This window comes from Cetorhinus maximus, chromosome 8 (genome assembly GCF_964194155.1).
Source record: "Cetorhinus maximus chromosome 8, sCetMax3.hap1.1, whole genome shotgun sequence".
NCBI lineage: Eukaryota > Metazoa > Chordata > Chondrichthyes > Lamniformes > Cetorhinidae > Cetorhinus > Cetorhinus maximus.
This window is the reverse complement of record NC_135886.1, coordinates 3,487,538-3,559,626: the sequence shown is the minus strand read 5'-3', so window position 1 is coordinate 3,559,626 and position 72,089 is coordinate 3,487,538. Positions and strand designations below refer to the sequence as shown.

At 42.2% G+C, this 72,089-nt stretch overlaps 4 protein-coding genes across 4 annotated transcripts in view; all 4 read right to left on the bottom strand.

The window, feature by feature from the left end:
- Window positions 1-11,061, bottom strand: part of LOC144684054 (pepsin A-like) — a 13,213-nt gene extending 2,152 nt beyond the window's left edge. The window contains exons 1-4 of the mRNA XM_078547769.1: window positions 11,011-11,061; window positions 3,261-3,378; window positions 1,814-1,932; window positions 920-1,119 (exon numbers count right to left, since the gene is read on the bottom strand). Coding sequence (XP_078403895.1) covers window positions 920-1,119; window positions 1,814-1,932; window positions 3,261-3,378; window positions 11,011-11,061 — 488 coding nt within the window. The remainder of the gene's footprint in view (window positions 1-919; window positions 1,120-1,813; window positions 1,933-3,260; window positions 3,379-11,010) is intronic.
- Window positions 11,062-18,306: 7,245 nt separating this feature from the next.
- Window positions 18,307-27,569, bottom strand: LOC144683374 (pepsin A-like). The gene is made up of 9 exons (XM_078546324.1): window positions 27,514-27,569; window positions 27,263-27,416; window positions 23,669-23,786; window positions 22,215-22,333; window positions 21,319-21,518; window positions 19,801-19,920; window positions 19,370-19,514; window positions 18,557-18,655; window positions 18,307-18,453 (listed from the first exon to the last, which is right to left on the bottom strand). Exons 1-9 carry the CDS (start codon window positions 27,567-27,569, stop codon window positions 18,307-18,309), a joined length of 1,158 nt encoding a protein of 385 aa, XP_078402450.1.
- An 11,439-nt stretch (window positions 27,570-39,008) lies between these two features.
- LOC144683234 (pepsin A-4-like) lies at window positions 39,009-48,375 on the bottom strand. The gene is made up of 9 exons (XM_078546192.1): window positions 48,327-48,375; window positions 48,069-48,232; window positions 44,408-44,525; window positions 42,953-43,071; window positions 42,059-42,258; window positions 40,541-40,660; window positions 40,110-40,254; window positions 39,274-39,395; window positions 39,009-39,173 (listed from the first exon to the last, which is right to left on the bottom strand). The coding sequence occupies exons 1-9, from the start codon at window positions 48,373-48,375 to the stop codon at window positions 39,047-39,049; spliced, it is 1,164 nt and encodes a 387-aa protein (XP_078402318.1). The 3' UTR covers window positions 39,009-39,046.
- Window positions 48,376-60,402: 12,027 nt separating this feature from the next.
- Window positions 60,403-69,791, bottom strand: LOC144683373 (pepsin A-like). The gene is made up of 8 exons (XM_078546323.1): window positions 69,675-69,791; window positions 66,008-66,125; window positions 64,553-64,671; window positions 63,659-63,858; window positions 62,141-62,260; window positions 61,710-61,854; window positions 60,897-60,995; window positions 60,403-60,793 (listed from the first exon to the last, which is right to left on the bottom strand). Exons 1-8 carry the CDS (start codon window positions 69,690-69,692, stop codon window positions 60,647-60,649), a joined length of 966 nt encoding a protein of 321 aa, XP_078402449.1. The 5' UTR covers window positions 69,693-69,791; the 3' UTR covers window positions 60,403-60,646.
- Between the last annotated feature and the right edge of the window lie 2,298 nt (window positions 69,792-72,089).

Genomic DNA, 72,089 nt, shown 5'->3' with positions numbered 1-72,089 from the left:
AGTGAAAAGATACCACGGACATCAGTTTCCTGCCCACTTCCCATATCCATCAATTCCATGAATGGCCAAAAATCTGTCTATCTCAGCCTTAAGTATACTCAATGATGGAGCATCCGCAAACCTCTGGGGTAGAGAATGCCAAAGATTCACAATATCCTGATAGTGAAGAGGTTTCTCAACATGCCAGCCCCAGCCACCTAACCTGACTCTGTGCCCCTTTGTTCTAAATTCCACAGCCAGAAAATAACCTCTCAGTGTCCATCCTGTCAATGCCCTTCAGAATCTTGTATGTTTCAATGAGGCTGTTGTATTTTATGCATCGGAGATATGCAGAGATGATACACCATTTTCTACTTGCACAGGATAAGATTTATTTACAATGCTTTAAAAATGCCTGCTTCCACACTTGCAGCAGCTGGCCTCAGTTCAGTCTCTGCCTCTCTCTCTCTCTTGAAGTGACCACAGCCAGGCTTAACTAATCATACACAGTGAGCAGTGAACAGTGACACAGAATCAAATGTTGAGCAATTGTGCACTACTGGGCTCACCTCTAATTCTTCTAACCTCCAGAGAATATAAAGCTAATTTACTCAACATCTCTTCATTGGATAACCCTCTTACCCCAGGGACCAATCTAGTGAACCTTTGAAATACTGCCTCCAGTGCAACTATATCTTTCCTAGGATACAGGGACCAAAACTGCCCATGGAACTTCAGGTGTGGAGTACAATGCCACACTAAAGTATTGACATTCACAATGTGCTCAAGTTTTACATTCGATTTGAGCCCATGGCATTGACACAAAGACAAGAGCGTTAACAACGAAGGCAAGCTGATTGTTTGAGTAAAAGCAAAATAAGCAGTTCCTGTTTCATTCAGGGAAATAATATGTAGCAACAAGTGCATAAAAGATTTTCACCTTGTTAGGTACACAGAGAAGAGAGGCACATCCACCAGTCTCTGAGACATCATGTTACTAAATACAGTGGTGGCTCCTGATGCTGCAAGAGATGGAAAGCCCATGCCCAGAGTTCCATCAAATTTAACATAGGAAAAGAAACCACCAGGTTCAGTTGTACTTAAACCAAATTCCTGACCATGGATAGCAATGTTTGAAATCTAGAAAAATAAAGTCAAGTGATTATTCATGAAAAATTAAGCAGAATGTTATCCAGTGAATTGTAACTTCTCCATAAATTGCACTTAGCAAACATATTTTCCCACTCCCATGCAGCCAATCATGAGCCCCAATGGGTTAGATGACCAATTAAACTTTTTTTTAACAATCCTGGTTCATGGATAAATTTTGGAAAAGAAATGGGGAGTAGCCACATGATCTTCTTTGAATAGTAGATGGTGGTTGTTTACATCCACTTCAAAGTTTACCTATAACACTATGGCAGTCTCAATCTGGATTATCTGTACAAGTGGGTTTGAACTTGCAACCTTCTGACTCAGAGTGCTACCACTGAGTTAAGGCAGACGACTGACAGATGTCATATCCCACATTCAACGCAAATAGACATAAGGGTGTGAGTTGAACTGAATGAAGGGAGCATTTTCATCAAATATCTACTGTTCCAATGGAAAGAATTTCAGGCAGATTTTATTACAAATCCTCAACTTGGATGTTGAGACACTCTCTGCTACATCATCATTACACTCCCACGTATCTGTTCGTCTTCCAACTGATCAAACTCATTGTTTTTGATGCCAATATCTTGTGTCCTGATCTGGAACATATTACCTTTGACATCAATTATCACTGTTATGTCGTTGAATTTTCTTGATGAAGGGGCTACAATCTACTTACTCTGACAGTGTCATATCCCAGTATTCCTGTCATGGCTCCTGTACCATACCGGATAGATACACCCTGGTTGTTTGAACGATATGTTGATGACCATTTGGGGTTGAATCTTTTATGCACCACTGGAACAGAACATTCATTTCATGAAATTAATAACAAAAACATTTCATCATTTAGTCTAATACATCAAGAAATTTTTGTGCCAGAAAAGAATCAATTACTCACATTTTTAAATGATTCTATTTTTAACAAGCACCCACCCAATTTTCTTTAGCCTCTTAGGTGTATTACTGGTTCCCTTTTCCTTGGAATGAGGTCCTGAGAATGTGAGGAAGATCAGAAAGCTGTGTTCATGTGTGAGGTGGAGCTCTGAGTTGGACATGTGTGTGCACGTGTGTGTCCATGTGCACACTTACAAAGGAAGACAGTCTAGGGGAGACCCTCTTGTTAGCCTAGCCATTGGATAAGCTTAAACCTAATCAAATTTAACATGACACCAGAATGGTCCCTGGGTGAGGGATTTTTTGCTACCAGGTCAGGTTGGAGATCCTGGGCTCCCTCTCTTTGGAGCAAAGGTGATTGAGGGAAAATTTGATAGAGTTGTAGAAGATAATAAATTTATGATGGCTTTAGATAAGGTAGAGAAAGAAAAGCTGTTCCCATTAGCTGATAATTTAAAGACCAAGGGTGCAGATTTAAGGATTCGGGCAAAAGATGCAGGCGGATGTCAGGAAGAACTTTTTTAAGCAGTGGGCAGTAGTGACCTGGAACGTGCTGCCTACAAGAAAGGGAAGTAGAAATAATCAATGATTTCAAAAGGAAATTGGGTGAGAACTTGAGGAATATAAACCAGCAGGGCTATGGGGATAGAGCCATGGAATAGCACTGACTGGGTTGCTCTACAGTGAGCTGGCATGGACCCGATTGGCTAGATTGTCCCCTCTGTGCAGTAATGACTTCATGACTCTATGACTCAGCGTTATGGAGAATGTACCTTTGTTGTGTACTTTTGATTAGTTTAGTATTTTTATGAACTGACTTATCACTAAGGTTTCAAAACGTTGTTCCAACAGTTTCCAGATTTTCAATTTGCTTTGTTGCCGCAAAATCTCCACCGTCCATTATCTTTGCCAGTAACCATCCGATCCAGGAGTGTGAACTGGAAATTATTTTACACTAATGCTAAGATCTTAATGTACCTTCAACCTAAGATTTATCCATATCCAGAGGGAGACAAAGAACCACAGCGAAAACCTCCAAGAAATCAAAGCTCGGTTAAATTTCTCTCTGAGCCCAGAGACAACCAAGCAAAATTCTAGGCTTTCATCCAATCTTACAAAACACACTGTTCAACTGTGACTATTGTAGAAATTTGACTCTCTTCCTAACACAACTGATCTTAACAATTCACAAAGGGAAGTATGTTAACAGCAGGGTAATATTTACTTACTGCATGGATTGTCAGAACAGTAAACTGATGGGACCCAGAGATTGGATGAGCCAGTGTCAAAGATGACGGTGAAGCTCTGTGGTGGATTCCCAATGCTGATTGCTCCATAGTATGACAACTGTCAGCAAAAAGAAAAAGACCAAAATATATCACCTGGAAATATATCATTGTGTTATTAGGCTCAGGTTCCTCTACACCCATTAGAAAATGTAAATCTTCCCATCACTCCTTTATTCTAATCACATGATGCAGAAGTAGAAGAGTGTAGCTATTTAAATGCAAGAGATTTAATGAGCTATGCATCTGTTCCTATGTATTATGCTGAATATATACTTCATGGCTAAGATGCTGTTGCACCTTTCATTCATGTTCTCTTTAAGCTTCAGGTCGCATCTCAACTCTAACTGATGCTAACAAGACTGATAGCATTGTTAAACACCCACCCAGCAACACAAGGCATGCTCATTAAAGGTACCCAGGGATATTAACCCAGTAACCATCAGCATTGGTTAGACAAGCAGCTGCCAGTTCACAGGTCTACAGAAATCACAAGTAATTTCTCTCAATGAATCAGAAGTTTCAAATCCGAATCAAAAGGATTCAATGTTGTGAGCACCAGCTTTTCATAGAAACATAAAATGGTTACAGTGTAGATGGAGGCCATTTGACCCATCATGTCCTGCTAACTCTCTGGAATAGCAATTCATCTAGGCCTACACCCCCGCATTATCCCCGTGTCCCTGCCAATATTTTCTCTTCCGATAGTTTTGCATTTTCCTTTTCAAAGCTGCAATTGAATCTGCCTCCTCCACCCTTTTAGTCAGCACGTTCCAGATCCTAACCACCGGTTGTGTAAAAAATGCTTTGTCCTTGTGTTTCCTTCTGTTCTTTTGCCAACCGCCTTAAATCAGTAACCACTCGTTCTTGACCATTCTCCCAGTGATTTTGACAACCTCTATCAAATGTACTCTTAATCTTCTCTTCAAGTACAACAGCACCAGCTTTTTCAATCTATCCATGGAAGTGAAGTTTCTCATTCCTGGAACCAGCTGTTGAATCTTTTCTGTCCCCTTTCTAATGCCTTTGTATCCTTCCTATAACGTGGTTCTCAGAAGTGGAAATTTGACTCCAGTTGGGGTTGAATCAATACTTTGTCTAACGGTTCATCATAATTTCCTTGCTTTTATGATCTATTTATGAAGTCACTGCCATTGTCCCTTTGATTCGATGGCTTCAACTTTGATGACAAGTTGTTTTGTGGCATTTATCAAAGGTTTTTAGGAATTCCCGTATGAATGAAGAGTGCAGGAGGGCATGCCATGAGCAGCACCAGGCTTACCTACAAATGAGATGTCAACCTGGTAAAGCTATAACACAGGACTACTTGTGCACCAAACAGCATAAGCAGCAAGTGATAGATAGGGATAAGTGATCCCACAACCAACAGATCAGATTTAAGCTCTGCAGTCCTGCCACATCCAGTGGTGAATGGTGGTGGACAATTAAACAACTCACTGGAGGAGAAGGCTCCACAAATATCTCCATCCTCAATGATGGAGGAGGCCAGCACAGCAGTACAAAGATAATGCTGAAGCATTCGCAAAAATCATCAGCCAGAAGTATTGAGTGGATGATCCATCTCGGCCTCCTCTGGAGGTCCCCAGCATCACAGATGCCTGTCTTTGGCCAATTTGATTCACTCTACGTGATATCAAGGAACGGCTGAAGGGACTGGATACTGCGAAGGTTATGGGCCCTGACAATATTCCGGCAATATTTCTGAAGGCTTGTGCTCCAGCACATGCCGCACCACTAGCCAAGCTGTTCCAGTACAGCTACAGCACTGGCATCTACCCAGCTATGTGGAAAATTGCCCGGTATGTCCTGTACACAAAGAGCAGCGCAAATCCAGCCCAGCCAATTACCGCCCCATCATTCTACTCTCCATTATCAGTAAAGTAATAGAAGGGTTCATCAGCAATGCTATCAAGTGGCACTTGCTTAGCAATAACCTGCTCACTGACGCCCAGTTTGTGTTCTGACAGGGCCACTCAGCTCCTGACTTCATTATAGCCTTGGCTGAAACATGGACAAAAGAACTGAACTCCCGAGGTGAGGTGAGAGTGACTGCCCTTGACATCAAGGCAGCAGTTGACCAAGTGTGGCCTCAAGGAGCCCTAGCGAAACTGGATTCAATACCAATCAGGGGGGAAAGATCTACACTGGTTGGAAACATACTTAGCATGTAGGAAGATGGCTGTGATTGTTGGAGGTCAGTCATCTCAGGTCCAGGACACCACTGCAGGAGTTCCTCAGGGTAGTGTCCTAGGCCTAACCATCTTCAGTTCCTTCATCATTGGCCTTCCTTCCATCACAAGGTCAGGATTGGGGATGTTTGCTGATGATTGCACAATGTTCTGTACCTTTGCGACTCCTCATATACTGAAGCAGTCCATGTCCAAATGCAGCAAGATCTGGACAATATCCAGGCTTGTGCTGACAATTGGCAAGTAACATTTGCGTTACATAAGTGTCAGGCAATGAGCATCTCCAAACACAGAGAATCCAACCATCACCCATGATGTTCAATGACATTATCATCACTGAATCCCCCAATATCAACATCCTGGGGATTACCAGTAACCAGAAACTGAACTGGACTAGCCATATAAATGCTGTGTCTACAAGAGCAGGTCAAAGGCTTGGAATCGCATTACGAGTAACTCACCTCCTGACTCCCCAAAGCCTGTCCACCATCTACAAGGCACAAGTCAGAAGTATGATGGAGTACTCCCCACTTGCCTGGATGAGTGCAGCTCCCACAACACTCAAAAAGCTTGACACCATCCAGGACAAAGCAGTCCACTTGATTGGCACCACATCCACAAACATTCACTCCCACCACCACCAATGCACAGTAGCAGCAGTGTGTACCATCTGCAAGGAGCTCACCAAGGATCCTTTGACAGCACCATCCAAATCCATGACCTCTATCATCTAGAAAGACAAGGGCAGCAGACACATGGATGCACCACAAATTGGAAGTTCCCCTCCAAGCCACTCATCATCCTGACTTGGAAATATATTGCTGTTCCTTCACTGTTGCTGGATCAAAATCCTGGAACTCCATCCCTAACAGCACTGTGGGTGTACCTACACCACGGTGGTTCAAGAAGGCAGCTCACCACCACCTTCTCAAAGGTAATTAGGGAAGGGCAAGAAATGCTGGCCTAGCCTGTGTCACCCACATCCCATGAACGATTAAATCAAAATTTCCCACTGCGGAGGTTGAAGAACCTCTGATGTTGAATTTTCTGGAGGGTATTAATTTATCATGCTTACATTGAGGGGGCTCAACTGACAACATCAGCTGCAACAGTGATGCCCTGTTGATTTTGAAAACTCATCCGACTCCAACAAGATAAGTTTTGCATTTGAAATTTAGAAATATACTCTTTAGGGGTAGAAATTTCACTTCAGATTTATGATGTGCTGGCTTCAAAAGCCGTAGTCCAGGACTTGAATATGTAATCTGGGTTTACATGTTTGATGCCATGTTAAAATATGGATCTTCTGCATGTTCAAGTTAACTTTATCAAGGAAGAGCAGATGGATTCCCCAAATGTTATACCCAATATTTACCCCCTTACCCAAAACCACCAAAAGGGATTAACTGCTTTTTAAATTTGTTCTTGGGATATGTGTCCTACTGGGAAGGACAGCAATTATTACACCAAACTGCCCTTGAGCAGGTGATGGTGAACCCCCTTATCAACTTTTCTGTAATGGGATGATACAACTGAGTGGCTTGCTAGGCCATTTCAGAGGGTCGATGAGAGTCAACCACATTGCTGTGGGCCTGGAGTCATATGTAGGCCAGACCAGTTAAGGACAACAGATTCCCACCCCTGAAGAGCATTAGCAATTCAGGTGGGTTTTACACAATAATCCAGTAGTTACATGATCATTTTTAATTAGACTAGCATTTTATTCCAGATTTATTAATTAATTTAATTTAAATTCAGCAACTTCCCTGATAGGATTTGAACTCATGACTTGGATGTATTGCTAGGTCGTGCCACTGACCACCCCATCCTTGCATTTCCATCCCATTGTTGCAAGTCGGATTTTCCTGTGTACGACTGTCTGCTGCCTATATGTACAAAGCAATTAGGCCCATGCTTGAGTATTAACTCGTTCCTCCATGGCATTGCAATTGAATCCAGCATTTTCCAGCCCAAGAAATAGAAAAAGCCAAGGTTCCTGCTCCAGTTTATTGTGGATTGTTGAATCCCTGGACATTGGAAAAAGGCAAGATTACAAACTGCGATAACCATCATTGTGTCCAACAGCCCACTTGCATTCATTATAAATTCTCAAGTCGTGAAAGGTCATTTGGGTGAAGTCAGCAATTGCCAATAGAAGAGAAACTCAACATTTGCTGATAATCTATTAGAATTGAAGCCATACTGAAGAATTCTGGGCAATTCTCATCATGCTCGGCTGTGGCAAGTGAACAGAGACAGCCTTTTTAACTATGTTTTCCTGCTGAATCATATCTTTGGTTCCATCAACTTTGGGTAAAATCGGTCACCTTGCCCAAAAACGTCTGGGGACTTTATTTTTCCATTCAGGAGGACCAATTCCCTTTACACATAACTGTGGGCCGATAACAGCTTGATAACCTGTTGGCCTTTTGGGAATGTATAATATTTAACTTACTATTTCTTGCTCCAGTGCGTTCCCATTGTGTGCACTGACCCAACAAAGGCAGAGAAATAGTTCAATGCCGGGCATGATAGGAAAACCTGTTCGTCCCAAAACTGCTTCTTTCGTATGTGAGTAACTTATATGTTCTGCATTTTACCCATTATGTTTCCCCAAGTTAAATGATCAGACTTTCTGTGAGACAGTGATGCAAAATATAGTGAGACAACAGATGAATGAACCTCTCTGTGCATTGACAAGAAAAGAGTTTCATAACTTTATAAGGAGCCAGGTGTATGTATATTACCAGGCTCTCCTTGTGGTGTAAAGAAGTTCATTGTTTAATATTTGTTCTTGTTATCTGAAATCATAATGAGTTACTCTTTATCCAAACAGTATAGAAAAAACTAATAATTCAGAGTGTGTCTTTATTAATTCCATTATTGTTCCGTCTTGAATTCTCTTCGCAGAATCACAGAATCTTACCAGCACAGAAGGAGGCCATTCGGCCCATCATGCCTGCACCGGCTCTCTAAATCAACCTTATGACCTAGTGCCATTGCCCTGTCTTTTCCCCGTACCCCTGCACCTGGTTTCTATTCAAAGAATCATCTAATGCCCTCTTAAATGCCTCGATTGAACCTGCCTCCACCAAACTTCCAGGCGGCACATTCCATCATCGTAAAACATACGATACAACAATCACTGTCTCCTAAATGTTCCCCATCTTCTTTAGCAGAGAAACAGGTTCACAACGTTGGTACTGGAATGAAATTGTAAAACCCAAACTACTTCATGGCCAGGATTTTACAGCCCCTCTGGCCCTGGGGGATATTAGGGTCCCGTCGAACTGAGTGGAGATTTCAGTGGTTCGCTGCATCCGCTGAGTGGAGAAACGCTGTGGTGGGGCAGTAAAACCCTGGCCTATTTGTCTCCCACCGATGTTTCTGAAACTATCCCAATGCCCAGCTGCTCACTCTGACTGGACCACATTCAGTCTCCTATTCACCCTGGAGCTGAGATACATGCCCATGGCCCCTCACACCCTCCATCACAACCTATGCCCCCCCACTCATCCCTATGGCCTCTCAAAACCTCCACACCAACTTATCCTGTTCTACATGCCTCAATGGTTTTTTATAACTCTATGACATCATAGCCCCACTCATGCCAACCCATGGCCCCCACACACCACCCTTTTCCTTTACAACTACCATGTCAATTGACCTAGTATCCAGCAAGGGCAGACATCAGGACCCATGCTGTGATGAGATAAAAGAAAGTTCTATAAAATGAAGCTCTAAGTGTCTATTGCAGACTCCACAACATTTTAAAAACACTCTCATTCAAAAAAAACCCTTTTCTGCATTTACATGCCTTCAACTAAATAACGCCTTATAATAACTTCCAACAAAGTCCCACATAAGAGATGGGCGTGTAAAATTAAAGTGCACGGGATTGGGGTAGTACATTGAGATTGATAGAACACTGATTGACAGACAGGAAACAAAGTGTAGGAATAAACGGGTCTTTTTCTGAATGGCAGCCAGTTATTCACAATATATATTAATGATTTAGATGAGGGAATTAAATGTAATATCTCCAAATTTGCAGATGACACAAAGCTGGGTGGGAGGGTGAGCTGTGAGAAGGATACAGAGATGCTTCAGTGTGATTTGGACAAGCTGAGTGAGTGGGCAAATGTATCGCAGATTCAGTATAAGGTGGATAAATGTGAGGTTATCCATTTTGGTAGCAAAAAGAGGAACGCAGATTATTATCTGAAAGGCTATAATTTGAGAGAGGGGAATGTGCAACGAGACCTGGGTGTCCTTGTACACCAGTTGCTGAAGGTAAGCATGCAGGTGCAGCAGGCGGTAAAGAAGGCAAATGGTATGTTGGCGTTCATAGCCAGAGGATTCGAGTACAGGAACAGGGATGTCTTGCTGCTATTGTACAGGGCCTTGGTGAGACCACAACTGGAATATTGTGTGCAGTTCTGGTCTCCTTATCTGAGGAAGCATGTACTTGCTATAGAAGGAGAGCAGCAAAGGTTTAGCCCTGGGATGGCGGGACTGACATATGAGGAGAGATTGAGTCGATTAGGATTATATTCGCTGGAGTTCAGAAGAATGAGGGGGGATGTCACAGAAACCTATAGAATTCTAACAGTACTAGACAGCGTAGATGCAGGAAGGATATTCCCAATGGTGGAGGAGTCCGGAACCAGGGGTCACAGTCTGAGGACATGGGGTAGGCCATTTAGGACTGAGATGAGGAGAAATTTCTTCACCCAGAGAGTGGTGAGCCTGTGGAATTCGTTACCACAGGAAGTGTAGCTGAGACCAAAATATTGCATGCTTTCAAGCAGGAGTTAGATATGGCTCTTGGGGCGAAAGGGATCAAAGGGTATGGGGAGAAGGCAGGAGCAGGCTATTGAGTTGGATGATCAGACATGTTCACGAGGAATGGTGGAACAGGCTCAAAGTGCCGAATGGCCTACTCATGCTCCTAGTTTTTATGTTTCTATATGTACCTATAACAAATATTTCATTCTAGTACACAATTCCCTATGACAACAAGCATTGGAGTTCATAGTCCCATATCAAAGAGTCCAGAACCACTTGTAGCTGTCAATTAAACTGTGAAATTAGCAGGCACTCTGCTATGATAATGAATGGTTGTGAAATCAGTCAGAAAGCACTAATCCAATAATGACAACCCTCAGATTTTTGTCAACAGACAGAATGAAATATCAAGCAATCATTTTCTAATACACCAGGCAATTTTTTCAAAGATGTAAGGAGCAGGACCTTTAAATGCCTTGACACTTTTGACAGCTCCTCTGATAAGTGTTTCTAACAGTTTTAACAGGCCCCTTTGACACATCTATTGACAGTTCCAGTGAGGTTGACAGTAATGAGTTTATGCATTTTTAGGCACATTTATGCCTCCTTTGAATAATTCCAAAGGGCACCTGACCTCCACCAAAGGTTTCTTGGGACCAGACCCAAAGGTGTACCTTATCAGTCCAAAGAGGTACCCTAGGTTTCCAAATGAATCCAAAGTTCAAGTATGATGTTACCAGCTCCATTCTGCACAATTCAGGTTTTACACTACACGGCTACCAAAATACCACTTCAGTGGGGTCCAGTTAATGACTTAAATAGCCAGTTGCCTCTGTAAAACATGCATGCACGAAATACCCCCTGTCCCCGCAAAAAATGGGAAGTGCCATATTTGGGGGTTGGGAGGGTGGGACTTATGATTTCTGGCCACTTCCATCATTTTGCTACAACAGAGAGGCCTTGCATACTGTCACTTTGTGACATTTCTTAATTTCATTGCTATATGAGCCCTCTGACATTGAAATCCTTAGTCAAGCCTCACAGAATTACAGAATCACAGTGCAGAAGAGGTCCTTCGGCCCATCGAGTCTGCACCGACATGAGAGAAACACCTGACCTACCTACCTCATCCCATTTACCAGCACTTGGCCCATAGCCTCGAATGTTATGACGTGCCAAGTGCTCATCCAGGTACTTTTCAAATGATGTGAAGCAACCCACCATCACCATCCTCCCAGGCAGTGCATTCCAGACCGTCACCACCCTCTGGGTAAAAAAGATTTCCTCACAACCCCCCTAAACCTCCTGCCCCTCACCTGAACTTGTGTCCCCTTGTGACTGTCCCATCAACCCCAGGCAACTGCAGCACCCTATCCATCCTGTCCATGCCCCTCATAATCTTGTACACCTTGATCAGCTCACCCCTCAGTCTTCTCTGCTCCAACGAAATCAACCCAAGTCTATCCAACCTCTCTTCATAACTTAAATGTTTCATCCCAGGCCACATATTAGTGAAACTCCTCTGCACCCCCTCCAGTGGAATCACATCCTTCCTAGAATGTGGCACCCAGAACTGCACACAGTACTCCAGCTGTGGCCTCACCAAGGTTCAATACAACTCCAACATAACCTCCCTACTTTTGTAATCTATGGCTCGATTGATAAAGGCAAGTGTCCCAAATGCCTTTTTCACCAGTTCACAAACATGCCCCTCCGCCTTCAGAGATCTATGGACACACATGAGGAGTGTCATGCTCTTCATTGAATACTTCCTTGTCAAATTACTCCTTCCAAAGTGTATCACCTCCCACATTTCAGGGTTAAATTCCATTGGCCACTTATCTGCCCATTTGACCATCCCGTCTATATCTTCCTGTAGCCCAAGACACTCAACCTCATTATTAATCACCCGGCCAATCTTTGTGTCAACCGCAAACTTACTATTCCTACCCCCCACATAGTCATTTGTGTTGTTTATATAAATGACAAATAATAGGGAATCGAGCACAGATCCCTGGCTTCCAGTAACTAAAGCATTCTTCTGTCATCACCCTCTGTCTCCTACAACTAAGCCAATTTTGAATCCACCTTATCAAATAACCTTGTATCCCATGTGCATTTGCCTCCTTTATAAGTCTCCCATCTGGGCCCTTGTCAAAGGTTTGCTGAAATCTATATAAACTACATCAACTACACTACCCTCATCTACACACCTGGTCACCTCCTCAAAAAATTCAATCAAATTTGTTAGGCATGACTTCACTCTGACAAAGCCATGCTGACTATCCCTGATCAAACCTTGCCTCTCCAAGTGGAGATAGATTCTCTCCTTCAGAATTTTCCCCGATAGTTTCCCTACTACTGACGTGAGACTCACTGGCCTGTAGTTCCCTGGCTAATTTCTACAACCCTTCTTAATTAGCTACATGTTAGCGAGCTCAGAAACAGGAGAATAGCACAGATAAATACGTGGCTGAAGAGTTGGTGCAGGAGGGAGGCTTTTAGATTCCTGGGTCACTGGGACTGTTTCTGGGGAAGGTGGGACCTGTACAAGTGGGATGGTCTACATCTGAACCAGAGCGGGACTAACATCCTTGCAGGCGGATTTGCTAGTGCTGTTGGGAGGAGTTCAAACTTATTCGGCAGGGTGAGGGGACACAGAATGTTAGCAGAATAGGGACACATCATAATACAGTAAAACAATCAAGTCAGAGGGAGTACAGCTGCATTAAGTTTCAAGGGAGTAAGGCAAGGCTGGATGGCCTCTACTTTAATGCCAGGGGTATTACAGGTAAAACGGATGAGTTAAGGGTGAGGATTGACACGTGGAATTGTGATAAAGTAGCCATCACTGAGATGTGGTTGAGAGAGGGGCAGGATTGGCAGCTCAACATTCCGGGATATAGAATCTTCAGGCGAGACAGGGGAGGGGGTAAAAGTGGAGGAGGCTTTGCATTATTAGTTAAGGAGTCAGTTACTGCAGTAAGGAGAGATGATATCTTGGAGGGGGCATCGAATGAAGCTTTGTGGGTAGAGCTGAGGAGTTAAAATTGGGGCAGCCACATTATTAGGTGTTTATTATAGACCCCCCGATAGTCAGCGGGAGATTGAAGAGCAAATATGTGCACAAGTTGCGGAGGTGTGTAAAAACAATAACAATAGGGTAATTATATTACGTGATTTCAACTTTCCCAACATTAGTTGGGGTAGACACAGTGTTAAGGGCTGGGATGAAGTGTATTTCTTGAAATGTGTACAGGAGAACTTTTTAGGTCTATATGTAGATGGTCCAACAAGGGACGGCGCAGTGCTGGACCTAATTCTGGGGAATGAAGCCAGACAGGTGGCTGAGGTGATGGTGGGCGAGCATTTTAGTGATAGCGACCAGAACATGGTAGAATTTAAGCTTGTTATGGACAAAGAAATAGACAAGTTGTAACAAAATGTTTTGGACTGAGGGAGAGTGGATTTTAGTAAAATAAGGCAGGATCTGGCCAAGGTAGACTGGGAACAGCTACTTGTGGGGAAATCTACAGAGGAACAGTGGGGGGTGTTCAAAAAGGAACTGGGGAGGTCACAGGCTCAACATGTTTCCTCTAGGTGATAGGAAGGAGTAACAAGCCCAGAGAACCATGGATGACCAGAAATATTCAGGTCACGATGAGAAGGAAAAGAGAGACTTTTAGCAGGTACAAGGGAAGCAAATCAGCGGAGGCATTGGTGGAGTACAGAAAATGCAGGGTGGAGCTTAAGAAGGCAATTTGGAGAGCAAAGAGGAGACATGAGAAAGCTCTGCCTGGTAAAAGTAGGGAAAATCCCAAGATATTCTATAAGTATATCAATGGGAAGAGGATTACTAGGGAAAGTGTAGGGCCCATAAGGGACCAAGGGGGCAATCTATGGGTGGAGCCAGAGGACATCGCTAGAGTGTTGAATGAATTCTTTACATTTGTCTTCACACAAGAGAATGAGGATGTCGAAATCGAACTCGGGGAGAGAGACTGCAAGGTTCTTAAGCAAATTGGTATAGGGAGTGACAAGGTATGGGAGGTGTCCGCAGGCTTAAAAGTGGACAGATCTTCAGTTCCCAATGATTTGTGTCCCAGAATACTGAGGGAGGCAAGGGAGGAGATCGCAGGGGCTCTAACCCAAAATTTTAATTCCTCTCTGGCCATGGGGGAGGTGCCAGAGGACTGGAGAACGGCTAATGTGGTTCCACTATTTAAGGAGGGTTGTAGAGGCTCATCTTCTTGAAACCCTGCTCATTAGCCTCCTGAAGTCTTCACCACACCACCTCCAACTTGCCAAACTCTGCAAACTCTTAAACATCTAATACCTGTGTCCCTGCTGGATTCCACTGACTCCCAATGCATGAAATTCAAAACATTTATTCCAATTAATAAATCCTTCCATGCCCCTCCTAATGCTCATGTGGTGAATGCTGATTCACTTTGGTGCTTCAAATCATCTGCATCTGTTCGGGGCTGGGTTCGAGATCACCTTGTATCAAAAAGTAATCCAAGTCCAGATCAATGTGTGTTCCTGGTTAAATGGGTGAGAGAGAAATTTTTCAATTTTTATTTCCTGAGTTTCTATTTAATTTTGTCCCTCTCCCCAGAGATGACATGGTTCCAGATGGATAGGGAGAGTCTGTACCGTGAGGCATAAGGCATCACAACTACATGGCCAGGCTAAAGCGACCAGTTGGGCTTTTCCATTTTTTGGGAAAGAAATAAATTATACGTGTACTTCGATAATGGCAAGTAAGCAGGATTTTTCACCACTGAAAATGCAGAGGCAAAGATTTACTAGGATACGGTACAGGTAATTCTCAAGTTTGTTCCTGATAGTTTATTATATTGTTTTGCCTGTTACTGATGTAAAACCATTTGCATTCTCCCAAAATCGATTCTTCACCAGCTGAATGTGGGTACTATGCTGGCATGTTTCCAAACCAGTGGAACCTGTCCATGACTCTTTTGTTTTAAAGCCTTTAAGGCAGTAGAAAGCTTCCACCTCATTCAAGTTGAGGTCCATATACACAATTGGATTATTGGGTTGGAGGTAATCGTTTCCAGTGAATACTTCAAGAAACTAAACTTTAACAGCAACTTATCTTTCAGATGCTGATCTCCTGTGCATTCCTGATATTTAATTCATTTAATTTCATTTCATCTTGGCTCAGAATTTGCAGTAGTAGTAACAGTGATGCTGCCAGTGCTTGCTATTATTACTGTGTCAAGCTGACAGCAACGTCTGGCATTCGCATACGCACAGTTAAAAGTGGAAATCAGGAAGTTGCTGTCAGTGATACACTGCTTTGCCACAGGCTACATTGCCGCAGCCTTTACAGATGCAATCATCAAACATCACAGATTTGTCGTGAAGTTCAACTTATTCCTCACTATTCTGGCTATAAAGACGAATGGAAATGTTAAGGCGTGTTCAATTAGGACTGAGTTTTCAACAGTGTAGCATATCATCACTGCTGCTGAACTTAATTACGGGGGAGGCAAGACCAAAAGCACTACCAACAATGTTGGTATTTAAGGAAGAATATATTCACCTTGGAGGCACTTTGGAGAAGATTCATTAGGCTGATTCCAGGGATGAAGGGGCTATTTGAAGAGAAAATCCTGAGCAGGTTGGGTTTATACTCACAGAAGTTTGGAAGAATGAGAGGTGATCTTATTGTAACATATAAGATTCTGAGGGGGATTGACAGGGTAGATGTTGAGAGGACGTTTCCTGTCATGGAGAATCTGGAACTATGGAGCACAGTTTCACAATAAAAGGCATCTCCCATTTAAGACAGAGATGAGGAGGAATTTCTTCTCTCAGAGGCTCGTTAATCTTTGGAATTCTCTTCCCCAGAGAGCAGCACAGGCTGGCTCATTCAATATATTCAATGCTGAGCTAAACAGGTTTTTGATATACAAGGCAGTTAAAGGCTATGCGAGGCAGGCAGGATAGTGGAGTTGAGGCCACACTCAGATGAGCCATGATCTTATTGAATTGTGGAGCAGTCTTGAGGGGCTGAATATGCTACTCCTGCTCGTATTTCTTTTGTTCTTATTCAACAACATCTCTGGCCTTGGAAAAATACATTTTGCAAGCTGCTCATTGCCTCAGGAGAACATGTAGAAGTTCCATCTTTTAATAAATTCTTTTTAAAGTTTTATTTTAGACATTTATGATTCTCCCTTAACTCCATAAGCATCTCCTAATTTGTACATTGCTTTTTGTACTTTTATTTAAATATGAGTTATATTCCCTACGTTTTACTTCCTGCAATGCTGCCTGTGACAATTCTTCAATCTGATTGGGTGATCAGCCTGTCTTTGCCTGCCCGATCTCTGGATGCCACAGATCCACTGTAAAAGGTCCCAAATTGAACCTGACATTGGGAAACAGGATATCTACGTACTAGAGCCGATCAAATCTATGTGGATAACTTTTTTAAAAGGACACGGACGATGCTGTCCCATTGCAGCTGACTTGAAAATATGTGTGATTGCTTCTTACAATCTTGGGAAACATTGCCGACCATTTTAGAATATCTAGACCAGGGTGCACTGAAACTCAATCTGAAATGGAAATCACAGAATCACAGAATTTTAACAGCACAGAAGGAGGCCATTACACCCATCGTGTCTGCACTGGCTCTGAAAATGAGCATTATGACCTAGTGCCATAGTCCTGCCTTTTCCCCGTAACCCTGCAAATTGTTTCCATTCAAATAATCATCAAATGTCCTCTTCAATGCCTCGATTAAACCTCCCTTCACCACTCTTTGAGGCAGTGCATTCCAGACCCGAACCACTTGTTGTGTGAAAAAGCTTTTTCGCACGTCACATTTGCTTCTTTTGAAAATCACTTTAATTTGTGCCCTCTCGTTCTTGATCCTTTTACAAGCGGGAATGGCTTTTCCCCATCTACTCTGTCAAGCCCCCTCATGATTGTGCACATCTCCATCAAATCTCCTCTTCGTCTTCTTCCCTCCGAGGAGAACAGTCCCAACCTCCCCAATCAATCTTCGTAGCTGAAGTTTCTCATCCCCGGAACCATTCTTGTAAACCTCTTCTGCACTCTCTCCAATGTGTTCACATCCTTCTTATAATGTGGCGCCCAGAAGTATACACTTGTACACTATGCCATAATATCCAGCATCTTGAATCAATGGGATCTTATATTAGAATTACACTGAGACATAAATAGAACCAGAACGAGACTTCATCAGGCCAAATTTCAAAGGATATTATTCAACAGCCACTTCTCATGTGATCTACAAATTCCTACCTGTGTTTGGCAAACTTTGACATGAGTGGATCACCTCACAAGAAAGTTCAAATCTGAAATGAATTCAGGCAGCCCCACACACAGAAGTAAAAGGAACAAGAAACAGGAAAACTGGGAGTATGCGTTGCATGTTGATATTTTATTGAACAATTTTAAGAACGATTGTAATGAAGAGAAAAGGAGAGAAAAGGCTGCCGTGTGATGTTAGGATCACATTTACTTCAAATCAGGTTTCACTGCAGAGGTCATCCACATTCAGCAGAAATGTGTATGTCTCTGGAGTGAATCACTGCACCAATAATATATCACGGCTGAATGTCAGAACCAAAAGGTAACAGAGTGAAAGTGCTGCACAATCAGAGAGGGAATGTAATTAGACTCTATCAACATTCTCATTTCCAATCCAGAATCAGTGTCCTTAGTCTGTTCCTATAAAAACACACAGTGACAAGCCAATTATTTAATTGTTATTTCTATTTTCATTGTTTTTCAGCTGTGATTTAGTGCAGAGTTCTGCTGAGCACAAACCACAGCCAATTGCCAATTGTATATATTTGTTTATTGTTGTTCAAGAGATGATGACTTCCTCTATTACACTCTGCAGCCAGGTGACAACTGCTGCACTCGGGAGTCGTGTAATGGCTTAAAATGCAGGTCGAGGTGTGCTTTTAATGAGAATACGGATGAAGAAATTAGACAGCCTTAGCAAAACCCACACGACTGCTCCCAATGTCGAAAATGGGGTAATATTCCCAAATGAACACATCTCCCAGGATCCAGAAGTTTCTACTGGTAGCGGCAAATCCACTGGAGCAGCTTTTTTGGTCGTCAAAAGTTTTCTGTAAGGAAAAGGAGAACAATTAACATTAAAAAAATATTCCTATTGCATCTTCTAAAATTTCAAAGTTTATTCTAGCACCCCATTGCTGTCCAATAACACACCTGCAACGTGTAACCTTGTGGGGAGAGAGGGAGGTCCACTCCATTGATTGTGAAGACCACATCAGGCACGTTCTGCAGATTGTTACAGTTTATGTTGTACTGTAAGAAAATAGAAACAGCATTCAGTCATTGTGTCAGTATAAAGATTTACAATAACTCATTTATAGTGCAATGCCATTCCTAATTAATCAATATTGAGCTAAAGATGAGGTGAAATTGGAATACACAAGCAGGATAACAGGAAATGGTTAAAGAGAAAGATTGGCGATTCCCAGTATAGATTTAATTTCCATATAGCAACATCACACCAAAAAATTTCTAAATATCAGTGTTCATCTCAATGCCAAAACAATAATAAATAGGATAATGGATTTTACATTTTGTCTTCTGATACTGTGCACTATTTCTGCATGACATTTTCCACTTGAATAAGATGGTTCCAAAATGTAAAGACTCCTCACCTTCAATTTGCTACAAATATTGGTGCCTTTCAAATATTTATAGGGTAGTATGTCCATACTAGTGTGATTGTTGCCTCATATTTGTGAAATTTAATTTAACATCACTCTGTCCTCTCTCTCCCGCCCACTCTACCCCTCCCTTCCCACATACCATCCACACCCCCACCCACAAGAGGCTGAGGGAATATCCACAGATCAAATTATGGATGAGGATTTGCAAGATTTTTTACAAATGTAGCGTGTAGCATTTTGTCATAGTGTAAATGATCTGTTCGAGGCTGCATTGTGAATGAATCATTGATGCACACTCAGATACTCCACATCCACGCCCAATGTTGGAACATGGGTTTACCTTTCCATAGGAAGTTGGAGTGGCTCCAATGCCCTGCTGGATATTGCCAATGGGTGAACTGGGGCCAACAAGAAGAGAAGTACCAGTATCAACAATGGCAGGACAACCTCCACTGCAGGCCACAACCTCAGCATCGATTGTCACCCTGGACAGAGAAAAATGCGTCAAGAATTCGTCAAAGACTTAAAACTGCCTCAAGTATTAGACAAATTGAACAATTAATAGCAAGTTGAGTTTCCTAGCTCGCTGAGACATTTATTATATCTTCCATAAACGCTGATTCAACTGAGATCTTAAAATCAGTCTAAGTATTTTATTCCTTCTTTCCTTTTAGTTTGTTTGTTTCAATATAATTTATTAAAACCATTATCTCAGACTTCAGTAGAGAAGCAGAAAATATCTATTCCTCTTGTCGATGGGTAATCACTTACCTGTCAATGAGGATTTGCCAGTAGGCATCATGAATGACAGGAACCCAGTGAATTTGGCCTGTGTAGTGACTTGAATCAATTCCACCAAATAGGATTTCACTGCCGGACTGACCTTGCTGTCTGTAAAACAAAAGAGAATTCAAGAAAAGCTCAGAGATTGATCCATTTCCAGTTTAGAGGTAGCACTTAGTAATGTGACTGCCTATTGGGTATTAAATCTAAAATCAACAACTTTCTAAATCAGCTGCTAAAAGTCATTGATTGCAATGTTGCCATAAATACTAAAAATGAATTCAAAATAATAAATTCAAATTGGGCAACTATACCTATTAAATGAATGATACGGAATATATTCTGGCTCTGTTTATTGGTTCTATTCTGAATTGGGTTGAAGCACCAGAGGACAAATTCAAGGTTTGGAACCAAATCACTTTGAAACAAAGCACCTGCATTGATGTTGAGCCGTTCACATCCTGAGAATGGCCTTAAGTTCTTCTCACCCAACTCATACTTTTGAGGTGTATTTAACATTGCAGTGTAGACAAAGGTGGTAGGCAGTTTGTACACAGCAGTGTCCCACAAATAATCTGAGCAAACTCAGTGAAAAGATACCACGGACATCAGTTTCCTGCCCACTACCCAAATCCATCAATTCCATGAGTGACCAAAAATCTGTCTATCTCAGCCTTAAGTATACTCAATGATGGAGCATCCGCAAACCTCTGGGGTAGAGAATGCCAAAGATTCACAATATCCTGATAGTGAAGAGGTTTCTCAACATGCCAGCCCCAGCCACTTATCCTGACTCTGTGCCCCTTTGTTCTAAATTCCACAGCCAGAAAATAACCTCTCAGTGTCCATCCTGTCAAGGCCCTTCAAAATCTTGTATGTTTCAATGAGGCTGTTGTATTTTATGCCTCGGAGATATGCAGAGATGATACACCATTTTCTACTTGCACAGGATAAGATTTATTTACAATGCTTTAAAAATGCCTGCGTCCGCACTTGCAGCAGCCGGCCTCAGTTCAGTCTCTGCCTCTCTCTCTCTCTTGAAGTGACCACAGCCAGGCTTAACTAATCATACACAGTGAGCATTGAACACAGACACAGAATCAAATGTTGAGCAATTGAGCACTACTAGGCTCACCTCTAATTCTTCTAACCTCCAGAGAATATAAAGCTAATTTACTCAACATCTCTTCATTGGATAACCCTCTTACCCCAGGGACCAATCTAGTGAACCTTTGATATACTGCCTCCAGTGCAACTATATCTTTCCTAGGATACAGGGACCAAAACTGCCCATGGAACTTCAGGTGTGGAGTACAATGCCACACTAATGTATTGACATTCACAATGTGCTCAAGTTTTACATTCCATTTGAGCCCATGGCATTGACACAAAGACAAGAGCGTTAACAACTAAGGCAAGCTGATTGTTTGAGTGAAAGCTAAATAAGCAGTTCCTGTTTCATTCAGGGAAATAATATGTAGCAACAAGTGCATAAAAGATTTTCACCTTGTTAGGTACACAGAGAAGAGAGGCTCATCCACCAGTCTCTGAGATATCATGTTACTAAATACAGTTGTAGCTCCTGATGCTGCAAGAGATGGAAAGCCCATGCCCAGAATTCCATCAAATTTAAACCAGGAAAAGAGACCACCAGGTTCAGTTGTACTTAAACCAAATTCCTGACCATGGATAACCATGTTTGAAATCTAGAAAAATAAAGTCAAGTGATTATTCATGAGAAATTGAGCAGAATGTTATCCTGTGAATTGTATCTTCTCCATAAATTGCACTTAGCAAATAAATTTTCCCACACCCATGCAGCCAATCATGAGCCCCAATGGGTTAGATGACCAATTAAACTTTTTTTTAACAATCCTGGTTCATGGATAAATTTTGGAAAAGAAATGTGGAGTAGCCACATGAGCTTCTTTGAATAGTAGATGGTGGTTGTTTACATCCACTTCAAAGGTTACCTATAACACTATGGCAGTCTCAATCTGGATTATCTGTACAAGTGGGTTTGAACTCGCAACCTTCTGACTCAGAGTGCTACCACTGAGTTAAGGCAGACGACTGACAGATGTCATATCCCACTTTCAACGCAAATAGACATAAGGGTGTGAGTTGAATTGAATGAAGGGAGCATTTTCATCAAATATCTACTATTCCAATGGAAAGAATTTCAGGCACGTTTTATTACAAATCCTCAACTTGGACGTTGAGACACTCTGTGCTACATCATCATTACACTCCCACGTATCTGTTCGTCTTCCAACTGATTGAAACTCATTACTTTTGATTCCAAGATCTTTGTGTCCTTATCTGGAACATATTACCTTAGACATCAATTATCACTGTTATGTAATTGAATTTACTTGATGAAGGGGCTACAATCTACTTACTCTGACAGTGTCATATCCCAGTATTCCTGTCATGGCTCCTGTACCATACTGGATAGATACACTCTGGTTGTTTGAACGATATGTTGATGACAATTTGGGGTTGAATCTTTTATGTACCACTGGAACAGAACATTCATTTCATGAAATTAATAACAAAAACATTTCACCATTTAGTCTAATACATCAAGAAACTTTTGTGCCAGAAAAGAATCAATTAGTCACATTTTTAAAAGTTTATATTTTTAAAAAGCACCCACCCAATTTTCATTAGCCTCTTAGGTGTATTACTGGTTCCCTTTTCCTTGGAATGAGGTGCTGAGAATGTGAGGAGGATCAGAAAGCTGTGTTCATGTGTGAGGTGGAGCCCTGAGTTGGACATGTGTGTGCACGTGTGTGTCCATGTGCACACTTACAAAGGAAGACAGTCTAGGGGAGACCCTCTTGTTAGCCTAGCCATTGGATAAGCTTAAACCTAATCAAATTTAACATGACACCAGAATGGTCCCTGGGTGAGGGATTTTTGCTACCAGGTCAGGTTGGAGAGTCTGGGGTCCCTCTCTTTGGAGCAAAGGTGATTGAGGGAAAATTTGATAGAGTTGTAGAAGATAATAAATTTATGATGGCTTTAGATAAGGTAGAGAAAGAAAAGCTGTTCCCATTAGCTGATAATTTAAAGACCAAGGGTGCAGATTTAAGGATTCGGGCAAAAGATGCAGGTGGATGTCAGGAAGAACTTTTTTAAGCAGTGGGCAGTAGTGACCTGGAACTTGCTGCCTACAAGAATGGGAAGTAGAAATAATCAATGATTTCAAAAGGAAATTGGGTGAGAACTTGAGGAATATAAACCAGCAGGGCTATGGGGATAGAGCCATGGAATAGCACTGACTGGGTTGCTCTACAGTGAGCTGGCATGGACCCGATTGGCTAGATTGTCCCCTCTGTGCAGTAATGACTTCATGACTCTATGACTCAGCATTATGGAGAATGTACCTTTGTTGTGTACTTTTGATTAGTTTAGTATTTTTATGAACTGACTTATCACTAAGGTTTCAAAACGTTGTTCCAACAGTTTCCAGATTTTCAATTTGCTTTGTTGCCGCAAAATATCCACCGTCCATTATCTTTGCCAGTAACCGTCCGATCCAGGAGTGTGAACTGGAAATTATTTTACACTAATGCTAAGATCTTAATGTAACTTCAACCTAAGATTTATCCATATCCAGAGGGAGACAAAGAACCACAGCGAAAACCTCCAAGAAATCAAAGCTCGGTTAAATTTCTCTCCGAGCCCAGAGATAACCAAGCAAAATTCTAGGGTTTCATCCAATCTTACAAAACACACTGTTCAGCTGTGACTATTGTAGAAATTTGACTCTCTTCCTAACACAACTGACCTTAACGTGAAGACAATTCACAAAGGGAAGTATGTTAACAGCAGGGTAATATTTACTTACTGCATGGATTGTCAGAACAGTAAACTGATGGGACCCAGAGATTGGATGAGCCAGTGTCAAAGATGACGGTGAAGCTCTGTGGAGGATTCCCAATGCTGATTGCTCCATAGTATGACAACTGTCAGCAAAAAGAAAAAAACCAAAATATATCACCTGGAAATATATCATTGTGTTATTAGGCTCAGGTTCCTCTACACCCATTAGAAAATGTAAATCTTCCCATCACTCCTTTATTCTAATCACATGATGCAGAAGTAGAAGAGTGTAGCTATTTAAATGCAAAAGATTTAATGAGTAGGAATAAGCAATGCATCTGTTCCTATGTATTATACTGAATAATATACTTCATGGCTAAGATGATGTTGCACCTTTCATTCATGTTCTCTTTTAACTTCAGGTCGCATCTCAACTCTAACTGATGCTAACAAGACTGATAGCATTGTTAAACACCCACCCAGCAACACAAGCCATGCTCATTAAAGGTACCCAGGAATATTAACCCAGTAACCATCAGCATTGGTTAGACAAGCAGCTGCCAGTTCACAGGTCTACAGAAATCACAAGTAATTTCTCACAATGAATCAGAAGTTTCAAATCCAGATCAATAGGATTCAATGTTGTGAGCACCACCTTTTTATAGAAACATAAAAGACCCATCATGTCCTGCTAACTTACTAGAATAGCCATTCATCTAGGCCTACATCCCCACATTATCCCCGTGTTCCTGCAAGTATTTTCTCTTCCGATAGTTATGCAATTTCCTTTAGTCAGCACGTTCCAGATCCTAACCACCGGCTGTGTAAAAAATGCTTTTTCCTTGTGTTTCCTTGTGTTCTTTTGCCAACCGCCTTAAATCAGTAACCACTCGTTCTTGACCATTCTCCCAATGATTTTGACAACCTCTATCAAATGTACTCTTAATCTTCTCTTCAAGTACAACAGCCGCAGATTTTTCAAGGCATCCATGGAACTGAAGTTTCTCATTTCTGGAACCATCTGGTAAATCTTTTCTGTCCCCTTTCTAATGCCTTTGTATCCTTCCTATAATGTGGTGCTCAGAATTGGACATTTGACTCCAGTTGAGGTTGAATCAATATTTTGTCTAATGGTTCATCATAATTTCCTTGCTTTTATGATCTGCATGTCTCTATTTATGAAGTCACTGCCATTGTCCCTTTTATTCGATGGCTTCAACTTTGATGACAAGTTGTTATGTGGCATTTTATCAAATGCCTTTAGGAAGTCCATGTATGAATGAAGGGTGCAGGAGGGCATGCCTGGAGCAGCACCAGGCATACCTGAAAATGAGATGTCAACCTGGTGAAGCTATAACACAGGACTTCTTGTGCACCAAACAGCATAGGCAGCAAGTGATAGATAGGGTTAAGTGATCCCACAACCAACAGATCAGATTTAAGCTCTGCAGTCCTGCCACATCCAATCATGAATGGTGGTGGACAATTAAACAACTCACTGCAGGAGAAGGCTCCTCAAATATCCCCATCCTCAATGATGGAGGAGCCCAGCACAGCAGTACAACGATAATGCTGAAGCATTCGCAACAATCATTAGCCAGAAGTGCCGAGTGGATGATCCATCTCGGCCTCCTCCAGATGTCCCCAGCATCACAGATGCCTGTATTCAGCCAATTCGATTCACTCCACGTGATATCAAGGAACGGCTGAAGGGACTGAATACTGCAAAGGCTATGGGCCCTGACAATATTCCGACAATAGTTCTGAAGGCTTGTGCTCCAGCACTTGCCGCGCCACTAGCCAAGCTGTTCCAGTACAGCTACAGCACTGGCATCTACCCAGCTATGTGGAAAATTGACAGGTATGTCCTGTACACAAAGAATAGGTCAAATCCAACCCGGCCAATTGCCGCCCCATCAGTCTACTCTCCATTATCAGTAAAGTAATAAAAAGGTTCATCAACAGTGCTATCTAGTGGCACTTGCTTAGCAATAGCCTGCTCACTGATGCCCAGTTTGGGTTCTGACAGAGCCACTCAGCTCCTGACTTCATTATAGCCTTGGCTGAAACATGGGCAAAAGAACTGAACTCCCAAGGTGAGGTGAGAGTGACTGCCCTTGACATCAAGGCAGCAGTTGACCAAGTGTGGCATCAAGGAGCCCTAGCGAAACTGGATTCAATGCCAATCAAGGGGGAAATATCTACAGTGGTTGGAGTCATACTTAGCATATAGGAAGATGGCTGTGATTGTTGGAGGTCAGTCATCTCAGCTCCAGGACATCACTACAGCAGTTCCTCAGGGTAGTGTCCTCGACCTAACCATCTTCAGTTGCTTCATCAATGCCCTTCCTTCCATCATAAGGTCAGGATTGGGGATGTTTGCTGATGATTGCACAATGTTCTGTACCATTTGCGACTCCTCATATACTGAAGTAGTCCATGTCCAAATGCAGCAAGACCTGGACAATATCCAGGCTTGGGTTGGCAATTGGCAAGTAACATTTGCGTCACATAAGTGTCAGCAATGACCATCTCCAATCACAGAGAATCCAACCATCGCCCCATGATGTTCAATGACTCATCACTGAATCCCCCACTATCAACATCCTGGGGATTACCAGTAACCAGAAACTGAACTGGACTAGCCATATAAATGCTGTGGCTACAAAAGCAGGTCAAAGGCTTGGAATCGCATTACGAGTGACCCACCTCCTGACTCCCCAAAGACTGCCCACCATCTACAAGGCACAAGTCAGAAGTATGATGCAGTACAACCCACTTGCCTGGATGAGTGCAGCTCCCACAACACTCAAGAAGCTTGACACCATCCAGGACAAAGCAGTCCACTTGATTGGCACCACATCCACAAACATTCACTCCCTCCACCTCTGACGCACAGTAGCCGCAATGTGTCCCATCTACAAGATGCACTGCAGGAATTCACCAAGGCTCCTTACACAGTACCTTCCAAACCAACGACCACTACCACCTAGAAGGACAAGGGCAGAAGATAGATGGGAACGACACCACCGGGAAGTTCCCCTACAAGTCACTCACCATCCTGACTTCGAAATATATCGCCTCTCCTTCAATGTCGCTGATTCAAAATACTGGAGCTCCCTTCCTAACAGTATTGCAAAGGTTTAAGAAGGCAGCTCACCACCACCTTCTCAAGGGCAACTAGGGATGGACAATAAACACTGGCCCAGCCAGTGAAGCCCACATTCCATGAATAAATAAAGAAAAATATCAAATTCATGACCCTGATCAACTTGCACTGTTACCTCATCAAAATTTATAATCAAATTCATTTTACATGATTTATGTTGAACAAGTCTATGCCAAATTTCCTTACTTAATCCACATATGTCCAAATGACTTGCGGCACCCTACAACAGATAGAACAGCTGAATCCCATCCATTGACAATTGCCGTGTAAATTATAGCAGGTTAAATATCTACAGCACAAGTTCTACAAGCACAGTTTATATGCCACTGAATTATTGCCCTTAACCAGCAACTGGCTCTGAGAATAACATAGATTACAGGTGGAAGCTGCAATAAATGTAAGTTAAGATGTAGTTTTCTCTTTTGTTTGGTAAACTGAGAGATTACTTACATCCAAGTAGTTAATCATTGGTTCACTTGTCTCCAGAGTTAAGGGTTGTTCAAACTTTGAGCAGGGATCATATGGATGATTCTTCAGGAAGTCTTCCAGCAACCCTTTCTCCTTAAGAACATCACGGCCAGATTTACCCTTATACAAGGGCACTCTGTAAAGAAATAAAATAAGTTGCAAATGTCATCACATTTTCTGTACCTTGCTGACATATTAATCATTTCCTCTTTTGTCTTGTGGTAATTCCCTACCTGATCATACATTCAGAGAGCTGAATGCAAGCGAGGGTGATGAGCTGCCACTTCATCTTGCCAGTTGGGTTGGTTCGGATACTCTACAGAATCTAGAGTTTGGGCCCTGAGACGCAACATTTATACTCTCTCTGACCAAACTATTCCATTGTCACAAGGCCTCAGATACGATCATTCAGCATGATAAGTAAGTATTAATATACTCATGATTAGTTTATCTCAAATATAATCTTTTTAGTTAAGGACAACCTTCAACCTAAGTGGCAAGTAATTAAGAGCATTTGGGTTATAACAAAACACTTGAAGTATTGTATAAATCAGGCTAAAAACAATTGTGTTAGAGCCACAAAATATCAATATCACAAGTGCACCAGAAGATAAGTTAACTGCTGGATACAACATGTAACCAGTTCATGTGTGTGGCAGCACATCCACAAACATTCACTCCCTCCACCACCAATGCACAGTAGCAGCAGTGTGTAGCATCTGCAAGGAGCTCACCAAGGCTCCTTTGACAGCACCTTCCAAATCCATGACCTCTATCATCTAGAAAGACAAGGGCAGCAGACACATGGGAGCACCACAAACTGGAAGTTCCCCTCCAAGCCACTGATCATCCTGACTTGGAAATATATTGCTGTTCCTTCACTGTAGCTGGATCAAAATCCTGGAACTCCATCCCTAACAGCACTTTGGGTGTACCTACACCACGTCGGTTCAAGAAGGCAGCTCACCACCACCTTCTCAAAGTTAATTAGGGAAGGGCCAGTCCAGTTAAGGACAACAGATTCCCACCCCTGAAGGGAATTAGTAATTCAGGTGGGTTTTACACAATAATCCAGTAGTTACATGATCATTTTTAATTAGACTAGCATTTTATTGCATATTTATTAATTAATTGAATTTAAATTGAGCAACTTCCCTGGTCGGATTTGAACTCATGACTTGGATGTATTGCTAGGTCGTGCCACTGACCACTCCATCCTTGCGTTTCCATCCCATTGTTGCAAGTCGGATTTTCCTGTGTACGACTGGCTGCTGCCTATATGTACAAAGCAATTAGGCCCATGCTTGAGTATTAACTTGTTCCTCCATGGCATTGCAATTGAATCCAGCATTTTCCAGCCCAAGAAATAGAAAAAGCCAAGGTTCCTGCTCCTGTTTACTATCCACTGGAATATGTGGAGTGTTGTATCCCTGGACATTGCAAAAAGGCAAGATTACAAACTGCGATAACCATCATTGTGTCCAACAGCCCACTCGCATTCATTATAAATTCTCAAGTCGTGAAAGGTCATTTGGGTGAATTCAGCAATTGCCAATGGAAGAGAAACTCAACATTTGCTGATAATCTTTGGGAAATGAAGCCATACTGAAGAATTCTGGGCAATCCCCATCATTCTCGGCTGTGGCAAGTGAGCAGAGACAGCCTTTTTAACGATGTTTTCCTGCTGAATCATATCTTTGGTTCCATCAACTTTGGGTAAAATCGGTCACCTTGCCCAAAAACGTCTCGGGACTTTATTTTTCCATTCAGGAGGACCAATTCACTTTACACATGACTGTGGGCCGATAACAGCTTGATAACCTGTTGCCCTTTTGGGAACGTATAATATTTAACTTACTATTTCTTGCTCCAGTGTATTCCCATTGTGTGCACTGACCCAACAAAGGCAGAGAAATAGTTCAATGCCGGGCATGATAGGAAAACCTGTTCGTCCCAAAACTGCTTCTTTCGTATGTGAGTAACTTATATGTTCTGCATTTTACCCATTATGTTTCCCCAAGTTAAATGATCAGACTTTCTGTGAGACAGTGATGCAAAATATAGTGAGACAACAGATGAATGAACCTCTCTGTGCATTGACAAGAAAAGAGTTTCATAACTTTATAAGGAGCCAGGTGTATGTATAATACCAGGCTCTCCTTGTGGTGTAAAGAAGTTCATTGTTTAATATTTGTTCTTGTTATCTGAAATCATAATGAGTTACTCTTTATCCAAACAGTATAGAAAACACTAATAATTCAGAGTGTGTCTTTATTAATTCCAGCATTGTTCCGCCTTGAATTCTCTTCACAGAATCACAGTATCTTACCGGCACAGAAGGAGCCCATTCGGCCCATCATGCCTGCACTGGCTCTCTAAATCAACCTTATGACCGAGTGCCATTGCCCTGTCTTTTCCCCGTACCCCTGCACCTGGTTTCTATTCAAAGAATCATCGAAAGCCCTCTTAAATGCCTCGATTGAACCTGCCTCCACCAAACTTCCAGGCGGCGCATTCCATCATCCTAAAATATACGATACAACAATCACTGTCTCCTAAATGTTCCCCATCTTCTTCAGCAGAGAAAGAGGTTCACAACGTTGGTATTGGAATGAAATTGTAAAACCCAAACTACTTCATGGCCAGGATTTTACAGCCCCTCTGGCCCTGGGGGATATTAGGGTCCCGCCGAACTGAGTGGAGATTTCAGTGGTTCGCTGCATCCGCTGAGTGGAGACACGCTGTGGTGGGGCAGTAAAACCCTGGCCTATTTGTCTCCCACCTATGTTTCTGGAACTATCCCAATGCCCAGCTGCTCGCTCTGACTGGACCACATTCAGTCTCCTGTTCACCCTGGAGCTGAGAGATATGCCCATGGACCCTCACACCCTCCATCACAACCTATGCCCCCCAACTCATCCCTATGGCCTCTCAAAACCTCCACACCAACCTATCCTATTCTACATGCCTCAATGGTTTTTTATAACTCTATGACATCATAGCCCCACTCATGCCAAACCGTGGCCCCCACACACCACCCTTTTCCTTTAGAGCTACCATGTCAATTGACCTAGTATCCGGCAAGGGCAGACATCAGGACCCATGCTGTGATGAGATAAAAGAAAGTTCTATAAAATGAAGCTCTAAGTGTCTATTGCAGACTCCACAACATTTTAAAAACACTCTCATTCAAAAAAAACCCTTTTCTGCATTTACATGCCTTCAACTAAATAACGCCTTATAATAACTTCCGACAAAGTCCCACATAAGAGATTGGCATGTAAAATTAAAGTGCATGGAATTGGGGGTAGTACATTGAGATGGATAGAAAACTGGTTGGCAGACAGGAAACAAAGTGTAGGAATAAACGGGTCTTTTTCTGAATGGCAGCCAGTTATTCACAATATATATTAATGTTTTAGATGAGGGAATTAAATGTAATATCTCCAGATTTGCAGATGAGACAAAGCTGGGTGGGAGGGTGAGCTGCGAGAAGGATGCAGCGATGCTTCAGTGTGATTTGGACAAGCTGAGTGAGTGGGCAAATGTATCGCAGATGCAGTATAATGTGGATAAATGTGAGGTTATCTATTTTGGTAGCAAAAACAGGAAGGCAGATTATTATCTGAAAGGCTATAATTTGAGAGTGGGGAATGTGGAATGAGACCTGGATGTCCTTGTACACCAGTTGCTGAAGGTAAGCATGCAGGTGCAGCAGGCGGTAAAGAAGGCAAATGGTATGTTGGCGTTCATAGCCAGAGGATTCGAGTACAGGAACAGGGATGTCTTGCTGCTATTGTACAGGGCCATGGTGCGACCACAACTGGAATATTGTGTGCAGTTTTGGTCTCCTTATCTGAGGAAAGACGTACTTGCTATAGAAGGAGAGCAGCAATGGTTTAGCCCTGGGATGGCGGGACTGACATATGAGGAGAGATTGGTTCGATTAGGATTAAATTCGGTGGAGTTCAGAAGAATGAGGGGGGATGTCACAGAAACCAATAAAATTCTAACAGTACTAGACAGAGTAGATGCTGGAAGGATGTTCCCAATGGTGGGGGAGTCCAGAACCAGGAGTCACAGTCTGAGGACACGGGGTAGGCCATTTAGGACTGAGACGAAGAGAAATTTCTTCCCCCAGAGAGTGGTGAGCCTGTGGAATTCGTTACCACAGAAAGTAGTTGAGACCAAAATATTGCATGCTTTCAAGAAGGAGTTAGATATTGTTCTTGGGGCGAAAGGGATCAAAGGGTATGGGGAGAAAGCGGGAGCAGGCTATTGAGTTGGATGATCAGACATGATCATAATGAATGGCAGAACAGGCTCAAAGAGCCGAATGGCCTACTCCTGCTCCTAGTTTTTATGTTTCTATATGTTCCTATTACAAATATTTCATCCTAGTACACAATTCCTTATGACAACAAGCATTGGAGTTCTTAGTCTCACATCAACAGTCCAGAACCACTTGTAGCTGTCAATTAAACTGTGAAATTGGCAGGCACTCTGCTATGATAATGAATGGTTGTGAAATCAGTCAGAAAGCACTAATCCAATAATGACAACCCTCAGATTTTTGTCAACAGACAGAATGAAATATCAAGCAATCATTTTCTAATACACCAGGCAATTATTTCATAGATGTAAAGAGCAGGACCTTTAAATGTCTTGACACTTTTGACAGCTCCCCTGACAGGTGTTTCTAACAGTTGTAACAGGCCCCTTTGACAGATCTATTGACTGTTTCAGTGAGGTTGACAGTAATGAGTTTATGCATTTTTAGGCACACTTATGACTCCCTTGAATAATTCCAAAGGGCACCTGACCTCCACCAAAGGTTTCTTGGGAACAGATCCAAAGGGGTACATTACCACTCCAAAGAGGTACCCTGGCTATCCAAATGAATCCAAAGTTCAAGTATGATGTTACCAGGTCCATTCTGCACAATTCAGGTTTCTCACTACAAGGCTAACAAAATACCACTTTAGTGGAGTCCAGTTAATGATTAAAATAGCCAGTTGCCTCTGTAAAACATGCATGCACGAAATACCCCCTGTCCCTGCAAAAAATGGGAAGTGCCATATTTGGGGTGGGGGGGGCGGGACTTATGGTTTCTGGCCACTTCCATCATTTTGCTACAACAGAGAGGCCTTGCATACTGTCACTTTGTGACATTTCTTACTTTCATTGCTATATGAGCCCTCTGACATTGAAATCCTTAGTCAAGAATCACAGAAGCACAGAATCACAGTGCAGAAGAGGTCCTTCAGCCCATCGAGTCTGCACCGACACGTGAGAAACAACTGACCTTCCTACCTCATCCCATTTACCAGCACTTGGCCCATAGCCTTGAATGTTATGATGTGCCAAGTGCTCATCCAGGTGCTTTTTAAAGGATGTGAGGCAACCCGCCTCCACCACCCTCCCAGGCAGTGCATTCCAGACCGTCACCACCCTCTGGGTAAAAAAGTTTTTCCTCACATCCCCCCTAAACCTCCTGCCCCTCACCTTGAACATGTGTCCCCGTGTAACTGACCCATCAACGCCGGGCAACTGCAGCACCCTATCCATCCTGTCCATGCCCCTCATAATCTTGTACACCTTCATCAGCTCACCCTTCAGTCTTCTCTGCTCCAACGATAACAACCCAAGTCTATCCAACCTCTCTTCATAACTTAAATGTTTCATCCCAGGCCACATATTGGTCAAACTCCTCTGCACCCCCTCCAGTGCAATCACATCCTTCCTAGAATGTGGTGACCAGAACTGCACACAGTACTCCAGCTGTGGCCTCACCAATGTTCAATACAACTCCAACATGACCTCCCTACTTTTGTAATCTATGGCTCGATTGATAAAGGCAATTGTCCCAAATGCCTTCTTCACCAGTTCACAAACATGCCCTTCCGCCTTCAGAGATCTATGGACACGCATGACGATTGTCATGCTCTTCATTGAATACTTCCTTGTCAAATTACTCCTTCCAAAGTGTATCACCTCACACATTTCAGGGTTAAATTCCAATGGCCACTTATCTGCCCAATTGACCATCCCATCTATAACATAAATGACAAATAATTGGGAACCGAGCACAGATCCCTGGCATCCAGTCACTTAAGCATTCTTCTGTCATCACCCTCTGTCTCCTACAACTAAGCCAATTTTGAATCCACCTGATCAAATTACCCTGTATCCCATGTGCATTTGCCTCCTTTATAAGTCTCCCACCTGGGCCCTTGTCAAAGGTTTGCTGAAATCTATATAAACTACAGCAACTACACTCCCCTCATCTACACACCTGGTCACCTCCTCAAAAATTCAATCAAATTTGTTAGGCATAAGAAAATCATGCTGACTATCCCTGATCAAACCTTGCCTCCTCAAGTGGAGATAGATTCTCTCCTTCAGAATTTTCTCCGATAGTTTCCCTACCACTGACATGAGGCTCACTAGCCTGTAGTTCCCTGGATTATCTCTACAACCCTTCTTAAATAGCCACGTGCTAGTGAGCTCAGAAATAGTAGAATAGCGCAGATCAATACATGGCTTAAGAGTTGGTGCAGGAAGGAGGCTTTTAGATTCCTGGGTCACTGGGACTGTTTCTGGGGAAGGTGGGACCTGTAGAAGCGGGACGGCCTACAGCTGAACCAGAGCGGGACTAACATCCTTGCAGGCGGGTTTGCTAGTGCTGTTGGGACGAGTTCAAACTAATTCGGCAGGGTGAGGGGACACAGAATGTTAGCACAATAGGGCCACATCATAATACAGTAAAACAATCAAGTCAGAGGGAGTAAAGCTGCATTAAGTTTCAAGGGAGTAAGGCAAGGCTGGATGGCCTCTACTTTAATGCCAGGGGTATTCCAAGTAAAACGGATGAGTTAAGGGTGAGGATTGACACGTGGAATTGTGATACAGTAGCCATCACTGAGATGTGGTTGAGAGAGGGTCAGGATTGGCAGCTCAACATTCTGGGATATAAAATCTTCAGGCGAGACAGGGGAGGGGGTAAAAGTGGAGGAGGCTTTGCATTATTAGTTACTGCAGTAAGGGGAGATGATATCTTGGAGGGAGCATTGAATGAAGCTTTGTGGGTAGAGCTGAGGAGTTAAAAAGGGGGCAGCCACATTATTAGGTGTTTATTATAGACCCCCAGCTAGTCAGTGGGAAATTGAGGAGCAAATATGTGCACAATTTGTGGAGGTGTGTCAAAACAATGACAATATGGTAATTATATTACGTGATTTCAACTTTCCCAACATTAATTGGGGTAGACATAGTGTTAAGGGCTGGGATGAAGTGTATTTCTTGAAATGTGTACAGGAGAACTTTTTAGGTCAATATGTAGAGGGTCCAACAAGGGATGGCGCAGTGCTGGACCTAATTCTGGGCAATGAAGCCAGACAGGTGGCTGAGGTGATGGTGGGCGAGCATTTTAGTGATAGCAACCACACATGGTAGAATTTAACCTTGTTATGGACAAAGAAATAGACAAGTTGCCAAAAATTGTTTTGGACTGGGGGAGAGTGGATTTTAGTAAAATAAGGCAGGATCTGGCCAAGGTAGACTGGGAACAGCTACTTGTGGGGAAATCTACAGAGGAACAGTGGGGGGTGTTCAAAAAGGATCTGGGGAGGTCACAGGCTCAACATGTTTCCTCTAGGTGATAGGAAGGAGTAACAAGCCCAGAGAACCATGGATGACCAGAAATATTCAGGTTACGATGAGAAGGAAAAGAGAGACTTTTAGCAGGTACAAGGGAAGCAAATCAGCGGAGGCATTAGTGGAGTACAGAAAGTGCAGGATGGAGCTCAAGAAAGCAATTAAAAGAGCAAAGAGGGGACATGAGAAAGCTCTGTCTGGTAAAAGTAGGGAAAATCCCAAGATATTCTATAAGTATATCAATGGGAAGAGGATAACTTGGGAAAGTGTAGGGCCCATAAGGGACCAAGGGGGCAATCTATGGGTGGAGCCAGAGGCCATCGCTAGAGTGTTGAATGAATACTTCACATCCGTCTTCACCCAAGAGAATGAGGATGTCGAAATCGAACTCGGGGAGAGAGACTGCAAGGTTCTTAAGCAAATTGGTATAGGGAGTGACAAGGTATGGGAGGTGTCCGCAGGCTTAAAAGTGGACAAATCTTCAGGTCCCAATGATTTGTGTCCCAGAATACTGAGGGAGGCAAGGGAGGAGATCGCATGGGCTCTGACCCAAATTTTTAATTACTCTCTGGCCATGGGGGAGGTGCCAGAGGACTGGAGAACGGCTAATGTGGTTCCACTATTTAAGGAGCGTTGTAGAGGCTCATCTTCTTGAAACCCTGCTCATTAACCTCTTGAAGTCTTCACCACACGACCTCCAACTTGCCAAACTCTGCAAACTCTTAAACATCTAATACCTGTGTCCCTGCTGGATTCCACTGACTCCCAATGCATGAAATTCAAAACATTTGTTCCAATTAATAAATCCTTCCATGCCCCTCCTAATGCTCATGTGGTGAATGCTGATTTACTTTGGTGCTTCAAATGAGCTGCATCTGTTCGGGGCTGGTTTCGAGGTCACCTTGTATCAAAAAGTAATCCAAGTCCAGATCAATGTGTGTTCCTGGTTAAATGGGTGAGAGAGGAATTTTTCAATTTTTATTTCCTGAGTTTCTATTTAATTTTGTCCCTCTCCCCAGAGATGACATGGTTCCAGATGGATAGGGAGAGTCTGTACCGTGAGGCATAAGGCATCACAACTACATGGCCAGGATAAAGCGACCAGTTGGGCTTTTCCATTTTTGGAAAAGAAATAAATTATAAGCGTACTTTGATAATGACAAGTAAGCAGGATTTTTCACCACTGAACATGCAGAGGCAAAGATTTACTAGCATATCGTACAGGTAACTCTCAAGTTTGTTCCTGGTAGTTTATTATATTGTTTTGCCTGTTACTGATGTAAAACCATTTGCATTCTCCCAAAATCGATTCTTCACCAGCTGAATGTGGGTACTATGCTGGCATGTTTCCAAACCAGTGGAACCTGTCCATGACTCTTTTGTTTTAAAGCCTTTAAAGCAGTAGAAAGCTTCCATCTCATTCAAGTTGAGATCCATATACACAATGGGATTATTGGGTTGGAGGTTATCGTTTCCAGTGAATACTTCAAGAAACTAAACTTTAACAGCAACTTATCTTTCAGATGCTGATCTCCTGTGCATTCCTGATATTTAATACATTTAATTTCATCACATCTTGGCTCAGAATTTGCAGTAGTAGTAACAGTGATGCTGCCAGTGCTTGCTATTATTACTGTGTCAAGCTGACAGCAAGGTCTGGCATTCGCATACGCACAGTTAAACGTGGAAATCAGGAAGTTGCTGTCAGTGATACACTGCTTTGCCACAGGCTGCATTGCCGCAGCTTTTACAGGGTTATACTCATTGAAGTTTAGAAGAATGAGAGGTGATCTTATTGTAACATATAAGATTCTGAGGGGGATTGACAGGGTAGATGTTGAGAGGACGTTTCCTGTCACATGGAGAATCTGGAACTATGGAGCACAGTTTCACAATAAAAGGCATCTCCCATTTAAGACAGAGATGAGGAGGAATTTCTTCTCTCAGAGGCTTGTTAATCTTTGGAATTCTCTTCCCCAGAGAGCAGCACAGGCTGGCTCATTCAATATATTCAATGCTGAGCTAAACAGGTTTTTGATATACAAGGCAGTTAAAGGCTATGCGAGGCAGGCAGGATAGTGGAGTTGAGGCCACAATCAGATGAGCCATAATCTTATTGAATTGTGGAGCAGTCTTGAGGGGCTGAATATGCTACTCCTGCTCGTATTTCTTTTGTTCTTATTCAACAACATCTCTGGCCTTGGAAAAACACATTTTGCAAGCGGCTCATTGCCTCTGGAGAACATATAGAAGTTGCATCTTTTTAATAGAATCTTTTTTTTAAGTTTTAGTTCTGATACATATGATTCTCCCTTAACTCCATAAGCATCTCCCAATTTGTACATTGCTTTTTGTACTTTGATTTAAATATGAGTTATATTCCCTACGTTTTACTTCCTGCAATGCTGCCTGTGACAATTCTGCAATCTGATTGGGTGATCAGCCTGTCTTTGCCTGTCCTATCTCTGGATGCCTCAGATCCACTGTAAAAGGTCCCAAATTGAACCTGACATTGGGAAACAGGATATCTACTTTCTAGAGCCGATCAAAACTATGTGGATAACTTTTGTAAAGGACGTGGACGATGCAGTCCCATTGCAGCTGACTTGAAAATATGTGTGATTGCTTCTTACAATCTTGGGAAACATTGCCGACCATCTTAGAATATCTAGACCAGGGTGCACTGAAACTCAATCTGAAATGGAAATCACAGAATCACAGAATTTTAATGGCACAGAAGGAGGCCATTCCACCCATCGTGTCTGCACTGGCTCTGCAAATGAGCATTATGACCTAGTGCCATAGTCCTGCCTTTTCCCCGTAACCCTGCATATTGTTTCTATTCAAATAATCATCAAATGTCCTCTTGAATGCCTGAATTAAACCTCCCTTCACCACACTTGGAGGCAGTGCATTCCAGACCCGAACCACTTGTCGTGTGAAAATGTTTTTTCTGACGTCACATTTGCTTCTTTTGAAAATCACTTTAAATTGAGCTCTATCGTTCTTGATCCTTTAACGAGTGGGAACAGCTTCTGTCCATCGTTTCTGTCCAGCCCCCTCATGATTTCGAATATCTCTATCAAATCTCTGCTTAGGCTTCTTCTCTCCAAGGAGAACAGCCCCAACCTCTCCAATCTATCTCTGTACCTGAAGTTTCCATCCCTGGAAACATTCGTGTAAACGCTTCTGCGCTCTCTCCAATGTGTTCACATCCTTCCTATAATGTGGCGCCCAGAAGTATACACAACGCTCTTGTACACTATGCCATAATATCCAGCATCTTGAATCAATGGGATCTTATATTTGAATTACTCTGAGACATAAATAGAACCAGAACGAGACTTCATCAGGCCACTTCCAAATTTCTGAAGATATTATTCAACAACCACTTCTCATGTGATCTACAAATTCCTACCTGTGTTTGGCAAACTTTGACATGAGTGGATCACCTCACAAGACAGTTCAAATGTGAAATGAATTCAGGCTCCTCCACACACAGAAGTAAATGGAACAAGAAACAGGAGAACTGGGAGTATGCGTTGCATGTTGATATTTTATTGAACAATTTTAAGAACGAATATAATGAAGAGAAAAGGAGAGAAAAGGCTGCCGTGTGATGTTAGGATCACATTTACTTCAAATCAGGTTTCACTGCAGAGGTCATCCACATTCAGCAGAAATGTGTATGTCTCTGGAGTGAATCACTGCACCAATAATATATCACGGCTGAATGTCAGAACCAAAAGATAACAGAGTGAAAGTGCTGCACAATCAGAGAGGGAATATAATTAGACTCTATCAACATTCTCATTTCCAATCCAGAATCAGTGTCCTTAGTCTGTTCCTATAAAAACACACAGTGACAAGGCATTTCTTTAATTGTCATTTCTATTTTCTTTGTTTTTCAGCTGTGATTTAGTGCAGAGTTCTGCTGAGCACAAACCACAGCCAATTGCCAATTGTATATATTTGTTTATTGTTATTCAAGAGATGATGACTTCCTCTATTACACTCTGCAGCCAGGTGACAACTGCTGTACTGGAGAGTCATGTGATGGCTTAAAATGCAGATCGAGGTGTGCTTTTAATGAGAATACAGATGAAGAAATTAGACAGCCTTAGCCAAACCCACACGATTGTTCCCAATGTCGAAAATGGAGTAATATTCCCCAATGAACACATCTCCCAGGATCCAGAGGTTTCCACCAGTAACGCCAAATCCACTGATGCAGCTTCTTTGCTCGTCAAAAGTTTGCTGTAAGGAAAAGGAGAACAATTAACATTAAAAAAATATTCCTATTGCATCTTCTAAAATTTCAAAGTTTATTCTAGCACCCCATTGCTGTCCAATAACACACCTGCAACGTGTAACCTTGTGGGGGGAGAGGGAAATCCACTCCATTGATTGTGAAGACCACATCAGGCATGTTCTGCAGATTGTAACAATTTATGTTGTACTGTAAGAAAATAGAAACAGCATTCAGTCATTGTGTCAGTATAAAGATTTATAATAACTCATTTATAGTGCAATGCCATTCCTAACTAATCCATATTGAGCTAAAGATGAGGTGAAATTGGAATACACAAGCAGGATAACAGGAAATGGTTAAAGAGAAAGATTGGCGATTCCCAGGATAGATTTAATTTCCATATAGCAACATCACACCAAAACATTTCTAAATATCAGTGTTCATCTCAATGCCAAAACAATAATAAATAGGATAATGGATTTCACATTTTGTCTGCTGATTCCGTGTACTATTTCTGCATGACATTTTCCCCTTGAATAAGAAGGTTCCAAAATGTAAAGACTCCTCACCTTAATTTTGCTACAAATATTGGTGCCTTTCAAATATTTATAGGGTAGTATGTCCATACTAGTGTGATTGTTGCCTCATATTTGTGAAATTTAATTTAACATCACTCTGTCCACTCTCTTCCGCCCACTCTACCCCTCCCTTCCCACATACCATCCACACCTCCACACACAAGAGGCTGAGGGAATATCCACAGAGCAAATTATGGATGAGGATTTGCAAGATTTTTTACAAATGTAGCGTGTAGCATTTTGTCATAGTGTAAATGATCTGTTAGAGGCTGCATTGTGAATGATTCATTGATGCACACTCAGACACTCCACATCCACGCCCAATGTTGGAACATGGGTTTACCTCTCCATAGTAAGTTGGAGTTGCTCCAATGCCCTGCTGGATAATGCCAATGGGCGTACTGGGGCCAACAAGAAGAGAAGTACCAGTATCAACAATGGCAGGACAACCTCCACTGCAGGCCACAACCTCACCATCAATTGTCACCCTGGACAGAGAAAAATGCGTCAAGAATTCGTCAAAGACTTAAAACTGCCTCAAGTATTAGACAAATTGAACAATTAATAGCACGTTGAGTTTCCTAGCTCGCTGAGACATTCATTATATCTTAAATAAACGCTGATTCAGCTGAGATCTTAAAATTAGTCTAAGTATTTTATTCCTTCTTTCCTTTTAGTTTGTTTGTTTCAATATAATTTGTTAAAACCATTATCTCAGACTTCAGTAGAGAAGCAGAAAATATCTATTCCTCTTGTCGATGGGTAATCACTTACCTGTCAATGAGGATTTGCCAGTAGGCATCACGAGTGACAGGAACCCAGTGAATTTGGCCTGTGTAGTGACTTGAATCAATTCCACCAAATAGGATTTCACTGCCGGACTGACCTTGCTGTCTGTAAAACAAAAGAGATTTCAAGAAAAGCTCAGAGATTGATATATTTCCAGATTAGAGGTAGCACTTAGTAATGTGACTGCCTATTGGGTATTAAATCTAAAATAAACAACTTTCTAAAGCAGCTACTAAAAGTCATTGATTGCAATGTTGCCATAAATAGTAAAAATGAATTCAAAATTATAAATTCAAATTGGGGAACTATACATTTTAAATGAGTGATGCGGAATATATTCTGGCTCTGTTTATTGGTTCTATTCTGAATTGGGTTGAAGCACCAGAGGACAAATTCAAGGTTTGGAACCAAATCACTTTGATACAAAGCACCTGCATTGATGTTGAGACTTTCACATCCTGAGAATGGCCTTAAATTCTTCTCACCCAACTAATACTTTTGAAGTGTATTTAACATTGCAGTGTAGACAAAGGTGGTAGGCAGTTTGTACACAGCAGTGTCCCACAAATAATCTGAGCAAACTCAGTGAAAAGATACCACGGACATCAGTTTCCTGCCCACTTCCCATATCCATCAATTCCATGAGTGGCCAAAAATCTGTCTATCTCAGCCTTAAGTATACTCAATGATGGAGCATCCGCAAACCTCTGGGGTAGAGAATGCCAAAGATTCACAATATCCTGATAGTGAAGAGGTTTCTCAACATGCCAGCCCAGGCCATCTATCCTGACTCTGTGCCCCTTTGTTCTAAATTCCACAGCCAGAAAATAACCACTCAGTGTCCATCCTGTCAAGGCCCTTCGGAACCTTATATGTTTCAATGAGGCTGTTGTATTTTATGCATCGGAGATATGCAGAGATGATACACCATTTTCTACTTGCACAGGATAAGATTTATTTACAATGCTTTAAAAATGCCTGCTTCCACACTTGCAGCAGCAGGCCTCAGTTCAGTCTCTGCCTCTCTCTCTCTCTTGAAGTGATCACAGCCAGGCTTAACTAATCATACACAGTGAGCAGTGAACAGTGACACAGAATCAAATGTTGAGCAATTGAGCACTACTGGGCTCACCTCTAATTCTTCTAACCTCCAGAGAATATAAAGCTAATTTACTCAACATCTCTTCATTGGATAACCCTCTTACCCCAGGGACCAATCTAGTGAACCTTTGATATACTGCCTCCAATGCAACTATATCTTTCCTTGGATACAGGGACCAAAACTGCCCATGGAACTTCAGGTGTGGAGTACAATGCCACACTAAAGTATTGACATTCACAATGTGCTCAAGTTTTACATTCGATTTGAGCCCATGGCATTGAAACAAAGAAAAGAGTGTTAACAACTAAGGCAAGCTGATTGTTTGAGTGAAAGCTAAATAAGCAGTTCCTGTTTCATTCAGGGAAATAATATGTAGCAACAAGTGCATAAAAGATTTTCACCTTGTTAGGTACACAGAGAAGAGAGGCTCATCCACCAGTCTCTGAGACATCATGTTACTAAATACAGTGGTAGCTCCTGATGCTGCAAGAGATGGAAAGCCCATGCCCAGAATTCCATCAAATTTAACATAGGAAAAGAAACCACCAGGTTCAGTTGTACTTAAACCAAATTCCTGACCAGGGATAGCAATGCTTGAAATCTAGAAAAATAAAGTCAAGTGATTATTCATGAGAAATTGAGCAGAATGTTATCCAGTGAATTGTAACTTCTCCATAAACTGCACTTAGCAAATATATTTTCCCACACCCATGCAGCCAATCATGAGCCCCAATGGGTTAGATGACCAATTAAACTTTTTTTTAACAATCCTGGTTCATGGATAAATTTTGGAAAAGAAATGGGGAGTAGCCACATGAGCTTCTTTGAATAGTAGATGCTGGTTGTTTACATCCACTTCAAAGGTTACCTATAACACTATGGCAGTCTCAATCTGGATTATCTGTACAAGTGGGTTTGAACTTGCAACCTTCTGACTCAGAGTGCTACCACTGAGTTAAGGCAGACGACTGACAGATGTCAAATACCACATTCAACTCAAATAGACATAAGGGTGTGAGTTGAACTGAATGAAGGGAGCATTTTCATCAAATATCTACTGTTTCATTGGAAAGAATTTCAGGCAGATTTTATTACAAATCCACAACTTGGACGTTGAGACACTCTCTGCTACATCATCATTACACTCCCACGTATCTGTTCGTCTTCCAACTGATCAAACTCATTGTTTTTGATGCCAATATCTTGTGTCCTGATCTGGAACATATTACCTTAGACATCAATTATCACTGTTTTGTCGTTGAATTTATTTGATGAAGGGGCTACAATCTACTTACTCTGATAGTGTCATATCCCAGTATTCCTTTCATGGCTCCTGTACCATACTGGATAGATACACCCTGGTTGTTTGAACGATATGTTGATGACAATTTGGGGTTGAATCTTTTATGTACCACTGGAACAGAACATTCATTTCATGAAATTAATAACAAAAACATTTCACCATTTAGTCTAATACATCAAGAAACTTTTGTGCCAGAAAAGAATCAATTACTCACATTTTTAAAAGTTTCTATTTTAAACAAGCACCCACCAAATTTTTTTTAGCCTCTTAGGTGTATTACTGGTTCCCTTTTCCTTGGAATGAGGTGCTGAGAATATGAGGAGGATCAGAAAGCTGTGTTCATGTGTGAGGTGGAGCTCTGAGTTGGACATGTGTGTGCACGTGTGTGTCCATGTGCACACTTACAAAGGAAGACAGTCTAGTGGAGACCCTCTTGTTAGCCTAGCCATTGGATAAGCTTAAACCTAATCAAATTTAACATGACACCAGAATGGTCCCTGGGTGAGGGATTTTTTGCTACCAGGTCAGGTTGGAGATTCTGGGGTCCCTCTCTTTGGAGCAAAGGTGATTGAGGGAAAATTTGATAGAGTTGTAGAAGATAATAAATTTATGATGGGTTTAGATAAGGTAGAGAAAGAAAGGCTGTTCCCATTAGCTGATAATTTAAAGACCAAGGGCGCAGATTTAAGGATTCGTGCAAAAGATGCAAGCGGATGTCAGGAAGAACTTTTTTAAGCAGTGGGCAGTAGTGACCTGGAACTTGCTGCCTACAAGAATGGGCAGTAGAAATAATCAATGATTTCAAAAGGAAATTGGGTGAGAACTTGAGGAATATAAACCAGCAGGGCTATGGGGATAGAGCCATGGAATAGCACTGACTGGGTTGCTCTACAGTGAGCTGGCATGGACCCGATTGGCTAGATTGTCCCCTCTGTGCAATAATGACTTCATGACTCTATGACTCAGCGTTATGGAGAATGTACCTTTGTTGTGTACTTTTGATTAGTTTAGTATTTTTATGAACTGACTTATCACTAAGGTTTCAAAACTTTGTTCCGACAGGTTCCAGATTTTCAATTTGCTTTGTTGCCGCAAAATCTCCACCGTCCATTATCTTTGCCAGTAACCATCCGATCCAGGAGTGTGAACTGGAAATTATTTTACACTAATGCTAAGATCTTAATGTACCTTCAACCTAAGATTTATCCATATCCAGAGGGAGACAAAGAACCACAGCGAAAACCTCCAAGAAATCAAAGCTCGGTTAAATTTCTCTCCGAGCCCAGAGATAACCAAGCAAAATTCTAGGGTTTCATCCAATCTTACAAAACACACTGTTCAACTGTGACTATTGTAGAAATTTGACTCTCTTCCTAACACAACTGACCTTAACATGAAGACAATTCACAAAGGGAAGTATGTTAACAGCAGGGTAATATTTACTTACTGCATGACTTTTCAGAACAGTAAACTGATGGGACCCAGAGATTGGATGAGCCAGTGTCAAAGATGACGGTGAAGCTCTGTGGTGGATTCCCAATGCTGATTGCTCCATAGTATGACAACTGTCAGCAAAAAGAGAAAGACCAAAATATATCACCTGGAAATATATCATTGTGTTATTAGGCTCAGGTTCCTCTACACCCATTAGAAAATGTAAATCTTCCCATCACTCCTTTATTCTAATCACATGATGTAGAAGTAGAAGAGTGTAGCTATTTAAATGCAAGAGATTTAATGAGCAATGCATCTGTTCCTATGTATTATGCTGAATATATACTTCATGGCTAAGATGCTGTTGCACCTTTCATTCATGTTCTCTTTAAACTTCAGGTCGCATCTCAACTCTAACTGATGCTAACAAGACTGATAGCATTGTTAAACACCCACCCAGCAACACTAGCCATGTTCATTAAAGGTACCCAGGAATATTATTCCAGTAACCATCAGCATTGGTTAGACAAGCAGCTGCCAGTTCGTAGGGCTACAGAAATCACAAGTAATTTCTCACAATGAATGAGAAGTTTCAAATCCAGATCAAAAGGATTCAATGTTGTGATCACCAGCTTTTCATAGAAACATAAAATGGTTACAGTGTAGATGGAGGCCATTTGACCCATCATGTCCTGCTAACTCTCTGGAATAGCAATTCATATAGGCCTACACCCCCGCATTATCCCCGTGTCCCTGCCAATATTTTCTCTTCCGATAGTTATGCATTTTCCTTTTCAAAGCTGCAATTGAATCTGCCTCCTCCACCCTTTTAGTCAGCACGTTCCAGATCCTAACCACCGGCTGTGTAAAAAATGCTTTGTCCTTCTGTTTCCTTGTGTTCTTTTGCCAACCGCCTTAAATCAGTAACCACTCGTTCTTGACCATTCTCCCAATGATTTTGACAACCTCTATCAAATGTACTCTTAATCTTCTCTTCAAGTACAACAGCCCCAGCTTTTTCAACCTATCCATGGAACTGAAGTTTCTCATTCCTGGAACCAGCTGTTGAATCTTTTCTGTCCCCTTTCTAATGCCTTTGTATCCTTCCTATCATGTGGTGCTCAGAATTGGAAATTTGACTCCAGTTGAGGTTGAATCAATATTTTGTCTAATGGTTCATCATAATTTCCTTGTTTTTATGATCTATTTATGAAGTCACTGCCATTGTCCCTTTGATTCGATGGCTTCAACTTTGATGACAAGTTGTTATGTGGCATTTTATCAAATGTTTTTAGGAATTCCCGTATGAATGAAGAGTGCAGGAGGGCATGCCAGGAGCAGCACCAGGCATACCTGAAAATGAGATGTCAACCTGGTAAAGCTATATCTCAGGACTACTTGTGCACCGAACAGCATAAGCAGCAAGTGATAGATAGGGATAAGTTATCCCACAACCAACAGATCGGATTTAAGCTCTGCAGTGCTGCCACATCCGGTGGTGAATGGTGGTGGACAATTAAACAACTCACTGGAGGAGAAGGCTCGACAAATATCTCCATCCTCAATGATGGAGGAGCCCAGCACAGCAGTACAAAGATAATGCTGAAGCATTCGCAAAAATCATCAGCAAGAAGTGTCGAGTGGATGATCCATCTCGGCCTCCTCTGGAGGTCCCCAGCATCACAGATGCCTGTTTTCAGCCAATTTGATTCACTCTACGTGATATCGAGGAACGGCTGAAGGGACTGGATACTGCGAAGGTTATGGGCCCTGACAATATTCCGGCAATAGTTCTGAAGGCTTGGGCTCCAGCACTTGCCGCACTACTAGCCAAGCGGTTCCAGTACAGCTACAGCACTGGCATCTACCCAGCTATGTGGAAAATTGCCCGGTATGTCGTGTACACAAAGAGCAGGGCAAATCCAGCCCAGCCAATTACCGCCCCATCAGTCTACTCTCCATTTCTCCATTATCAGTAAAGTAATAGAAGGGTTCATCAACAGTGCTATCAAGTGGCACTTGCTTAGCAATAACCTGCTCACTGATGCCCAGTTTGGGTTCTGACAGGGCCACTCAGCTCCTGACTTCATTATAGCCTTGGCTGAAACATGGACAAAAGAACTGAACTCCCGAGGTGAGGTGAGAGTGACTGCCCTTGACATCAAGGCAGCAGTTGACCAAGTATAGCCTCAAGGAGCCCTAGCGAAACTGGATTCAATGCCAATCAGGGGGCAAAGATCTACACTGGTTGGAGTCATACTGAGCATATAGGAAGATGGCTGTGATTGTTGGAGGTCAGTCATCTCAGCTCCAGGACACCACTGCAGGAGATCCTCAGCGTAGTGTCCTTGGCCTAACCATCTTCAGTTACTTCATCAATGCCCTTCCTTCCATCATAAGGTCAGGATTGGGGATGTTTGCTGATGATTGCACAATGTTCAGAACCATTTGCGACTCCTCAGATACTGAAGCAGTCCCTGTCCAAATGCAGCAAGACCTGGACAATATCCAGGCTTGTGCTGACAATTGGCAAGTAACATTTGCGTTACATAAGTGTCAGGCAATGAGCATCTCCAAACACAGAGAATCCAACCATCGCCCCATGATGTTCAATGACATTATCATCACTGAATCCCCCAATATCAACATCCTGGGGATTACCAGTAACCAGAAACTGAACTGGACTAGCCATATAAATGCTGTGTCTACAAGAGCAGGTCAAAGGCTTGGAATCGCATTACGAGTCACTCACCTCCTGACTCCCCAAAGCCTGTCCACAAGTCAGAAGTATGATGGAGAACTACCCACTTGCCTGGATGAGTGCAGCTCCCACAACACTCAAGAAGCTTGACACCATCCAGGACAAAGCAGTCCACTTGATTGGCACCACATCCACAAACATTCACTCCCTCCACCCCTGACGCACAGTAGCAGCAGTGTGTACCATCTACAAGATGCACTGCAGGAATTCACTAAGGCTCCTTAGACAGTACCTTCCAAACCAACGACCACTACCACCTAGAAGGACAAGGGCAGAAGATAGATGGGAACACCACCACCTGGAAATTCCTCTCCAAATCACTCACCATCCTGACTTGGAAATATGTCGCCCCTCCTTCACTGTCGCAGGTTCAAAATCCTGGAACTCCCTTCCTAACAGCACTGTGGGTTTACCAACACCACATGAACTGCAATGGTTCAAGAAGGCAGCTCACCACCACCTTCACAAGGGCAACTAGGGATGGACAATAAACACTGGCCCAGCCAGGGAAGCCCATATTCCATGAATGAATAAAGAAAAATATCAAATTCATGACCCTGATCAACTTGCACTGTTACCTCATCAAAAATTATAATCAAATTCATTTAACATGATTTATGTTGAACAAGTCTATGCCAAATTTCCTTACTTAATCCACATATGTCCAAATGACATGAGGCACCCAACAACATATAGAACAGCTAAATCCCATCCATTGACAATTGCCGTGTAAATTATAGCAGGTTAAATATCTACAGCACAAGGTCTACTAACACAGTTTATGTGCCACTGAATTATTGCCCTTAACCAGCAACTGGCACTGAGAATAATATAGATTACAGGTGGAAGCTGCAATAAATGTAAGTTAAGATGTAGTTTTCTCTTTTGTTTGGCAAACTGCGAGATTACTTACATCCAAGTAGTTAATCATTGGTTCATTTGTATCCAGAGTTAAGGGTTGTTCAAACTTTGAGCAGGGATCATATGGATGATTCTTCAGGAAGACTTCCAGCAACCCTTTCTCCTTAAGAACATCACGGCCAGATTTACCCTTATACAAGGGCACTCTGTAAAGAAATAAAATAAGTTGCAAATGTCATCACATTTTCTGTTCCTTGCTGACATATTATTCATTTCCTCTTTTGACTTGTGATAATTCCCTACCTGATCATACATTCAGAGAGCTGAATGCAAGCGAGGGTGATGAGCAGCCACTTCATCTTGCCAGTTGGGTTGGTTCCGAGACTCTACAGAATCTAGAGTTTGGGACCTGAGCAGCAACATTTATACTCTCTCTGACCAAACTATTCCATTGTCACGAGTCCTCAGATATGACCATTCAGTATGATAAGTAAGTATTAATGTACTCATGATTAGTTTATCTCAAATATAATCTTTTTAGTTAAGGACAACCTTCACTCTAAGTGGCAAGTAATTAAGAGCATTTGGGTTATAACAAAACACTTTAAGTATTGTATAAATCAGACTAAAAACAATTGTGTTAGAGCCACAAAATATCAATATCACAAGTGCACCAGAAGATAAGTTAACTGCTGGATACAACATTTAACCAGTTCATGTGTGTGGCAGCACATCCACAAACATTCACTCCCTCCACCACCAATGCACAGTAGCAGCAGTGTGTACCATCTGCAAGGAGCTCACCAAGGCTCCTTTGACAGCACCTTCCAAATCCATGAGCTCTATCATCTAGAAAGACAAGGGCAGCAGACACATGGATGCACCACAAATTGGAAGTTCCCCTCCAAGCCACTCATCATCCTGACTTGGAAATATATTGCTGTTCCTTCACTGTTGCTGGATCAAAATCCTGGAACTCCATCCCTAACAGCACTGTGGGTGTACCTACACCACAGCGGTTCAAGAAGGCAGCTCACCACCACCTTCTCAAAGGTAATTAGGGAAGGGCAAGAAATGCTGGCCTAGCCTATGTCACCCACATCCCATGAACGATTAAATCAAAATTTGCCACTGCGGAGGTTGAAGAACCTCTGATGTTGAATTTCCTGGAGGGTACTTATTTAACATGCTTGCATTGAGGGGGCTCAATTGACAACATCAGCTGCAACAGTGATGCCCTGTTGATTTAGAAAAATCATCTGACTCCAACAAGATAAGTTTTGCATTTGAAATTTAGAAATATACTCTTTAGGGGTAGAAATTTCACTTCAGATTTATGATGTGCTGGCTTCAAAAGCCGTAGTCCATGACTTGAATATGTAATCTGGGTTTACATGTTTGATGCCATGTTAAAATATGGATCTTCTGCATGTTCAAGTTAACTTTATCAAGGAAGAGCAGATGGATTCCCCAAATGTTATACCCAATATTTACCCCCTTACCCAAAACCACCAAAGGAGATTAACTGCTTTTTAAATTTGTTCTTGGGATATGTTTCTTACTGGCAAGGACAGCAATTATTACACCAAACTGCCCTTGAGCAGGTGATGGTGAACCCCCTTATCAACTTTTCTGTAGTGGGATGATACAACTGAGTGGCTTGCTAGGCCATTTCAGAGGGTCGATGAGAGTGAACCACATTGCTGTGGGCCAGACCAGTTAAGGACAACAGATTCCCACCCCTGAAGGGCATTAGTAATTCAGGTGGGTTTTACACAATAATCCAGTTGTTACATGATCATTTTTAATTAGACTAGCATTTTATTCCAGATTTATTAATTAATTGAATTTAAATTGAGCAACTTCCCTGGTTGGATTTGAACTCATGACTTGGATGTATTGCTAGGTCGTGCCACTGACCACCCCATCCTTGCATTTCCATCCCATTGTTGCAAGTCGGATTTTCCTGTGTACGACTGGCTGCTGCCTATATGTACAAAGCAATTAGGCCCATGCTTGAGTATTAACTCGTTCCTCCATGGCATTGCAATTGAATCCAGCATTTTCCAGCCCAAGAAATAGAAAAAGCCAAGGTTCCTGCTCCTGTTTACTATCCACTGGTCTCTGTGGAGTGTTGTATCCCTGGACATTGGAAAAAGGCAAGATTACAAACTGCGATAACCATCATTGTGTCCAACAGCCCACTTGCATTCATTATAAATTCTCAAGTCGTGAAAGGTGATTGGGGTGAATTCAGCAATTGCCAATAGAAAAGAAACTCAATATTTGCTGATAATCTTTGGGAATTGAAGCCATACTGAAGAATTCTGGGCAATCCCCATCATTCTCGGCTGTGGCAAGTGAACAGAGACAGCCTTTTTAACTATGTTTTCCTGCTGAATCATATCTTTGGTTACATCGACTTTGGGTACAATCGGTCACCTTGCCCAAAAACGTCTCGGGACTTTATTTTTCCATTCAGGAGGACCAATTCCCTTTACACATAACTGTGGGCCGATAACAGCTTGATAACCTGTTGGCCTTTTGGGAATGCATAATATTTAACTTACTATTTCTTGCTCCAGTGCGTTCCCATTGTGTGCACTGACCCAACAAAGGCAGAGAAATAGTTCAATGCCGGGCATGATAGGAAAACCTGTTCGTCCCAAAACTGCTTCTTTCGTATGTGAGTAACTTATATGTTCTGCATTTTACCCATTATGTTTCCCCAAGTTAAATGATCAGACTTTCTGTGAGACAGTGATGCAAAATATAGTGAGACAACAGATGAATGAACCTCTCTGTGCATTGACAAGAAAAGAGTTTCATAACTTTATAAGGAGCCAGGTGTATATATAATACCAGGCTGTCCTTGTGGTGTAAAGAAGTTCATTGTTTAATATTTGTTCTTGTTCCCTGAAATCATAATGAGTTACTCTTTATCCAAACAGTACAGAAAACACTAATAATTCAGAGTGTGTCTTTATTAATTCCATTATTGTTCCGTCTTGAATTCTCTTCACAGAATCACAGAATCTTACCGGCACAGAAGGAGCCCATTCGGCCCATCATGCCTGCACTGGCTCTCTAAATCAACCTTATGACCTAGTGCCATTGCCTTGTCTTTTCCCCGTACCCCTGCACCTGGTTTCTATTCAAAGAATCATCTAATGCCCTCTAAAAAGCCTCGATTGAACCTGCCTCCACCAAACTTCCAGGCGATGCATTCCATCATCCTAAAACATACGATACAACAATCACTGTCTCCTAAATGTTCCCCATCTTCTTCAGCAGAGAAACAGGTTCACAACGTTGGTATTGGAATGAAATTGTCAAACCCAAACTACTTCATGGCCAGGATTTTACAGCCCCTCTGGCCCTGGGGGATATTAGGGTCCCGCCGAACTGAGTGGAGATTTCAGTGGTTTGCTGCATTCGCTGGGTGGAGACACACTGTGGTGGGGCAGTAAAACCCTGGCCTATTTGTCTCCCACCTATGTTTCTGGAACTATCCCAATGCCCAGCTGCTCACTCTGACTGGACCACATTCAGTCTCCTATTCACCCTGGAGCTGAGATACATGCCCATGGCCCCTCACACCCTCCATCACAACCTATGCCCCCCCACTCATCCCTATGGCCTCTCAACACTTCCACACCAACCTATCCTGTTCTACATGCCTCAATGGTTTTTTATAACTCTATGACATCATAGCCCCACTCATGCCAAACCGTGGCCCCCACACACCACCCATTTCCTTTACAGATACCATGTCAATTGACCTAGTATCCAGCAAGGGCAGACATCAGGACCCATGCTGTGATGAGATGAAAGAAAGTTCTATAAAATGAAGCTCTAAGTGTCTATTGCAGACTCCACAACATTTTAAAAACACTCTCATTCAAAAAAAACCCTTTTCTGCATTTACATGCCTTCAACTAAATAACGCCTTATAATAACTTCCAACAAAGTCCCACATAAGAGATTGGCGTGTAAAGTTAAAGTGCACGGGATTGGGGGTTGTACATGGAGATGGATAGAAAACTGGTTGGCAGACAGGAAACAAAGTGTAGGAATAAACGGGTCTTTTTCTGAATGGCAGCCAGTTATTCACAATATATATTAATGATTTAGATGAGGGAATTAAATGTAATATCTCCAGATTTGCAGATGAGACAAAGTTGGGTGGGAGGGTGAGCTGTGAGAAGGATGCAGAGATGCTTCAGTGTGATTTGGACAAGCTGAGTGAGTGGGCAAATGTATCGCAGATGCAGTATAATGTGGATAAATGTGAGGTTATCTATTTTGGTAGCAAAAACAGGAAGGCAGATTATTATCTGAAAGGCTATAATTTGAGAGAGGGGAATGTGGAATGAGACCTGGATCTCCTTGTACACCAGTTGCTGAAGGTAAGCATGCAGGTGCAGCAGGCGGTAAAGAAGGCAAATGGTATGTTGGCGTTCATAGCCAGAGGATTCAAGTACAGCAACAGGGATGTCTTGCTGCAATTGTACAGGGCCTTGGTGCGACCACAACTGGAATATTGTGTGCAGTTCTGGTCTCCTTATCTGAGGAAAGACGTACTTGCTATAGAAGGAGAGCAGCAAAGGATTAGCCCTGGGATGGCGGGACTGACATATGAGGAGAGATTGGTTCGATTAGGATTAAATTCGCTGGAGTTCAGAAGAATGAGGGGGGATGTCACAGAAACCAATAAAATTCTAACAGTACTAGACAGGGTAGATGCTGGAAGGATGTTCCCAATGGTGGGGGAGTCCAGAACCAGGAGTCACAGGGTACGGACACGGGGTAGGCCATGTAGGACTGAGACAAAGAGAAATTTCTTGCCCCAGAGAGTGGTGAGCCTGTGGAATTCGTTACCACGGAAAGTAGTTGAGACCAAAATATTGCATGCTTTCAAGAAGGAGTTAGATATTGCTCTTGGGGCGAAAGGGATCAAAGGGTATGGGGAGAAGGCAGGAGCAGGCTATTGAGTTGGATGATCAGCCATGATCATAATGAATGGTGGAGCAGGCTCAAAGAGCCGAATGGCCTACTCCTGCTCCTAGTTTTTATGTTTCTATATGTTCCTATAACAAATATTGCATCCTAGTACACAATTCCATATGACAACAAGCATTGGAGTTCATAGTCCCACATCAAAGAGTCCAGAACCACTTGTAGCTGTCAATTAAACTGTGAAATTGGCAGGCACTCTGCTATGATAATGAATGGTTGTGAAATCAGTCAGAAAGCACTAATCCAATAATGACAACCCTCAGATTATTGTCAACAGACAGAATGAAATATCAAGCAATCATTTTTTAATACACCAGGCAATTTTTTCAAAGATGTAAAGAGCAGGACCTTTAAATGCCTTGACACTTTTGACAGCTCCCCTGATAGGTGTTTCTAACAGTTTTAACAGGCCCCTTTGACAGATCTATTGACTGTTTCAGTGAGGTTGACAGTAATGAGTTTATGCATTTTTAGGCACATTTATGCCTCCCTTGAATAATTCCAAAGGGCACCTGACCTGCACCAAAGGTTTCTTGGGACCAAATCCAAAGGGGTACATTACCACTCCAAAGAGGTACCCTGGATATCCAAATAAATCCAAAGTTCAAGTATGATGTTACCAGGTCCATTCTGCACAATTCAGGTTTCACACTACAAGGCTACCAAAATACCACTTTAGTGGAGTCCAGTTAATGATTAAAATAGCCATTTGTCTCTGTAAAACAAGCATGCACGAAATACCCCCTGTCCCCGCAAAAACTGGGAAGTGCCATATTTGGGGGTGGGGATGGAGGGGGGGGTGGGGGGGTGGGGGGAGAGCGGTGGGGGGGGGAGGGGCGGGGCTTATGGTTTCTGGCCACTTCCTTCATTTTGCTACAACAGAGAGGCCTTGCATACTGTCACTTTGTGACATTTCTTACTTTCATTGCTATATGAGTTCTCTGACATTGAAATCCTTAGTCAAGAATCACAGAAGCACAGAATCACAGTGCAGAAGAGGTCCTTCGGCCCATCGAGTCTGCAACGACACGTGAGAAACACCTGACCTTCCTACCTCATCCCATTTACCAGCACTTGGCCCATAGCCTCAAATGTTATGACATGCCAAGTGCTCATCCAGGTACTTTTTAAAGGATGTGAGGCAACCCGCCTCCACCACCCTCCCAGGCAGTGCATTCCAGACCGTCACCACCCTCTGGGTAAAAAAGTTTTTCCTCACATCCCCCCTCAACCTCCTGCCCCTCACCTTGAACTTGTGTCCCCGTGTAACTGACCCATCAACCCCGGGCAACTGCAGCACCCTATCCATCCTGTCCATGCCCCTCATAATCTTGTACACCTTGATTAGGTCACCCCTCAGTCTTCTCTGCTCCAACGATAACAACCCAAGTCTCTTCATAACTTAAGTGTTTCATCCCAGGCCACATATTGGTGAAACTTCTCTGCACCCACTCCAGTGCAATCACATCCTTCCTATAATGTGATGACCAGAACTGCACACAATACTCCAGCTGTGGCCTCACCAAGGTTCAATACAACTCCAACATAACCTCCCTACTTTTGGAATCTATGGCTCGATTGATAAAGGCAAGTGTCCCAAATGCCTTTTTCACCACCCCACAAACATGCCCCTCCGCCTTCAGAGATCTATGGACACGCATGACGAGTGTCATGTTCTTCATTGAATACTTCCTTGTCAAATTACTCCTTCCAAAGTGTATCACCTCACACATTTCAGGGTTAAATTCCATTGGCCACTTATCTGCCCAATTGACCATCCCGTCTATATCTTCCTGTAGCCCAAGACACTCAACCACATTATTAACCACCCGGCCAATCTTTGTGTCAACCGCAAACTTACTATTCCTACACCCCACATATTCATCTATGTCGTTTATATAAATGACAAATAATTGGGAACCGAGCACAGATCCCTGGCATCCAGTCACTAAAGCATTCTTCTGTCATCACCCTCTGTCTCCTACAACTAAGCCAATTTTGAATCCACCTGATCAAATTACCCTGTATCCCATGTGCATTTGCCTCCTTTATAAGTCTCCCATCTGGGACCTTGTCAAAGGTTTGCTGAAATCTATATAAACTACAGCAACTACACTCCCCTCATCTACACACCTGGTCACCTCCTCAAAAATTCAATCAAATTTGTTAGGCATAAGAAAATCATGCTGACTATCCCTGATCAAACCTTGCCTCCTCAAGTGGAGATAGATTCTCTCCTTCAGAATTTTCGCTGATAGTTTCCCTACCACTGACCTGAGGCTCACTAGCCTGTAGTTCCCTGGATTATCTCTACAACCCTTCTTAAATAGCCACGTGCTAGTGAGCTCAGAAATAGTAGAATAGCGCAGGTCAATACATGGCTTAAGAGTTGGTGCAGGAGGGAGGCTTTTAGATTCCTGGGTCACTGGGACCGTTTCTGGGGAAGGTGGGACCTGTAGAAGCGGGACGGCCTACAGCTGAACCAGAGCGGGACTAACATCCTTGCAGGCGGGTTTGCTAGTGCTGTTGGGAGGAGTTCAAATTAATTCGGCAGGGTGAGGGGACACAGATTGTTAGCAGAATAGGGACACATCATAATACAGTAAAACAATCAAGTCAGAGGGAGTAAAGCTGCATTAAGTTTCAAGGGAGTAAGGCAAGGCTGGATGGCCTCTACTTTAATGCCAGGGGTATTACAGGTAAAACGGATGAGTTAAGGGTGAGGATTGACACGTGGAATTGTGATACAGTAGCCATCACTGAGATGTGGTTGAGAGAGGGTCAGGATTGGCAGCTCAACATTCTGGGATATAGAATCTTCAGGCGAGACAGGGGAGGGGGTAAAAGTGGAGGAGGCTTTGCATTATTAGTTAAGGAGTCAGTTACTGCAGTAAGGAAAGATGATATCTTGGAGGGAGCATTGAATGAAGCTTTGTGGGTAGAGCTGAGGAGCTAAAAAGGGGGCAGCCTCATTATTAGGTGTTTATTATAGACCCCCAGCTAGTCAGTGGGAAATTGAGGAGCAAATATGTGCACAATTTGTGGAGGTGTGTCAAAACAATGACAATATGGTAATTATATTACGTGATTTCAACTTTCCCAACATTAATTGGGGTAGACATAGTGTTAAGGGCTGGGATGAAGTGTATTTCTTGAAATGTGTACAGGAGAACTTTTTAGGTCAATATGTAGAGGGTCCAACAAGGGATGGCGCAGTGCTGGACCTAATTCTGGGGAATGAAGCCAGACAGGTGGCTGAGGTGATGGTGGGCGAGCATTTTAGTGAAAGCGACCACAACATGGTAGAATTTAACCTTGTTATGGACAAAGAAATAGACAAGTTGCAAAAAAATGTTTTGGACTGGGGGAGAGTGGATTTTAGTAAAATAAGGCAGGATCTGGCCAAGGTAGACTGGGAACAGCTACTTGTGGGGAAATCTACAGAGGAGCAGTGGGGGGTGTTCAAAAAGGAACTGGGGAGGGCACAGGCTCAACATGTTTCCTCTAGGTGATAGGAAGGAGTAACAAGCCCAGAGAACCATGGATGACCAGAAATATTCAGGTCACGATGAGAAGGAAAAGAGAGACTTTTAGCAGGTACAAGGGAAGCAAATCAGCGGAGGCATTGGTGGAGTACAGAAAATGCAGGGTGGAGCTTAAGAAGGCAATTAGGAGAGCAAAGAGGGGATATGAGAAAGCTCTGGCTGGTAAAAGTAGGGAAAATCCCAAGATATTCTATAAGTATATCAATGGGAAGAGGATAACTAGGGAAAGTGTAGGGCCCATAAGGGACCAAGGGGGCAATCTATGGGTGGAGCCAGAGGACATCGCTAGAGTGTTGAATGAATACTTCACATCCGTCTTCACCCAAGAGAATGAGGATGTCGAAATGCAACTCGGGGAGAGAAACTGCAAGGTTCTTATGCAAATTGGTATAGGGAGTGACAAGGTATGGGAGGTGTCCGCAGGCTTAAAAGTGGACAAATTTTCAGGTCCCAATGATTTTTGTCCCAGACTGCTGAGGGAGGCAAGGGAGGAGATGGCAGGGGCTCTGACCCAAAATTTTAATTACTCTCTGGCCATGGGGGAGGTGCCAGAGGACTGGAGAACAGCTAATGTGGTTCCACTATTTAAGGAGGGTTGTAGAGGCTCATCTTCTTGAAACCCTGCTCATTAACCTCCTGAAGTCTTCACCACATGACCTCCAACTTGCCCCACTCGGCATCTTAAACATCTAATACCTGTGTCCCTGCTGGATTCCACTGACTCCCAATGCATGAAATTCAAAACATTTATTCCAATTAATAAATCCTTCCATGCCCCTCCTAATGCTCATGTGGTGAATGCTGATTTACTTTGGTGCTTCAAATGAGCTGCATCTGTTCGGGGCTGGGTTCGAGATCACCTTGTATCAAAAAGTAATCCAAGTCCAGATCAATGTGTGTTCCTGGTTAAATGGGTGAGAGAGGAATTTTTCAGTTTTTATTTCCTGAGTTTATATTTAATTTTGTCCCTCTCCCCAGAGATGACATGGTTCCAGATGGATAGGGAGAGTCGGTACCGTGAGGCATAAGGCATCACAACTACATGGCCAGGATAAAGCGACCAGTTGGGCTTTTCCATTTTTGGAAAAGAAATAAATTATAAGCGTACTTTGATAATGGCAAGTAAGCAGGATTTTTCACCACTGAAAATGCAGAGGCAAAGATTTACTAGGATATCGTACAGGTAATTCTCAAGTTTGTTCCTGATAGTTTATTATATTGTTTTGCCTGTTACTGATGTAAAACCATTTTCATTCTCCCAAAATCGATTCTTCACCAGCTGAATGTGGGTACTATGCTGGCATGTTTCCAAACCAGTGGAACCTGTCCATGACTCTTTTGTTTTAAAGCCTTTAAGGCAGTAGAAAGCTTCCATCTCATTCAAGTTGAGATCCATATACACAATGGGATTATTGGGTTGGAGGTTATCGTTTCCAGTGAATACTTCAAGAAACTAAACTGTAACAGCAACTTATCTTTCAGATGCTGATCTCCTGTGCATTCCTGATATTTAATACATTTAATTTCATCACATCTTGGCTCAGAATTTGCAGTAGTAGTAACAGTGATGCTGCCAGTGCTTGCTATTATTACTGTGTCAAGCTGACAGCAAGGTCTGGCATTCGCATACGCACAGTTAAACGTGGAAATCAGGAAGTTGCTGTCAGTGATACACTGCTTTGCCACAGGCTGCATTGCCGCAGCTTTTACAGGGTTATACTCATTGAAGTTTAGAAGAATGAGAGGTGATCTTATTGTAACATATAAGATTCTGAGGGGGATTGACAGGGTAGATGTTGAGAGGACGTTTCCTGTCACATGGAGAATCTGGAACTATGGAGCACAGTTTCACAATAAAAGGCATCTCCCATTTAAGACAGAGATGAGGAGGAATTTCTTCTCTCAGAGGCTTGTTAATCTTTGGAATTCTCTTCCCCAGAGAGCAGCACAGGCTGGCTCATTCAATATATTCAATGCTGAGCTAAACAGGTTTTTGATATACAAGGCAGTTAAAGGCTATGCGAGGCAGGCAGGATAGTGGAGTTGAGGCCACACTCAGATGAGCCATAATCTTATTGAATTGTGGAGCAGTCTTGAGGGGCTGAATATGCTACTCCTGCTCGTATTTCTTTTGTTCTTATTCAACAACATCTCTGGCCTTGGAAAAACACATTTTGCAAGCGGCTCTTTGCCTCAGGAGAACATGTAGAAGTTCCGTCTTTTAATAAATTCTTTTTAAAGTTTTATTTTTGACATTTATGATTCTCCCTTAACTCCATAAGCATCTCCTAATTTGTATATTGCTTTTTGTACTTTTATTTAAATATGAGTTATATTCCCTACGTTTTGCTTCCTGCAATGCTGCCTGTGACAATTCTTCAATCTGATTGGGTGATCAGCCTGTCTTTGCCTGCCCTATCTCTGGATGCCACAGATCCACTGAATAAGGTCCCAAATTGAACCTGACATTGGGAAACAGGATATCTACATTCTAGAGCCGATCAAATCTATGTGGATAACTTTTGTAAAGGACGCGGACGATGCTGTCCCATTGCAGCTGACTTGAAAATATGTGTGATTGCTTCTTACAATCTTGGGAAACATTGCCGACCATTTTAGAATATCTAGACCAGGGTGCACTGAAACTCAATCTGAAATGGAAATCACAGAATCACAGAATTTTAATGGCACAGAAGGAGGCCATTCCACCCATCGTGTCTGCACTGGCTCTGCAAATGAGCATTATGACCTAGTGCCATAGTCCTGCCTTTTCCCCTTAAACCTTCACATTGTTTCTAATCAAATAATCATCAAATGTCCTCTTGAATGCCTCGATTAAACCTCCCTTCACCACACTTGGAGGCAGTGCATTCCAGACCCAAACCACTTGTTGTGTGAAAAAGTTTTATCTGACGTCACATTTGCATCTTTTGAAAATCACTTTAAATTGTGCTCTATCGTTCTTGATCCTTTAACGAGTGGGAACAGCTTCTGTCCATTTTTTCTGTCCAGCCCCCTCATGATTTCGAATATCTCTATCAAATCTCTTCTTAGGCTTCTTCTCTCCAAGGAGAACAGCCCCAACCTCTCCAATCTATCTCTGTACCTGAAGTGTCCATCCCTGGAACCATTCGTGAAAACGCTTCTGCCCTCTCTCCAAGGTGTTCACATCCTTCCTATAATGTGGCGCCCAGAAGTATACACAACGCTCTTGTACACTATGCCATAATATCCAGCATCTTGAATCAATGGGATCTTATATTAGAATTACACTGAGACATAAATAGAACCAGAACGAGGCTTCACCAGGCCACTTCCAAATTTCTGAAGATATTATTCAACAACCACTTCTCATGTGATCTACAAATTCCTACCTGTGTTTGGCAAACTTTGACATGAGTGGATCACCTCACAAGAAAGTTCAAATGTGAAATGAATTCAGGCAGCCCCACACACAGAAGTAAATGGAACAAGAAACAGGAGAACTGGGAGTATGCGTTGCATGTTGATATTTTATTGAACAATTTTAAGAACGATTGTAACGAAGAGAAAAGGAGAGAAAAGGCTGCCGTGTGATGTTAGGATCACATTTACTTCAAATCAGGTTTCACTGCAGAGGTCATCCACATTCAGCAGAAATGTGTATGTCTCTGGAGTGAATCACTGCACCAATAATATATCACGGCTGAATGTCAGAACCAAAAGATAACAGAGTGAAAGTGCTGCACAATCAGAGAGGGAATATAATTAGACTCTATCAACATTCTCATTTCCAATCCAGAATCAGTGTCCTTAGTCTGTTCCTATAAAAACACACAGTGACAAGCCATTTATTTAATTGTTATTTCTATTTTCTTTGTTTTTCAGCTGTGATTTAGTGCAGAGTTCTGCTGAGCACGAACCACAGCCAATTGCCAATTGTATATATTTGTTTATTGTTATTCAAGAGATGATGACTTCCTCTATTACACTCTGCAACCAGGTGACAACTGCTGCACTGGAGAGTCATGTGAAGGCTTAAAATGCAGATCGAGGTGTGCTTTTAATGAGAATACAGTTGAAGAAATTAGACAGCCTTAGCCAAACCCACACGATTGTTCCCAATGTCGAAAATGGAGTAATATTCCCCAATGAACACATCTCCCAGGATCCAGAGGTTTCCACCAGTAACGCCAAATCCACTGATGCAGCTTTTTTGCTCGTCAAAAGTTTGCTGTAAGGAAAAGGAGAACAATTAACATTAAAAAAATATTCCTATTGCATCTTCTAAAATTTCAAAGTTTATTCTAGCACCCCATTGCTGTCCAATAACACACCTGCAACGTGTAAGCCTTTGCAGGGAGAGGGAAGTCCACTCCATTGATTGTGAAGACCACATCAGGCATGTTCTGCAGATTGTTACAGTTTATGTTGTACTGTAAGAAAATAGAAACAGCATTCAGTTATTGTGTCAGTATAAAGATTTACAATAACTCATTTATAGTGCAATGCCATTCCTAATTAATCAATATTGAGCTAAAGATGAGGTGAAATTGGAATACACAAGCAGGATAACAGGAAATGGTTAAAGAGAAAGATTAGCGATTCCCAGGATAGATTTAATTTCCATATAGCAACATCACACCAAAAAATTTCTAAATATCAGTGTTCATCTCAATGCCAAAACAATAATAAATAGGATAATGGATTGCACATTTTGTCTTCTGATAGTGTGCACTATTTCTGCATTAAATTTTCCCCTTGAATAAGAAGGTTCCAAAATGTAAAGACTCCTCACCATAATTTTGCTACAAATATTGGTGCCTTTCAAATATTTATAGGGCAGTATGTCCATACTAGTGTGATTGTTGCCTCATATTTGTCAAATTTAATTTAACATCACTCTGTCCTCTCACTCCCGCCCACTCTACCCCTCCCTTCCCACATACCATCCCCACCCCCACCCACAAGAGGCTGAGGGAATTTCCACAGAGCAAATTATGGATGAGAATTTGCAAGATTTTTTACAAATGTAGCGTGTAGCATTTTGTCATAGTGTAAATGATCTGTTCGAGGCTGCATTGTGAATGATTCATTGATGCACACTCAGACACTCCACATCCACGCCCAATGTTGGAACATGGGTTTACCATTCCATAGGAAGTTGGAGTTGCTCCAATGCCCTGCTGGATAATGCCAATGGGTGTACTGGGGCCAACAAGAAGAGAAGTACCAGTATCAACAATGGCAGGACAACCTCCACTGCAGGCCACAACCTCACCATCGACTGTCACCCTGGACAGAGAAAAATGCGTCAAGAATTCGTCAAAGACTTAAAACTGCCTCAAGTATTAGACAAATAGAACAATTAATAGCAAGTTGAGTTTCCTAGCTCGCTGAGGCATTCATTATATCTTAAATAAACGCTGATTCAACTGAGATCTTAAAATTAGTCTAAGTATTTTATTCCTTCTTTCCTTTTAGTTTGTTTGTTTCAATATAATTTGTTAAAACCATTATCTCAGACTTCAATAGAGAAGCAGAAAATATCTATTCCTCTTGTCGATGGGTAATCACTTACCTGTCAATGAGGATTTGCCAGTAGGCATCACGAGTGACAGGAACCCAGTGAATTTGGCCTGTGTAGTGACTTGAATCAATTCCACCAAATAGGATTTCACTGCCGGACTGACCTTGCTGTCTGTAAAACAAAAGAGAATTCAAGAAAAGCTCAGAGATTGATATATTTCCAGTTTAGAGGTAGCACTTAGTAACGTGACTGCCTATTGGGTATTAAATCTAAAATCAACAACTTTCTAAAGCAGCTACTAAAAGTCATTGATTGCAATGTTGCCATAAATAGTAAAAATGAATTCAAAATTATAAATTCAAATTGGGGAACTATACCTTTTAAATGAATGATGCGGAATATATTCTGGCTCTGTTTATTGGTTCTATTCTGAATTGGGTTGAAGCACCAGAGGACAAATTCAAGGTTTGGAACCAAATCACCTTGAAACAAAGCACCTGCATTGATGTTGAGTCTTTCACATCCTGAGAATGGCCTTAAATTCTTCTCACCCAACTAATACTTATGAAGTGTATTTAACATTGCAGTGTAGACAAAGGTGGTAGGCAGTTTGTACACAGCAGTGTCCCACTAATAATCTGAGCAAACTCAGTGAAAAGATACCACGGACATCTGTTTCCTGCCCACTTCCCATATCCATCAATTCCATGAGTGGCCAAAAATCTGTCTATCTCAGCCTTAAGTATACTCAATGATGGAGCATCCGCAAACCTCTGGGGTAGAGAATGCCAAAGATTCACAATATCCTGATAGTGAAGAGGTTTCTCAACATGCCAGCCCAGGCCATCTATCCTGACTCTGTGCCCCTTTGTTCTAAATTCCACAGCCAGAAAATAACCTCTCAGTGTCCATCCTGTCAAGGCCCTTCAGAACCTTGTATGTTTCAATGAGGCTGTTGTATTTTATGCCTCGGAGATATGCAGAGATGATACACCATTTTCTACTTGCACAGGATAAGATTTATTTACAATGCTTTAAAAATGCCTGCTTCCACAATTTCAGCAGCCGGCCTTAGTTCAGTCTCTGCCTCTCTCTCTCTCTTGAACTGACCACAGCCAGGCTTAACTAATCATACACAGTGAGCAGTGAACAGTGACACAGAATCAAATGTTGAGCAATTGAGCACTACTGGGCTCACCTCTAATTCTTCTAACCTCCAGAGAATATAAAGCTAATTTATTCCACATCTCTTCATTGGATAACCCTCTTACCCCAGGGACCAATCTAGTGAACCTTTGATATACTGCCTCCAGTGCAACTATATCTTTCCTAGGATACAGGGACCAAAACTGCCCATGGAACTTCAGGTGTGGAGTACAATGCCACACTAAAGTATTGACATTCACAATGTGCTCAAGTTTTACATTCGATTTGAGCCCATGGCATTGAAACAAAGACAAGAGCGTTAACAACTAAGGCAAGCTGATTGTTTGAGTGGAAGCAAAATAAGCAGTTCCTGTTTCATTCAGGGAAATAATATGTAGCAACAAGTGCATAAAAGATTTTCACCTTGTTAGGTACACAGAGAAGAGAGGCTCATCCACCAGTCTCTGAGACATCATGTTACTAAATACAGTGGTGGCTCCTGATGCTGCAAGAGATGGAAAGCCCATGCCCAGAATTCCATCAAATTGAACATAGGAAAAGAAACCACCAGGTTCAGTTGTACTTAAACCAAATTCCTGACCAGGGATAGCAATGTTTGAAATCTAGAAAAATAAAGTCAAGTGATTATTCATGAGAAATTGAGCAGAATGTTATCCAGTGAATTGTAACTTCTCCATAAACTGCACTTAGCAAATATATTTTCCCACACCCATGCAGCCAATCATGAGCCCCAATGGGTTAGATGACCAATTAAACTTTTTTTTAACAATCCTGGTTCATGGATAAATTTTGGAAAAGAAATGGGGAGTAGCCACATGAGCTTCTTTGAATAGTAGATGCTGGTTGTTTACATCCACTTCAAAGGTTACCTATAACACTATGGCAGTCTCAATCTGGATTATCTGTACAAGTGGGTTTGAACTTGCAACCTTCTGACTCAGAGTGCTACCACTGAGTTAAGGCAGACGACTGACAGATGTCATATACCACATTCAACGCAAATAGACATAAGGGTGTGAGTTGAACTGAATGAAGGGAGCATTTTCATCAAATATCTACTGTTTCATTGGAAAGAATTTCAGGCAGATTTTATTACAAATCCACAACTTGGACGTTGAGACACTCTCTGCTACATCATCATTACACTCCCACGTATCTGTTCGTCTTCCAACTGATCAAACTCATTGTTTTTGATGCCAATATCTTGTGTCCTGATCTGGAACATATTACCTTAGACATCAATTATCACTGTTTTGTCGTTGAATTTATTTGATGAAGGGGCTACAATCTACTTACTCTGACAGTGTCATATCCCAGTATTCCTTTCATGGCTCCTGTACCATACTGGATAGATACACCCTGGTTGTTTGAACGATATGTTGATGACAATTTGGGGTTGAATCTTTTATGTACCACTGGAACAGAACATTCATTTCATGAAATTAATAAAAAAAACATTTCACCATTTAGTCTAATACATCAAGAAACTTTTGTGCCAGAAAAGAATCAATTACTCACATTTTTAAAAGTTTCTATTTTAAACAAGCACCCACCCAATTTTTTTTAGCCTCTTAGGTGTATTACTGGTTCCCTTTTCCTTGGAATGAGGTGCTGAGAATGTGAGGAGGATCAGAAAGCTGTGTTCATGTGTGAGGTGGAGCTCTGAGTTGGACATGTGTGTGCACGTGTGTGTCCATGTGCACACTTACAAAGGAAGACAGTCTAGTGGAGACCCTCTTGTTAGCCTAGCCATTGGATAAGCTTAAACCTAATCAAATTTAACATGACACCAGAATGGTCCCTGGGTGAGGGATTTTTTGCTACCAGGTCAGGTTGGAGATCCTGGGCTCCCTCTCTTTGGAGCAAAGGTGATTGAGGGAAAATTTGATAGAGTTGTAGAAGATAATAAATTTATGATGGCTTTAGATAAGGTAGAGAAAGAAAAGCTGTTCCCATTAGCTGATAATTGAAAGACCAAGGGTGCAGATTTAAGGATTCGGGCAAAAGATGCAGGTGGATGTCAGGAAGAACTTTTTTAAGCAGTGGGCAGTAGTGACCTGGAACTTGCTGCCTACAAGAATGGGCAGTAGAAATAATCAATGATTTCAAAAGGAAATTGGGTGAGAACTTGAGGAATATAAACCAGCAGGGCTATGGGGATAGAGCCATGGAATAGCACTGACTGGGTTGCTCTACAGTGAGCTGGCATGGACCCGATTGGCTAGATTGTACCCTCTGTGCAGTAATGACTTCATGACTCTATGACTCAGCGTTATGGAGAATGTACCTTTGTTGTGTACTTTTGATTAGTTTAGTATTTTTATGAACTGACTTATCACTAAGGTTTCAAAACGTTGTTCCTACAGTTTCCAGATTATCAATTTGCTTTGTTGCCGCAAAATCTCCACCGTCCATTATCTTTGCCAGTAACCATCCGATCCAGGAGTGTGAACTGGAAATTATTTTACACTAATGCTAAGATCTTAATGTAACTTCAACCTAAGATTTATCCATATCCAGAGGGAGACAAAGAACCACAGCGAAAACCTCCAAGAAATCAAAGCTCGGTTAAATTTCTCTCCGAGCCCAGAGATAACCAAGCAAAATTCTAGGGTTTCATCCAATCTTACAAAACACACTGTTCAACTGTGACTATTGTAGCAATTTGAATCTCTTCCTAACACAACTGACCTTAACGTGAAGACAATTCACAAAGGGAAGTATGTTAACAGCAGGGTAATATTTACTTACTGCATGACTTTTCAGAACAGTAAACTGATGGGACCCAGAGATTGGATGAGCCAGTGTCAAAGATGACGGTGAAGCTCTGTGGTGGATTCCCAATGCTGATTGCTCCATAGTATGACAACTGTCAGCAAAAAGAAAAAGACCAAAATATATCACCTGGAAATATATCATTGTGTTATTAGGCTCAGGTTCCTCTACACCCATTAGAAAATGTAAATCTTCCCATCACTCCTTTATTCTAATCACATGATGCAGAAGTAGAAGAGTGTAGCTATTTAAATGCAAGAGATTTAATGAGCAATGCATCTGTTCCTATGTATTATACTGAATATATACTTCATGGCTAAGATGCTGTTGCACCTTTCATTCATGTTCTCTTTAAACTTCAGGTCGCATCTCAACTCTAACTGACGCTAACAAGACTGATAGCATTGTTAAACACCCACCCAGCAACACAAGCCATGCTCATTAAAGGTACCCAGGAATATTAACCCAGTAACCATCAGCATTGGTTAGACAAGCAGCTGCCAGTTCGTAGGGCTACAGAAATCACAAGTAATTTCTCACAATGAATCAGAAGTTTCAAATCCAGATCAAAAGGATTCAATGTTGTGATCACCAGCTTTTCATAGAAACATAAAATGGTTACAGTGTAGATGGAGGCCATTTGACCCATCATGTCCTGCTAACTCTCTGGAATAGCAATTCATATAGGCCTACACCCCCGCATTATCCCCGTGTCCCTGCCAATATTTTCTTTTCCGATAGTTATGCATTTTCCTTTTCAAAGCTGCAATTGAATCTGCCTCCTCCACCCTTTTAGTCAGCACGTTCCAGATCCTAACCACCGGCTGTGTAAAAAATGCTTTGTCCTTCTGTTTCCTTGTGTTCTTTTGCCAACCGCCTTAAATCAGTAACCACTCGTTCTTGACCATTCTCCCAATGATTTTGACAACCTCTATCAAATGTACTCTTAATCTTCTCTTCAAGTACAACAGCCCCAGCTTTTTCAACCTATCCATGGAACTGAAGTTTCTCATTCCTGGAACCATCTGTTGAATCTTTTCTGTCCCCTTTCTAATGCCTTTGTATCCTTCCTATCATGTGGTGCTCAGAATTGGACATTTGACTCCAGTTGAGGTTGAATCAATATTTTGTCTAATGGTTCATCATAATTTCCTTGCTTTTATGATCTATTTATGAAGTCACTGCCATTGTCCCTTTGATTCGATGGCTTCAACTTTGATGACAAGTTGTTATGTGGCATTTTATCAAATGTTTTTAGGAATTCCCGTATGAATGAAGAGTGCAGGAGGGCATGCCAGGAGCAGCACCAGGCATACCTGAAAATGAGATGTCAACCTGGTAAAGCTATAACACAGGACTACTTGTGCACCAAACAGCATAAGCAGCAAGTGATAGATAGGGATAAGTTATCCCACAACCAACAGATCAGATTTAAGCTCTGCAGTCCTGGCACATCCAGTGGTGAATGGTGGTGGACAATTAAACAACTCACTGGAGGAGAAGGCTCGACAAATATCTCCATCCTCAATGATGGAGGAGCCCAGCACAGCAGTACAAAGATAATGCTGAAGCATTCGCAAAAATCATCAGCAAGAAGTGTCGAGTGGATGATCCATCTCGGCCTCCTCTGGAGGTCCCCAGCATCACAGATGCCTGTTTTCAGCCAATTTGATTCACTCTACGTGATATCGAGGAACGGCTGAAGGGACTGGATACTGCGAAGGTTATGGGCCCTGACAATATTCCGGCAATAGTTCTGAAGGCTTGGGCTCCAGCACTTGCCGCACTACTAGCCAAGCTGTTCCAGTACAGCTACAGCACTGGCATCTACCCAGCTATGTGGAAAATTGCCCGCTATGTCGTGTACACAAAGAGCAGGGCAAATCCAGCCCAGCCAATTACCGCCCCATTAGTCTACTCTCCATTATCAGTAAAGTAATAGAAGGGTTCATCAACAGTGCTATCAAGTGGCACTTGCTTAGCAATAACCTGCTCACTGATGCCCAGTTTGGGTTCTGACAGGGCCACTCAGCTCCTGACTTCATTATAGCCTTGGCTGAAACATGGACAAAAGAACTGAACTCCCGAGGTGAGGTGAGAGTGACTGCCCTTGACATCAAGGCAGCAGTTGACCAAGTATAGCCTCAAGGAGCCCTAGCGAAACTGGATTCAATGCCAATCAGGGGGCAAAGATCTACACTGGTTGGAGTCATACTTAGCATATAGGAAGATGGCTGTGATTGTTGGAGGTCAGTCATCTCAGCTCCAGGACACCACTGCAGGAGATCCTCAGCGTAGTGTCCTTGGCCTAACCATCTTCAGTTACTTCATCAATGCCCTTCCTTCCATCATAAGGTCAGGATTGGGGATGTTTGCTTATGATTGCACAATGTTCAGAACCATTTGCGACTCCTCAGATACTGAAGCAGTCCCTGTCCAAATGCAGCAAGACCTGGACAATATCCAGGCTTGTGCTGACAATTGGCAAGTAACATTTGCGTTACATAAGTGTCAGGCAATGAGCATCTCCAAACACAGAGAATCCAACCATCGCCCCATGATGTTCAATGACATTATCATCACTGAATCCCCCACTATCAACATCCTGGGGATTACCAGTAACCAGAAACTGAACTGGACTAGCCATATAAATGCTGTGTCTACAAGAGCAGGTCAAAGGCTTGGAATCGCATTACGAGTAACTCACCTCCTGACTCCCCAAAGCCTGTCCACCATCTACAAGGCACAAGTCAGAAGTATGATGGAGTACTCCCCACTTGCCTGGATGAGTGCAGCTCCCACAACACTCAAGAAGCTTGACACCATCCAGGACAAAGCAGTCCACTTGATTGGCACCACATCCACAAACATTCACTCCCTCCACCCCTGACGCACAGTAGCAGCAGTGTGTACCATCTACAAGATGCACTGCAGGAATTCACCAAGGCTCCTTAGATAGTACCTTCCATACCAACGACCACTACCACCTAGAAGGACAAGGGCAGAAGATAGATGGGAACACCACCACCTGGAAATTCCTCTCCAAATCACTCACCATCCTGACTTGGAAATATGTCGCCCCTCCTTCACTGTCGCAGGTTCAAAATCCTGGAACTCCCTTCCTAACAGCACTGTGGATTTACCAACACCACATGAACTGCAATGGTTCAAGAAGGCAGCTCACCACCACCTTCACAAGGGCAACTAGGGATGGACAATAAACACTGGCCCAGCCAGGGAAGCCCACATTCCATGAATGAATAAAGAAAAATATCAAATTCATGACCCTGATCAACTTGCACTGTTACCTCATCAAAAATTATAATCAAATTCATTTAACATGATTTATGTTGAACAAGTCTATGCCAAATTTCCTTACTTAATCCATATATGTCCAAATGACATGCGGCACCCAACAACAGATAGAACAGATGAATCCCATCCATTGACAATTGCCGTGTAAATTATAGCAGGTTAAATATCTACAGCACAAGGTCTACTAGCACAGTTTATGTGCCACTGAATTATTGCCCTTAACCAGCAACTGGCACTGAGAATAATATAGATTACAGGTGGAAGCTGCAATAAATGTAAGTTAAGATGTAGTTTTCTCTTTTGTTTGGTAAACTGAGAGATTACTTACATCCAAGTAGTTAATCATTGGTTCATTTGTATCCAGAGTTAAGGGTTGTTCAAACTTTGAGCAGGGATCATATGGATGATTCTTCAGGAAGTCTTCCAGCAACCCTTTCTCCTTAAGAACATCACGGCCAGATTTACCCTTATACAAGGGCACTCTGTAAAGAAATAAAATAAGTTGCAAATGTCATCACATTTTCTGTTCCTTGCTGACATATTATTCATTTCCTCTTTTGTCTTGTGATAATTCCCTACCTGATCATACATTCAGAGAGCTGAATGCAAGCGAGGGTGATGAGCAGCCACTTCATCTTGCCAGTTGGGTTGGTTCCGAGACTCTACAGAATCTAGAGTTTGGGACCTGAGCAGCAACATTTATACTCTCTCTGACGAAACTATTCCATTGTCACGAGTCCTCAGATATGACCATTCAGTATGATAAGTAAGTATTAATGTACTCATGATTAGTTTATCTCAAATATAATCTTTTTAGTTAAGGACAACCTTCACTCTAAGTGGCAAGTAATTAAGAGCATTTGGGTTATAACAAAACACTTTAAGTATTGTATAAATCAGACTAAAAACAATTGTGTTAGAGCCACAAAATATTAATATCACAAGTGCACCAGAAGATAAGTTAACTGCTGGATACAACATTTAACCAGTTCATGTGTGTGGCAGCACATCCACAAACATTCACTCCCTCCACCACCAATGCACAGTAGCAGCAGTGTGTACCATCTGCAAGGAGCTCACCAAGGCTCCTTTGACAGCACCTTCCAAATCCATGAGCTCTATCATCTAGAAAGACAAGGGCAGCAGACACATGGATGCACCACAAATTGGAAGTTCCCCTCCAAGCCACTCATCATCCTGACTTGGAAATATATTGCTGTTCCTTCACTGTTGCTGGATCAAAATCCTGGAACTCCATCCCTAACAGCACTGTGGGTGTACCTACACCACAGCGGTTCAAGAAGGCAGCTCACCACCACCTTCTCAAAGGTAATTAGGGAAGGGCAAGAAATGCTGGCCTAGCCTATGTCACCCACATCCCATGAACGATTAAATCAAAATTTGCCACTGCGGAGGTTGAAGAACCTCTGATGTTGAATTTCCTGGAGGGTACTAATTTATCATGCTTGCATTGAGGGGGCTCAATTGACAACATCAGCTGCAACAGTGATGCCCTGTTGATTTAGAAAAATCATCTGACTCCAACAAGATAAGTTTTGCATTTGAAATTTAGAAATATACTCTTTAGGGGTAGAAATTTCACTTCAGATTTATGATGTGCTGGCTTCAAAAGCCGTAGTCCAGGACTTGAATATGTAATCTGGGTTTACATGTTTGATGCCATGTTAAAATATGGATCTTCTGCATGTTCAAGTTAACTTTATCAATGAAGAGCAGATGGATTCCCCAAATGTTATACCCAATATTTACCCCCTTACCCAAAACCACCAAAGGAGATTAACTGCTTTTTAAATTTGTTCTTGGGATATGTGTCTTACTGGCAAGGACAGCAATTATTACACCAAACTGCCCTTGAGCAGGTGATGGTGAACCCCCTTATCAACTTTTCTGTAGTGGGATGATACAACTGAGTAGCTTGTGGGCCTGGAGCCACATGTAGGCCAGAACAGTTAAGGACAACAGATTCCCACCCCTGAAGGGCATTAGTAATTCAGGTGGGTTTTACACAATAATCCAGTAGTCACATGATCATTTTTAATTAGACTAGCATTTTATTCTAGATTTATTAATTAATTGAATTTAAATTGAGCAAATTCCCTGGTCGGATTTGAACTCATGACTTGGATGTATTGCTAGGTCGTGCCACTGACCACCCCATCCTTGCATTTCCATCCCATTGTTGCAAGTCGGATTTTCCTGTGTACGACTGGCTGCTGCCTATATGTACAAAGCAATCAGGCCCATGCTTGAGTATTAATTCGTTCCTCCATGGCATTGCAATTGAATCCAGCATTTTCCAGCCCAAGAAATGGAAGAAGCCAAGGTTCCTGCTCCTGTTTACTATCCACTGGACTCTGTGGATTGTTGTATCCCTGGACATTGCAAAAAGGCAAGATTACAAAGTGCGATGACCATCATTGTGTCCAACAGCCCACTTGCATTCATTATAAATTCTCAAGTCGTGAAAGGTGATTGGGGTGAATTCAGCAATTGCCAATCGAAGAGAAACTCAACATTTGCTGATAATCTTTGGGAATTGAAGCCATACTGAAGAATTCTGGGCAATCCCCATCATGCTCAGCTGTGGCAAGTGAACAGAGACAGCCTTTTTAACTATGTTTTCCTGCTGAATCATATCTTTGGTTACATCAACTTTGGGTACAATCGGTCACCTTGCCCAAAAACGTCTGGGGACTTGATTTTTCCATTCAGGAGGGCCAAT

Excerpts from the sequence above, each read along its gene's own strand:
- LOC144683374 (XM_078546324.1), bottom strand. The coding sequence starts at position 27,569 with ATGAAGTGGCAGCTCATCACCCTCGCTTGCATTCAGCTCTCTGAATGT. Across the intron at positions 27,417-27,513 it reads CTCTCTGAATGTATGATCAG|AGTGCCCTTGTATAAGGGTA; the intron begins GTAGGGAATTAC and ends ATTTCTTTACAG. Across the intron at positions 21,519-22,214 it reads TGGGATATGACACTGTCAGA|ATTTCAAACATGGTTATCCA; the intron begins GTAAGTAGATTG and ends TTATTTTTCTAG.
- LOC144683234 (XM_078546192.1), bottom strand. The coding sequence starts at position 48,375 with ATGAAGTGGCTGCTCATCACCCTCGCTTGCATTCAGCTCTCTGAATGT. Across the intron at positions 40,661-42,058 it reads TTCTCTGTGTACCTAACAAG|ACAGCAAGGTCAGTCCGGCA; the intron begins GTGAAAATCTTT and ends TTTGTTTTACAG. Across the intron at positions 40,255-40,540 it reads TGGCAAATCCTCATTGACAG|GGTGACAATTGATGGTGAGG; the intron begins GTAAGTGATTAC and ends TTCTCTGTCCAG.
- LOC144683373 (XM_078546323.1), bottom strand. Across the intron at positions 60,996-61,709 it reads CTCCAACTTCCTATGGAATG|TACAACATAAACTGTAACAA; the intron begins GTAAACCCATGT and ends ATTTTCTTACAG. Across the intron at positions 60,794-60,896 it reads CAAAGGCTTACACGTTGCAG|CAAACTTTTGACGAGCAAAA; the intron begins GTGTGTTATTGG and ends TTTTCCTTACAG.